The 72,089-nt window shown below is 35.8% G+C and overlaps 4 protein-coding genes across 5 annotated transcripts in view; 3 read left to right on the top strand and 1 right to left on the bottom strand.

Annotated features, from left to right (window-relative positions):
• The window catches only part of LOC130717752 (lysine-specific demethylase JMJ31), an 8,636-nt gene extending 7,621 nt beyond the window's left edge, over nucleotides 1-1,015 (bottom strand). Inside the window, exons 1-5 of the mRNA XM_057568105.1 lie at nucleotides 866-1,015; nucleotides 698-775; nucleotides 525-608; nucleotides 260-430; nucleotides 47-115 (exon numbers count right to left, since the gene is read on the bottom strand). Of these exons, the coding sequence (XP_057424088.1) occupies nucleotides 47-115; nucleotides 260-430; nucleotides 525-608; nucleotides 698-775; nucleotides 866-955 (492 nt within the window). The 5' untranslated portion in view covers nucleotides 956-1,015. The remainder of the gene's footprint in view (nucleotides 1-46; nucleotides 116-259; nucleotides 431-524; nucleotides 609-697; nucleotides 776-865) is intronic.
• An 8,036-nt stretch (nucleotides 1,016-9,051) lies between these two features.
• On the top strand, nucleotides 9,052-27,808 carry LOC130721184 (protein SPIRRIG). Its single transcript, XM_057571928.1, has 19 exons — nucleotides 9,052-9,671; nucleotides 11,129-11,198; nucleotides 11,299-11,384; nucleotides 11,997-12,132; nucleotides 12,220-12,276; nucleotides 12,593-12,772; nucleotides 13,105-13,296; nucleotides 13,433-13,498; nucleotides 14,818-14,932; nucleotides 15,428-16,590; nucleotides 16,807-17,506; nucleotides 17,584-17,686; nucleotides 17,788-18,899; nucleotides 18,997-20,647; nucleotides 20,786-23,839; nucleotides 24,143-24,451; nucleotides 24,830-25,136; nucleotides 25,236-25,382; nucleotides 25,974-27,808. The coding sequence occupies exons 1-19, from the start codon at nucleotides 9,490-9,492 to the stop codon at nucleotides 27,150-27,152; spliced, it is 10,809 nt and encodes a 3,602-aa protein (XP_057427911.1). The 5' UTR covers nucleotides 9,052-9,489; the 3' UTR covers nucleotides 27,153-27,808.
• Nucleotides 27,809-33,709: 5,901 nt separating this feature from the next.
• Nucleotides 33,710-37,724, top strand: LOC130716818 (pentatricopeptide repeat-containing protein At3g63370, chloroplastic). Of its 2 annotated transcripts, none has more exons than XM_057566822.1 (2): nucleotides 33,710-36,923; nucleotides 37,048-37,724. In XM_057566822.1, exon 1 carries the CDS (start codon nucleotides 33,717-33,719, stop codon nucleotides 36,675-36,677), a length of 2,961 nt encoding a protein of 986 aa, XP_057422805.1. In that variant the 5' UTR covers nucleotides 33,710-33,716; the 3' UTR covers nucleotides 36,678-36,923; nucleotides 37,048-37,724. The 2 variants fall into 2 exon arrangements, with proteins under 2 accessions (XP_057422805.1, XP_057422804.1); XM_057566821.1 differs by having other exon boundaries at nucleotides 33,710-36,918.
• Nucleotides 37,725-43,779: 6,055 nt separating this feature from the next.
• LOC130716820 (uncharacterized) lies at nucleotides 43,780-49,333 on the top strand. The gene is made up of 4 exons (XM_057566823.1): nucleotides 43,780-46,824; nucleotides 48,248-48,584; nucleotides 48,843-48,921; nucleotides 49,090-49,333. The coding sequence occupies exon 1, from the start codon at nucleotides 43,993-43,995 to the stop codon at nucleotides 46,681-46,683; it is 2,691 nt and encodes an 896-aa protein (XP_057422806.1). The 5' UTR covers nucleotides 43,780-43,992; the 3' UTR covers nucleotides 46,684-46,824; nucleotides 48,248-48,584; nucleotides 48,843-48,921; nucleotides 49,090-49,333.
• The last annotated feature ends 22,756 nt before the right edge of the window (nucleotides 49,334-72,089 follow it).

Below are 72,089 nucleotides of genomic sequence, written 5' to 3' on the forward strand. Positions count from 1 at the left end.
AGAACTATCACTACAAACGAAAAATAGCAGGGATAAATGCATTCACCCTCTGAATATCTTCTGATAGGGTTTTCAATTGAACCCTCTCCTGACGATCACTGTTCATAATTGGCACCTGAAGTACATGTCACAAATTCATTTCAAAACTACAGCACCATCACCTCAATTTAAAACAAGTTATTTTTGTCAACAACAATAAAATCCTTTCATGAACCAATTGGCAATGTACAGATTATCTCATACGAGTTAGATTCCGAACCTGAGCTAAATAAATTTGTTCCGGAACATCTTCCAAGGCCAAATCAGCATGCTGTTGCGTATCATGAGTTTCCGCGGCAGGACAATGATCAGTGTGTTGTTGTCCATGCTCACTTTCCATCTGCAACCGTTTCTTGCAAAATGCAAGGAAAGTAGAAAACGGTACCGGAACCTGCAGTGAAACGAAACAGCCGAAATTACAACATGAAATTCACATCATCACCTCATCCCATCCAAAGCACAAAAAAGCACAGAACAGTAATTACCCTCTCATGGCTTCCAAGGTCACCGTAAAATGCAGGCGCGGATGGAGATACCATAGCCTCCACCACGCAATTTCCCACACGCGCCTAGGTTCCAATCAAATGAACATCAGAATTTTCAAAATTTCAATCAATGATAGCATAAGACACGAATTGAAAGATGCAGTGAGTGGAACCTGCAAGTAGTCGAGGCCACCGTTCGCTGGATTCCATTGAGAAAATGCTCCCCAACTCTTGGTGCATCCAGAGAAAACCTATACCAGTTTGAAAAAACGAAAATTCACCAGTTAATCGTGAACGAATGCGCATAACTTGAAGAAGAAGAAGAAGTTGAAGCTGTTTACAGTAGGAACGTTTGAAGGTTCGATCAGAGATTCGAAGTCCTTAGCTGAAGGAAGTTCTTCGAATCTTCGGATTTGAATGCAATCCTCCATGTTCAGAAACTGTTTCTTTCTCGGTTCGTTTGTTTCTGAAGGTGGAACTGGAACTCTTCAGTAATGGTGATTGTTTCATTTGTTTGGGCCTATGGGATGTTCAAAGGCTTTCTGTTCCAATGGGCTTAGCAATGTGAAAGCCCAAAGTAGTTCAATGTGTGATGGATTGAGATTGTCATCACATGATTAGTTTGGCATAGTTGAGAAACTGAAACAAGGTTTTGAGTAATTGTGGGACATGAAGTACATTAGACAAATGAAGTGGTTTAGAGGGGGTGAGAACATGAATTGAACAAGTGTGTTTGGAAATGAATTACCATTCCAATATAGAGGTGATATTGAGTGAAATTCTTTCTTTTAAAATACATTTTACTTTAAGTTGTGAGTGACATGGTGAGAAGCTTACAACTCAATAATCACGTGGGCGCATCATCTTCGAATGTATATGCAACATTGGCTTGAGAAGTTGAGATGAGGATGATGATTAAGGAGACAATTGAGCTTGAAGCCCATTTTAAAAGTATGACAATGACAGTGTTACTCACAAAATTAGCACACGGGAACTAAGGTATTTGAGTTATATAAGACAAATCTACAAACTGGTTTACAAAGTAATTGGAGTAGTATATTGCTTATCTCTTTTTTCTTCTTATTTCTTTCTAAGTATATGTGAAAAACAAGTATCAACCAAACATTTTTCAATAAATACCAAGCATATCATCAGTAAACTAGAAAATGTATAAATAATGATCGCTGTTCTCCATTGAGATTTGAGATATAAAATCACCCTTCGTAATTCAGAAAAATCAATGTTGACCTTGTCATACTCAGGGCTCTTTCGTGTTATAAGGAATCAACACAAATCAATATTTTACCATCTCAATGAGCCAGTACTCAAGCAACAAATTGTGTTGTGACTTGTTCTTACTAGTTACTTTAATTCAAAGAGAAATCAAATGGTTGTCTAAATTGACAAAATCCTCTAGTTAGTTAATTTACTATTTTACGCTAGTAATATTTTCCACCATTTGTGCCTTGTTTGTGACCGATTCCTTGGCTGTTGGCTTCTTTCTGTAGTTGCCTTATTACATTAGGTCTAAGGTCAATCTCTTACCAACCTTGGTTCTATCTACACACACGTGATATTTAAAAATTGAATTGAAAAGATCCAAACTAAACTTAAAATAATCATATAGTTAGTTCGTGATCCATTTAAACTAAATGTGTGGTAGTAAGGAATGATGAAGTTGAAAAATGCTTATTCATTTAATGTGATCGCAAAACCTCAGAAGATCAGTCGCATTACTGTCGATTGTGGGAATATTTTAAAAAATCAAAAAAAAAGTTAAAGATGTAATTCTTATTAGTAACTTCTTCTCAATGAACATTGCCAAAGACCATAATATTTCAACAATGTTATTTTGGTTGAGAAGATAACATGTGAAGAGAGAAAGTGAGAAAAGAAAAACAAAAAGGAGTATATTTTTTGGTCTTCAAAAAAGAGAAATAAAAAGTTGTGGATAATATTTCTTCTCATTTGATTGAAGGTAAAACAAAAAGTATTTCTTTTTGTAAAAATAATATTTTCATTCATAATATTTTTTTTTTTGAAATTATTTTCATTCATAATATACAACATTAGAAATTTATTATCATAAATATATTGTATATAAACATATTATATTAATTTATGATATATGAATATACTTATACTAAATATACTTTTTAACCTAAAAATATGGTGCAGATCTCTCGGTTGAGATGGTGGATCCTGACGGGACTGTGGTGGTGATCCTAGAAGTCATCATGGAACTTCAAGTTCCATGGCGTGGAGGTGTGCCTACAGAAGACACTTTAACACTCAAGTAAGTATTTGAGTGAGAGAGGTTCTCAGAAACTTAGATAGAACTCTAAGTGAAATGCTTATAACGAATAGCATGTTATGTATATGAACGATAGAACATGTATTAATAGGGTTCGAGTCCTTGACGACTGTCTCTGCAAGCGTGGGGGAAGCCCCTCAAACAGGGCGTCTGAGCGAACAAGTGGCCTTGGGCCGCCTTGCCTTGCCTTGTTAATCTCGGTTTTCTAACAGTCAAGCAGACACTGCCAGGCGGCACATTTCCTCTTTTCAGATCCGCCTTGTGGCAGATGCTCAAGTACATGCCTTTTGGTCGGTTGAGATGTCCTTATCCTTAAGCTAGGTGGCTGAGAAGTCGGTCGGAACAACATTTTTGTATGAATATATATGGGTTAAATTAATTAGTTGGTCTTATAGTTTTATTCAATTTGTGAGGTCTCACATGCAAACAAGCTCAAGTGAACGAAGGGTCCCACCCAAGACCTTATGAGAGACAAAAGAATGGGAGAAAGAGGGGTAGACCTAAAAAATCTATTACAAATGAGAAACATCCATCCACCAACAATTAGCGGTGACTAGGGGCTGATGTTACATTCAACGACCAACGCAGCGTCGATTATGTCTAACGTTAATGCCACGTGGGTACGACCTGTTTTTTGGGCGCGAAAATTCTAATGAACATTGATTTCTCTGTCCTCGTTATAAGTCTCTCTCTTACACGTTCTCCCCAGGCGTCTCTCTCATTAATGGGCGAAGGAACTTTTAGAGTTTCTTCCATTTCATAGGTGCTTGCTTAAGTAATACATGGACTTAATAGTAAAGGTGTATGAAAACATAAACTTGTGGGTCATCTCAGATCAACCCACCAGAATCTGCATGTTGGGTGAGCTAGGCTTGGCTGACCCCGAGTCTACACGAATTGGCTTTTTATCAACCTAACTCATCGATGAGACGAGTTGGAGGGAGTTGGCTCACGGATTGAGGGCCACTTTGCAGCTTTAGTCATGACCACCACTTATCTCTCTCATTCTTCATCTTCAAATCCTCCTGACTTCGAACAATTTTTACCACAAATCTTCTTTATTGTGAGCCAACAAGCCACTGTACAATATTTTCGCAAGCACCCACCATTATCGTCTCCTCATTGTCATCCTGCGCAAGTTGTCTTCCACCTCCTTCCGCTTGATGATCCATCCTAGTAATGATTGCAATCTGAAAGAAGACTCACAAAGAAGAATAATATAGGCACAAGAAGCTTACATTGTAAATTCATGGTTGGAATGGTGGAGGGATAAGACGGATAAGTAGATTGTACATGAGAGGATCATCAGAGCCAACACAACGAGTGATTTCAGTCCTAAATTTTAAATTTGTAAAAATTAATTCTAACTACTAATAGAGTCGTCTTATATGGTGCTCATTTATATGGATGGCAATGGGTCCAAGACCCATTGGGTACCTGCAAAAAATACCCACAATTGGTAGGGTAAAAACCCGCTAGATGTGTATGAGGTTTGGTATGGGTAAATACCTGTAAAAATTAATGGGACGGGTGTGGGTATGAGTACTATAGTACTCAACCCGCCCCATACCCACACACACATATTATACATACACATACACATAATTGGTAGTATATTTTAATAGACTTAAAGTATAACTTCCTAACTTTTTTAAAGAAATACATAAGTGAAGTCTTAATATTATATATATCGTTCATAATTATTCTCACTTATTTTTAAAAAAAATTATTAACCGACAACTTTAGGAGTTTATTAATAATCTAAATTTATAAATTTAAAGTTTCAATTCTCGCATATCCTTTTAAAAATTTAAACTTATTCAAATAATTTTACTTCTTAAATATTCGGATGATCATTTATATTTTTAATGGTTTTTATTTTATAGTAACAGTTATATTTTAATTTTCTATTGAAAAAAGTTAAATTTTCACTAACTTAATTGCGGGTAACGGGCACGGGTACGGGCATACAGGTACCCAGAGGGTACGGAGACGGACATTCAGGTTGCTACCCACGCGGGTATGGGACGGGTACGAGTACTTTCTGGAAACGCGGATATGAGGATGGGTACTATATTACCCTACCCAGACCCTACCCATTGTCATCCCTACTCATTTATTACCCTACCCAAAACGTAATTTGTTTAAATTTAATCATAATCAATTCATTAATTTGTCTCAATCTCCATCTCCAATGAATAATTCTATCTAATATAATCTCTCTTTTGTTTTTTCTACATAAATTAGAGTAAGTGCACTTTATCGCTCAAATAATATATGATTGTGAAATCTCATTTATTGAATCCAAGAGATCAGGAAAACAAACTAACTCTAGGGGTGAGTTCATACTTCGTGTGATTAATAGTGAAAAAGTAGTGGCGTTGTGAACATGCAAGCATGCAAGTATGATGAACGAGATAAAGAATTAAAATGAGAGAACCTCGAGATAGAAAAGTAGTTTGATCATCTTCCCTAGTTTTATATGTTATCCTAAGAGTTAATGCGTCAACTATACTTCTTATGTGTTAGATAAACTGAGATGTTATACCTAACCTACTTATCTAATGAGTAAGGACACTACCTACCACAACTATCGTGCAAACATGATTGCTTAAATAAGGATTAAAATGAAGAAGATACCTAAAAGATGTTTCACTACCCAATCACAAGCTAGTCGAAAAACATACAAGAATGAATCATAATACCTCCGCCAGGAGTACACCAAAACTAATTCCCTATAACAAATCCAATTTACTTTTCCATAGGCCAATTTCCCATACCCATTACAATCAGTTTTGAACACTATCAACAAAAACAGTTGGAATGCGGTAATTCATTTATTGGAATTTGTTCTTACACATCAAATCTTACGTGAGTTCATTTGTTGGAATTAATGACGTCGTGAGTGAGAGACATGGGTGATTTTCTTACTAATTAATAATACATGTGTTAAATTATAGGCCAAAAATAATAACAATACACATCGAACTATGAGTTTTGTTCGTTATAAAGTTCATATTTTATAGCTATTAAGTGAAAATTTCATCCCTATTTTTATGATAGTGATAATAACAACAAAGTTAATTTTGATGGCTCAGAAGGTGGCTTGGAGATGTCCTTCTAAGAGATGATGAGTCAAAGTTGATCTTGATGCTTATGTTCAGAGCTCTTACCCTTATATACTGTTTGGTTCAAATGAGGGGAGGGGAGGGGAGGGATTTTAATGGAGGGGAGGGGAGGGGAGGGGAAGGGAGGGGAGATATTTTAATACTTATTACGTTTGGTTCATAGAAGAGAGGGAAGGGAAAATAACTTTTTTTTTATTTGGTTCATGAGGGGAGGGAAGATATTTTATAATTAAAATTACTTTTATACCTATCATCAACAAAACTGCAAGATTTATTACCAGTAATAATGTCAACTATTTCATCAATTTAAACAAAACATATGAAAAAAAAAGAAAGAAAGGAACAGGGGACATGGAAACAGCAAGAAAAACGCAAAAGAACACATACTGCTGTCCCACGAATCCAATCACAAAATGAGAACCAATCACCATCGTGGAAGAAACACCCTGTGGGACTAGGCCAAAAGTTATCCAGTGCCAAAGAAGAAGGAGAAACTCAGTGCATAATTACACAACAAACCAGTGGAGCAATGAAGGAAAAAACAACCCACAGCAAACCAGGTGAAATATCAGACCCACAATCAAGTTCACACAGTAACAAAAACAAAACTAGTAATCAAACAAAAAGGGCTATATAGATAAAAACATGACCGATTGATCAATCAACTGCATGCAGTGCCGACGGTGGAGAAAGAGATCGGAGAGGGGGCAGCAGTGTTTGGTTTGAAGAAGGAAGAAAATAACGTGAAATGAAGAAGGAAACCCTAGGATAAAAGATTGGAATTTTTAAATTTGAGTAGGGTTATTTTTGTCTGAAATTTATTTCCCCTCCTAATTCCCCCACTTTTGGAGGGATCAAAAAATTGAGATTGGAGGGATTTTGCTCCCCTCCATTCCCCTCCCCTCCCCTCCTAAAGTTTGAACCAAACAAAATCAGATTTTAAAAATCTCTCCCCTCCCCTCCATTCTCCTCCAACCAAACAATCTCTTAGGTTTTCGAGGCATTGGATTTTCACCAACGTTTGTGTTGCTCAAGCCGACATTCTCGCTTCCGCTTCGTCCACCACTGGTTGTGCGGGTACTTCCCTCTAAGATGGCTTTTCCCGGATGAGATGGTTGTTGCTATCTGCTTCAATAACGAATCATTAGTTTAACTGAACCCTCGATAATTCTTTTGAACTATACCGGTCTTCAAGACTGGGGCTATTAACCACTCAACCATCTCAATTGAACACTACTTGAAAACGACTATTCTGCTCAGAAATGAAATGGTCCAAATGTTCTTGGCAATTCTTGTTACCGCAGGTCTATTTGTTAGTTTGTTTTGTGGCTTACTATTTTTTGGAATGTGGGCAATGGTTATGATGAGAATAAAATATCAACAACATCAGGGTTTATTACGGGACAACTAATGATGTCATATCGATCTATTATGTGCCTTTGCATATAGCATTAGATAGACTACAACTTCTATCTCCTCTAGGTCCCGTCTAACTAATCCTTAGTTCTTCTGCCCCGCAACTAGGCCTTAATTAAGTATTTCCTTATGAGTTGTGATGCTCACCAATCGATTGCTTCTCTCGCAATGTGAAGAAGTTTCCTTGCATTTGTTAAGTTGCAAATTTTTCTTTATCGATGAGATTTTATTATGAGTTATTAAATGAAAAAAATGAATAAAATTTACAATTTGCGGGACTTCCAATTTGAGTATAAAATTCTATTTATATATTCCTTACAATTTGCGGGACTTCCAATTTGAGTATAAAATTCTATTTATATATTCCTCTTTTCATATATAGGCATGGCCAGTTCTTGTCTAAACGAATGTGGCTCGTTCCTCTGTTTATGGTTGAGCTGCCACTGATTGACTAACTAACCTCAGCCAAGATCTTTGATCCCTACGACATGATCTTAGGCGATCCCTCTCAATCTAGTATAAAAGCTCGAGCTTCTCCACGGCTCGATTTCACAATTAATTGAGTGGTTGAGCTAGAGCTATGATGGAGAAGTCTTGACTCCAGCAACATCTTCTCATTTAGATTAAGTCTTCGGGGCTTACAGAGGTCCTTGGCCTCAAATGGGCGATGCTGCTAGTGGTTGACCATGATTTCAAGTTCGTGTGCTTTGAGGCGAACTTTGTACAACTCTTCCAGTGGTATAGACGTCGTTATAAAGTCTCCTTTTATTTAAATTTAATTATTCATGATTGGCTTACTATTTAGCTTCGTTTGATCGGATTTATCTTTTTTTTTACGTAAAACTGGTCACTATGCTGCAAACTTTTTCACCACAAATGCTTCCTACCTCTGTCAATTCGGTGTGGGTGGAAGAGGGTCCCCAAATTTGCTTCTTTTTGTTCATTTCGAAGTTTTCGCCTCTACATGTGTCTTGAATTTTTTAATGCAATTACTTACCTTAAAAAATAATAGTAACAATAATATAACACGAATTGTTTTATATGGCTAGTTTATTTTTTATACGGCTCGTTTAGCTAAAGGGTTAAGAAAACAAAAAATGCAATTTGTCAACAACCTTAAATGTAAATTGGCATTACCCCAACGCAAAGGAACCTAGGGTACGTAATAATTGACTTTGTCATTAAGGAATGTCATGCAATAAACTCAAAAAAATGAAATGCCTATCTAATCCCTCATCAAATCCACTACATACCATACATGACAAACAAACTAATAAAAGAAAATATAACAATTAAAGCAGCCTAATAATCAAACCAAAACAAATAGAAAATCATTACCTATTAACAACATGTCACATGTCACATGTCACAACCAAATGTCAAAGGAGGAATGTATCTACCTAAAGTACTCCACTCCAATTCAATTCAACCAAACCGCACGTAGAAGAAGAACAAGACTCAGAACTCAAAAGAGAAAGAGAGTGGGAGAGACGAGGCTTTCACGTATTTTCATTTTCCCTTCCTTCAATCACGGGATCCCACGTGGAAGCTTCCCATTCGTGGACCCCACGATGACGTGGCCGAGGACCAAAATAGAAAATAGATAAAATATAAAGTATATAATATAATAATATATTACTGTCACAAGAGCGCGACGAGAGAGTTTAAGAGGGTTGCATTGTAGAGCGTGGCCGTCCGAAAGAGGCAAAGAGAAAACGCGATTTCTTCAGATTTTTCGTTAATCAATTTTTGAAAGAAATCTAAGCTGGCATTTTTCATTTTCAACATTTTCAATTATCAAACCAGCTTTTTGTTCTTATTTTCGTTAGCTTCTTCTTCTTCCTTCTTCCTTCTTCTTCGCTTTCTAGGGCTGCGAAACATTTTCCGAAAAATTAGATTGATGATCATCAAAATCAAACCAATTTTTTTGAATTAAAAAAATAAAATCAAAACCAGAGATAGAAGCAGCAGAGAAAAACAACGAAACGGATCGTGCAGATCTTGAATGGTGATTGATTCTTTTTCCCTTTTCGGAGGGGGGAAGAAGAAGAAGGGGAATCATCGAGGAGGATCGTCGTGTTAGGGTGGTTGGATCGGAGGGAGAACGATGAAATGGGTTACATTGCTTAAGGACTTCAAAGAGAAGGTTGGCCTTACTCAATCGCCACCCTCTGCTTCTTCTTCTGCTTCTGCTGCTGCTGCTTCTTCTTCTTCGTCTTCGCCTCGCCGCGATAGCAATGCCGCCGCCTTCTCAGCTGCGCAAGCATCTTCTTCGTCGTCTCCTACCAGGTCTGATAATTTTACTATTTTCTAATATGTTTCTTTTTTTGGTTGAGTTTGTTGAGCAATGAACATTGTGTTTGAGCATTGCATTGGCTTCGATTTGCTTGTAATTAGGGATTAATAGAGAAGTGGTGGTTGTGCTTTTTGAAATTTGGACTAAGAAATGGTGAAATGGATTTTTGATTCAATCATTGAAGCAAACATGGACTTATGTTGAGTTGCAAGATCCTTTATTAGTTTAGTTTCTTTTTTTTTTTTTGGTGTAAGACAGGTGTCCTTCGGAGGTAATCCAGTTCGAGCCGGGAACATCCACATCATGGTGGGGTTAACTCTCCCCGCGGGGGTTTATTAGTTTAGTTTCTATTTGCTGGCTAGTGTTTTTTAATCTTGTTTGTGGCACTATTTATCTGAGTTGTTGATTATTAATGCTTAAGTTGTGAGGAGATTTCCCAACTCAGTTTAGTTAATTGCAGGGTTATGGTGTGTTTGGAAAACCGTGGGGTTAAAAAAAAATCAGTAAGTAAAAGGATTTTCATTCTCAATCCAACATTATTTTTTCTTAATCGTTTAACGGCCTGAAATTAGTGAAACGGGTTCTTAAATTGCGATGCGTACTCGGGAGTGTGTGTTAATGTTATTTGTTAATTTATTTACTTATTCAGTTTTTAATCTTATCATGAGATTGCCAATATTTTTTTCACTATTAAGTTTTAACTTATTCCCGTGGTTTAGTAATTAAATTTTTATCTTGTACAACTAAACTTCATTTCCTTGACTGTTTTTTTTACTAAATACTTCTTTACTATAGTAGTGTTTCAGTTTTGTGCTACTGTGTGGTGCACACAAGATTACTAGTTGTCGGTTATTGAAGCTTAACTGCAATATAGGTTATTCTGCATAGATAGCTCAATTGGCGAGTTGGGTTTCAAATTTTGGGCAAGTTGGCTTATATGCTTTCTAGTTATTTAATGGCCACCAAATGGTCATATTTATTGATTAGAATTAGCAAATGGTTTAAATGAATGAACCAAATCTAGTGTTGTTAATCGCGAATTGCGTAAAATAGTGGAAAGCCAAAAGTCCGTATGTCAAGCCCTCAAAGCGGAAAATAGCGGATAATGGTGAGTGCTCAGAGAGCTACGCTATAACGCCGCGATATCCGCTATTTGACAACACGGAACAAATCACATGCATTCATGGGTGGACATGTAAACTGATTTATAAATTTGGTGGCACATGGCAGCATTGACAGATTTTAGAACATGACTCATCTTGGTTTATTTTTTCAGTCTACTTTTGATTATATTGTATATTAGAATCCATTTATATTATTATGTATCCAATTTCAAGTTCTTCTTTGTTTCATAATTGGTTAGGACTGATTCTCATGAATTGTTTTTAATTATGACATGCTTTGGTTATGATGTTAGATGTGGTTGTGACCTTTTCTAGCTTTATATCAGGGATAAACATGAATTGGAATTGGACTTCAAGAGATTCTGGGAAGAGTTTCGGTCATCCAGCTCTGAGAAGGTTCTCGTTATTACTCTCCTTCTTTGGTGGTCTCATGCATATTTGACCTGCATTAGATGAGGAACTTAAGAGTTGCTAATGCTTTCTCATGCCCTTGCAGGAAAAAGAAGCGGCGTTGAATTTCAGTATAGATGCCTTTTGTAGATTAGTGAACCAGCAAGTGAATGTAGCTCAATTAGTTACCATGTAAAGAAACAATTTCTCCTTAGCTTTGTTGCATTGCTATCTTAATCTACATGCAAAGTGGTAGGAAATGTTTTTGCCTGAGTCATGGAATTGTTGGGTTTCGACTTTCTAGAAGGATAACCTGATCTATGTTAGACTGTCAGTTGGTTGCAACATGCTTTTTTTGTTGTATGTATTGGCTTTACTGGTGTATGGTGCAATAATGTCACTTGCGTGCTTAGCTTTTATGTTATGATGCTAGGATATAAATTAGCATTGACGAAGGTGAAAATGGTGAAATGTATGATGTTATAACTTAAATGGTTATATGCAAAATTGTGGACTTAATGTGGAAACACTCTTGGTGATCAAAGGAACTTCAAACCTGTGGTTGAAGCCCTTTGTGGTGCAAAATGTGAAAAAGGATTTTATTAAAATCTGGATGGTGTTTTTAGTTAAAAGTGAAAAATTACCTTATTCTACCATGCATAGATCTTTAGAATATTGAAAAATATAGACTGCATTTATTTCCTGCTTGAAGGTATATGCCATTCTTAAAGATACTAAAATATGTTATTCATCTCGATAATTGGGGTTTGTTAACTGACTTTCCATAATGTTTACGGTGAACAGGTTAGTTGAAACACATATATTCTCTTTTGTTGTGGGAAGAGCATTTGTCACAGATATAGATAAGTTAAAAATTAGCAGCAAAACAAGATCTTTGGATGTTGCTCAAGTTTTAAAGTTTTTCTCTGAAGTCACAAAGGTTTGTGTTAGGCATTTCTTTTTTGGTATGACTGATTTTTACTGCTCATATTTTTCCCCAATTTATTGATAATACCCTTGTGCGCAGGATGACATCAGTCCAGGAGCAAATTTATTAACTTCAGTGGAAATCCTTGTTTCTGGGGTATGCTTTTTAAAAGTTTTTGTGCCATCAGCATCAATACTAGGAGCTGTAGTTCACTATACTTTATTGACAGAAAACTTGCAAGTTGTGTTCCATCTGACATCTGCTGCTTGTTTTGATGGAAATCTCCCTTTAATTAACATTGCAGATCTTGGTCTATCATACTTTTTTTCATTTGTGTTTAAAGGGGTTTATTGTTTAGTCCTGTAACTTCTTGGGGTGGCTTTAAAACTTCTTATAAATGCATAATTGTATATTCCATAAATTTTTTTTTTCATGAGAACTAAGCAGTGGTTTATATTTGCATTTTTTTCAGCCTATTGACAAACAATCTCTGCTTGACTCTGGGATATTTTGCTGTCTCATTCATGTTCTCAATGCCCTTCTCGACCCTGATGTAACCATTCAACGGCCAAATAGTGCTAGTGATCATGAAGAACAGTTGGTATTGCAAAAAGAGTACAATGGTGATGTTGGGCAAGGCCGCCGGCTAGAGGTTCTGTTCTCTTCCATGATATGTGTAACTTGAGCACTTCTATCTGTGATTTAACGCATGATGGAAAGGACAATTTTACTCTAAAGAGTTTTTTCTCGTTTATGGCAACTTTAAGCATGGAAGGTCCCTGATAAATTGAATATATTAACATCTAATAGGAGACTTTAATTCTAGTTGTTAGTCACATAAGATCTATATTGAGTTAGTCCTAACCCTTTCCATAGAGCTAGGGTATAAAAACATGAAATGGTTATGAGTAAATAATTGGGATAGTCCAAGGTCATTTTTGTGCACTTTCTTACGTTGCATTTCAATCTATTTTCCTCATGTAGGTAGAGGGAAGCGTCGTGCATATCATGAAAGCACTCGCAAGCCATCCATCAGCAGCACAGAGTTTGATAGAGGATGATTCTCTTCAGTTACTTTTTCAAACGGTTGCGAAGGGATCCTTGATTGTCTTCTCTCGTTATAAGGAAGGACTTATTCCATTGCACAGCATACAACTTCATAGACATGCTATGCAGGTAAGGAGGAGTGCATTTCTTTGCAGTCAAAATTCTGACGACTATGCTATAAATGTTGCTTATGATGAGTAGTTTGAGCTAATTTCATGCTTTTGATGGTTGAATATTCATGTTGCTGCTGCTTATATAATTCTAGATACTGGGTCTTCTTTTGGTCAATGACAACGGGAGCACAGCCAAATACATCCGGAAGCATCATCTGGTATGTCAGTTTCCTTTCAAATTTTAATACGTATCGTAGATGAAAGAACTTGTCCCACTCTATATTATTATCATTCTTTTTTGTTTTTATACATAATTATCATGTAGTTTATGTTCAGCTTTACCACTTTGCTAGTATGTGCCAATGTTTCAACATTATCAGTGGACTATTCTGAAATGATACATTATTAAGTCTACCAGAATAGAAACTTATTGGCTTGCTTTCAGGCTTTGGCTCAAATGATGGGTTGGTGTAGTTATAGGATTTGAATATTGTGATGAGAAGATCTCCTTTTGGCCACTTCTTGTCGTTGTATGCAAAATGAAGAGAGAACCGGTGTGCAATGCTATAAGATGTTGCACTCTTAACATGAAGTTACATCACATTGTGGTCCTTGTACTGTGAATTACAATATGTAAAATATATTGTATATTTCATAAAAAAATGTGCGTTTTTGCTATAGCAATGCAGATCTGTTATTCAATGGCAAAAGCATCCATATGGCCACGGCCACCTGATGCATATTTAAAAAAGTAATAATAACTAAATGTATATATAAATATATATATATATATATTCAAAATAGCCTTTACTGTTGGTAATTTGATTTTACTGATTGGTTGATTCAATTTAACTATTGATTAAAGGAATTAAGAAAATCAGGAAAGCATTTTGATCACACAACTATATCTATATGCGAAGCTGATAACTATTTAAAAGGTAATTAGTACTGTTAGGATTTCTATTTGATGTGAGATCTCATGAAATGCCACAATATGTAGAAGAACGTGACTTATTGAGAAAGAAATGTTGGGCTTTATGAGATTCAAGAATGAGGACTAAATTAATATATAGGGGTGGATGTTGAACTGACTGGTTTAGAACTAGTACAATCTTGTCTTGCGGAACCAAGACTGTTATTTCAACAAAAGTCTAGTAATCACACTCATAAGGATAACATCTGTACTAATTTTTTTTTTTTTTTTGAACTTTCAAGCAAAAACAGTTCTGAAAGCTGTCATTTAGTCTGTGAAACTGTTGTAAACCAACCTATAACTCTACAGGTGCAATGAAATCATTTGACTTCTTAACAAGATAGATAATTTTATTGAAAATACTGTTTTATTTGTTTGAACGTATCTTTTGTCAACTGATCCTGTTCAATGATGCTTTGAGGTCCTTCTCATAAATCATGAAATTAGTATATGCAGCTCTTATCATTGTTGTAGGATATTGCAGTGGTAATGATTCAGATTGTTAATGGTATTATTTCGTAAATTTGAAATCAACCTCATGTGATGTATTTTTCTTCAATGCAGATAAAAGTTCTTTTATCGGCTGTGAAAGATTTTGATCCTGATTGTGGAGATTCTGCGTACGCTGTAGGAATTGTTGACTTGTTACTCAAGTGTGTAGAATTGTCATATAGAGCTGGTAATTTTCTATTATCTGGAAAGGAATTAATGGAGTTTCCATAATTATAACAGACGAGGCTGTCATACTCGCGAGTCTACGCAGACTCTTTTTGGGTCTGTAGACTCGACTCAGACTCGTAAGAGTTTACCAAAAATGAATAAATACTTAAGAAAACTTGTCATGTTGTACAATGATACTATACCGTATCATTTAGGCTAGGGTTAGAGATTTGCATCTGACTCGCCAACTAGGTGTAGCCTCGTGATTCTGACTGAGTTTGACCGAGTTTGAGCAAGTCTACCCGTGTCAGTGCAAAATGAGTTTGTGACCAAGTCAATTCGTTTTCCCTATGTAGAATCACGAGTTTGACAACCACGGTAACAGTATCATTGTCTAAACACTGGTTGAATGCATTTCTATTTTCCATGGTTGCTGAAAACTATATTTTAAAAGCTGTCTATCCCCACCCCCCAAGGTTAGGTAGTTATGATTTCTTATATATTTTTTTTGCAGAGGCTGGTGGTGTCAGACTGCGAGAGGATATACATAATGCTCATGGATATCAATTTCTTGTTCGATTTGCACTAACTCTGTCCAACATGACAAAAAATCAGGGCTTTCAATCTATTCATACATTTGATGACCAAGATGTTGCTTCAGATGGGTCACAAAGCAGCAGAGAACAAAATTCCAGTGGACAAGAAAAGTCCTCCATTCAATATCTTTCACCCACATTATCTAGGTTGCTAGATGTTCTTGTTAGTCTAGCTCAAACTGGGCCAAATGAGTCTCCACGTAACTATGGCGGCAAAGGTTCTAAATCTTCTCAGAACAAGGGTGGTGGTCATAGCAAAACTCGTACCTTATCTAGTGATTGGCTTGGTGATGAATTATGGGATAAGGACAATGATAAAATTAAGGACCTTGAAGCAGTCCAGATGTTACAAGATATTCTCCTCAAAGCCAGTAATCGGGAGTTGCAGGCCGAAGTATTAAATAGACTGTTTAAAATTTTTTCAGGTCATCTAGATAACTATAAGTTGTGTCAACAGTTAAGAACTGTTCCTCTTTTAATCCTAAATATGGCTGGTTTTCCTTCTTCTTTGCAAGAGATAATCTTGAAAATTCTTGAGTATGCTGTGACTGTTGTAAATTGTGTTCCTGAGCAAGAATTACTTTCACTTTGCTGCTTATTGCAGCAACCAATTACATCTGAGTTGAAGCAGACAATACTTTCGTTCTTCGTAAAACTCTTGTCCTTTGACCAACAGTACAAGAAAGTTTTGCGAGAAGTTGGTATTTTGGAAGTTATGTTAGATGATTTGAAGCAACACAGGATTTTGAGTCCAGATCAACAGAATGTCAACTCCAACCAGTTGGATAAGAAAAACGGCTCAAGCAGCTTCAAGAAGCATCTGGGCAATAAGGATGTTATTATTACTTCACCCAAGCTTATGGAATCAGGTTCTGGGAAATTCCCTATTTTTGACGTTGAAGGTACTATTGCCATTGCATGGGACTGCATGGTATCTTTATTGAAGAAAGCTGAGGGTAATCAAGCTGCATTTCGCTCAGCTAGTGGTGTGACTGCCATGCTACCTTTTCTGGTGTCTGATGTGCATCGTCCTGGGGTCCTCAGGATATTATCATGTCTTATAATTGAAGATACCTCACAGGTTTGTTGACTTTAAAATTTTCTGAATTTTAAATTTTGGTTGTTTGTAGATTAAATATAATAAGCTTGTTATTAAATATTAATCAGAAAAAAGATTATTCTTGAATGCACTAATGTCTCGGAGTGCATCCTTCATTCCTTCCTGTAAGATTACTCATGTTGTGTTATTTCTCACTTGAAATCATCAAGTTAATTATCTGATTATAACTTCTACCAGGTTCATTCCGAAGAGTTAGGTGTGTTGGTTGAAATTTTGAAAAGTGGAATGGTGACCAGTGCTTTGGGATCCCAATACCGGCTTTCCCATGATGCAATATGTGACACAATGGGAGCATTGTGGCGGATCCTTGGAGTTAATAACTCTGCTCAGAAGATTTTTGGTGAAGCCACCGGTTTTTCTCTTTTGCTTACTACACTCCATGGGTTCCAAAGTGATGGTGGGGACTTTGACCAATCTTCATTGAATGTTTACATAAAGGTTCTAACATATTTGTTGCGTGTTGTGACTGCTGGAGTGTCAGACAATGCTGTTAATAGAATGAAGCTTCATGCAATTATATCATCACAAACTTTCTTTGATCTTCTATGTGAGTCTGGCTTACTTTGTGTTGAGCATGAAAAACAAGTCATCCAGTTGATGTTGGAGCTTGCCCTTGAAATAGTGATTCCACCTTTCTTAGCATCAGAGGGTTTGACAAAATCAAATACAATCGAGAATGAGTCTTCTCATTATCTTTTACTGACTCCATCAGGTCCAATTAATCCTGATAAAGAGCGAGTGTACAATGCTGGGGCTATTAAGATTCTGATTCGCTCATTGTTGCTGTTTACTCCTATGGTGCAGCTAAAACTTTTAGAGTTAATTGAAAAGTTGGCTCGTGCTGGCCCTTTTAATCAGGAAAGCCTCACCTCCGTAGGTATGTATTACATTGTGTGGTTTAATTTGCTTTTCTTAAATGCTCAGTGCTCAATTGATTTTTTCGGGTATCTATAGGTTGTGTGGAACTTTTGCTGGAGACAGTCCACCCTTTTCTACTTGGTTCATCTTCATTACTTTCTTATGCATTGAGGATTGTGGAAGTCCTTGGTTCCTACAGGTAGGATGCTTATCTTTATTTACTGTTGTCTAAAAGCTAATGCATCCATTTAATCTGCTCCTCTTTTTATATTTGAATAACAATATGTTTCTGTTGATTAGGCTATCTGCATCTGAATTTGGCATGCTCATCAGATACGTTCTGCAAATGAGGATGAAAATTTCTGGTAATATGATTGTGGAAATGATGGAAAAATTAATTCTGATGGAAGATATGGCCTCAGAAAATATCTCCCTAGCACCGTTTATGGAGATGGATATGAGCAAGATTGGGCATGCTGCTATTCAGGTTTCATTGGGTGAAAGATCATGGCCTCCAGCTGCTGGTTATTCATTTGTTTGTTGGTTCCAGTTCCAAAATTTTTTAAAATCACAATCAAAAGACACTGACCCTTCAAAATGTGTCCCTTCCAAGAAGCGCTCTGGCTCAAATGCACTGCATGAGCGACATATCTTAAGGATATTTTCTGTTGGTGCTACTAACAACGATGATGCAACCTATGCTGAACTTTATCTACAGGAGGATGGTGTTCTAACACTTGCAACCAGCAACTCTTCATTCTTATCATTTTCTGGTTTAGAACTTGAGGAAGGACGGTGGCATCATCTTGCAGTAATTCACAGCAAACCAAATGCTCTTGCTGGGCTGTTTCAAGCTAGTGTTGCATATGTTTATCTAAATGGAAAACTTAGACACACTGGAAAATTAGGATATTCACCCTCCCCACCTGGTAAACCACTGCAAGTCACAATCGGTACATCAGTTGGAAAGGCTAGAGTCAGCGACTTTAAATGGAAACTACGCTCTTGCTATCTTTTTGAGGAAGTGCTTACACCAGGCTGTATATGTTTTATGTATATACTTGGTAGAGGATATAGAGGACTCTTCCAGGACACAGATCTTCTGCAATTCGTACCTAACCAGGCTTGTGGTGGTGGTAGTATGGCCATATTAGATTCTTTAGATGCTGATTTGACTTTGGTTGCTAATGGTCAGAGAGTGGATGCTACCAGCAGGCAGGGAGATCTAAAGGCAGATGGGAGTGGAATTGTCTGGGATTTGGAGAGACTTGGAAACCTTTCTTTACAGCTTGCAGGAAAGAAGCTAATTTTTGCATTTGATGGAACTTCGACTGAATTTATTCGGTCGTCAGGTAGTTTTTCAGTGCTCAATCTGGTTGATCCTATGTCAGCTGCTGCTTCTCCTATTGGAGGTGTGTAACTTAATTTAAGAAGTTACATCTTTATTTTCTTTCTCCTACTGGATTTGCTTCTTCAATCTCAGTTTTATTGTCATTTTGGTCATTGCAGGTATTCCACGTTTTGGACGTCTGTGTGGAGATATTTATATCTGCAAGCATGGTGTGATTGGAGAGACTATCCGTTCTATTGGTGGAATGGAACTTGTCCTTGCTCTTGTTGAAGCTGCAGAAACTAGGGATATGCTGCATATGGCCTTGACTCTACTTGCTTGTGCGCTTCATCAAAATCCTCAGAATCTTAAGGACATGCAAACATATAGGGGCTACCATCTGCTTGCTCTTTTTCTCCGCCGTAGAATGTCATTATTTGACATGCAGTCTCTTGAGATCTTCTTTCAGATTGCTGCTTGTGAAGCATCATTTTCTGAGCCCAAAAAGTTGGAAACTACTCAAACTACTTTGTCCCCTGCAGCATCTCTGCAGGAAGGCAGTCTTGAGGATAATTTTTTGTCAAAGTTTAATGATGAGAGTTCTTCTATTGGCTCTCATGGAGACATGGATGATTTTTCTGTACAAAAGGATTCATTTAGTCATATTTCAGAGCTGGAAAATACTGATATTGCTGCTGAAACTTCGAATTGCGTTGTCTTGTCAAATGCTGACATGGTTGAACATGTCTTACTGGATTGGACATTGTGGGTAACAGCCTCGGTTTCAATCCAAATTTCATTACTTGGATTTCTTGAAAATTTAGTGTCCATGCATTGGTACAGAAATCATAATCTTACAGTTTTGCGGCGAATTAACCTTGTTCAACATTTACTAGTGACGTTGCAAAGGGGTGATGTTGAAGTTTCTGTCCTCGAAAAATTGGTTGTGTTGCTTGGGGTCATTCTGGAAGATGGTTTTCTATCTTCCGAGCTTGAAAATGTGGTCAGATTTGTGATTATGACATTTGATCCACCAGGGTTGGTGCCACAACGCCCAATTATGAGAGAGTCAATGGGGAAACATGTAATTGTCAGAAATATGTTACTAGAGATGCTCATTGATCTACAAGTCACTATTAAATCAGAAGAGTTGCTTGAGCAATGGCATAAAGTTGTTTCTTCGAAGTTAATTACATATTTTCTTGATGAAGCAGTTCATCCCACAAGTATGAGATGGATCATGACTCTACTTGGTGTGTGTCTTACGTCCTCTCCAACATTTGCACTTAAATTTCGCACTGGTGGAGGTTATCAAGGTTTAGTTCGGGTGCTCCCCAGTTTCTATGATTCCCCAGACATCTATTATATTTTGTTCTGTTTGATATTTGGCAAGCCAGTTTATCCTAGGTTACCAGAGGTCCGCATGTTGGACTTTCACGCCCTTATGCCAAGTGATGGAAGTTATATAGAACTTAAGTTTGTCGAATTGTTGGATTCTGTGGTTGCTATGGCAAAAACTACTTTTGATAGAGTAAGCATGCAATCAATGCTTGCCCACCAAACTGGTAACCTTTCCCAGGTTGGTGCAAGCCTTGTAGCTGAGCTTGTAGAGGGAAATTCAGACATGGCTGGTGAGCTTCAGGGGGAGGCTCTGATGCACAAGACATATGCCGCTCGCCTTATGGGTGGTGAGGCATCAGCCCCTGCTGCTGCAACTTCAGTTCTAAGATTTATGGTCGATCTCGCGAAAATGTGTCCCCCTTTTACTACTGTTTGTAGACGTGCAGAATTTCTTGAGAGCTGCATTGACCTGTATTTTTCTTGTGTGAGGTTTGTTTTGATATGACCTCTTTGCATCTATTTCCATTCTCTTTGATATCCTTGCTATAATCACAGGTTGACTGACTGCTGACGTTGCATTACATGAAATGGGTGCTTTTTATTGAACTAAATATTTTGTGATTACAGGGCTGCCCATGCTGTTAAAATGGCTAAAGAACTCTCCTCAGTCACAGAAGAAAAAACCTTGATTGATGGTGATGATACTTGCAGTTCCCAAAATACATTTTCTAGCTTGCCACTTGATCAGGATCAGTCTGTTAAAACATCTATCAGTCTTGGAAGCTTTCCTCAAGGGCAGGTAAGTACAAGTTCTGATGATATGGCTGCACCAGGAAATTCTATGGCTGGGGAGAGATCAGAGAATAATGTTACTGCATCTGAGCTGGAGTCAAATAGATCTGTCCGTGACGCTATACGAACTGCTCAGAGCTTGGATGGTGATAATGCTGATCAAGGATCTGTTGCTTCCAGTGCACATGAATTCAGCTTTCGCAGTATCAAAGGCAATTTGGAAATTACACTGCCAACAGATTCTCAGAGTGCTGCATCTTATACTGTGCTGGACAGTCCTGCCTTTTCAGAAAAGTCCAGTTCTAGAATTCCCCTTACACCTTCTTCATCACCAGTTGTTGCATTGGCATCTTGGCTTGGAAGTGCAAATCATAATGAAGCAAAATCTCCCTTAACTGCTACTCCTTCTTTTGATTCTTCCATGTCAGCCTGGGAGTTTGATCCATCTTCAAACCTGAAGTCTAGTTCTCAAGGGCCATCTGCCGCTAATAATTTCATTGCTGTAACATCAAAGATGCTTTTGGATATAGATGATTCAGGATATGGGGGTGGTCCTTGTTCTGCAGGAGCTACTGCGGTTTTGGATTTCATTGCAGAAGTCCTTGCTGATTTTATGACGGAGCAGGTGAAAGCATCACAGCTCATAGAGAACATCTTGGAAAGTGTTCCTCTTTATGCTGATAGTGAATCTGTGTTGGTTTTCCAAGGCCTATGCCTTAGTAGATTTATAAACTTCCTTGAAAGACGACTATTGCGTGATGATGAAGAAGAAGAGAAAAAATTGGATAAGATTCGCTGGTCTTCAAATTTAGATGCTTTGTGCTGGATGATAGTGGATCGTGTATACATGGGTGCATTTCCTCAGCCTTCAGGGGTACTAAAAACTCTGGAGTTCTTGTTGTCAATGTTACAATTGTCCAACAAAGATGGTAGAATTGAAGAAGCTGCTCCTGCTGGAAAGAGGCTCTTATCAATTTCAAGAGGAAGTAAGCAACTTGAGGCTTATATTCATTCGATTCTTAAAAACACTAATCGAATGATATTATATTGCTTCCTTCCATCATTTTTAGTCAGCATAGGGGAAGATGATCTTCTTTCACAGTTGGGTTTGCTCACTGAATCTAAAAAGAGATTATCCGCAACTTCCCCTCAAGATGATTCAGGAATTGACATATGCACAGTCTTGCAATTATTGGTTGCTCATAGAAGAATTATATTCTGTCCCAGCAATACCGATACAGATCTTAATTGCTGTTTATCTATGAATCTAATAGCTCTTCTCGGTGATAGAAGACAAAATGTACAGAATAATGCCATTGATGTGTTTAAGTATCTTCTGGTACATAGGAGAGCTGCATTAGAAGACTTACTTATTTCTAAGCCAAATCAAGGGCAGCAACTTGATGTGCTTCATGGTGGTTTTGATAAATTATTGACTAGAAGTCTATCTGAGTTTTTTGAGTGGCATCAGAATTCTGAACAAACTGTGAATAAGGTATTGGAGCAGTGTGCTGGAATTATGTGGGTGCAGTATATTGCAGGATCAGCAAAGTTTCCAGGAGTAAGAATCAAAGGGATGGAGGGTCGTCGTAAGAGGGAAGTGGGAAGGAAATCTCGAGATGCTGCAAAATTGGACTTACGACACTGGGAGCAGGTAAATGAGCGAAGATATGCACTGGATTTAGTTCGTGATGCAATGTCCACTGAGTTGAGAGTTGTTAGGCAGGATAAGTATGGGTGGATTCTACATGCTGAGAGTGAGTGGCAATGCCATCTGCAGCAGCTTGTGCATGAACGTGGAATATTCCCTCTCAGTAAACCCTCTTTGACAGAAGAGCCAGAATGGCAACTTTGTCCTATTGAAGGTCCGTATCGAATGCGGAAAAAACTTGAGTGCTGCAAACCTAAAATTGACACCATACAAAATATTCTTGATGGACAGTTTGAATTAGAGAAACCAGAGTTGTCTAGAGGAAAAATTGAAAATGGTTCTGATGAATCAGATTCTAAACCTTATTTTCAACTCTTGGCTGATGGGGGCAAACAAAATGTTTCTGGTGGTGAGCTGTTTGAACCGTACTTCAATAAGTTGGGTGGTGTCCAAGATACAGTTTCTGAGAAGAATGAGTGGAATGATGACAAGGCTAGTAGCATCAATGAAGCAAGCCTCCATTCTGCACTTGAGCTAGGTGCCAAATCTAGTACAGTATCAGTTCCCATAGAAGAAAGCACACAAGGAAGATCTGATATGGGATCTCCAAGGCAATCTTCCTCTGTGAAAGTTGATGATGTTATAGTTGCTGATGATAAGTCTGATAAAGAACTGAATGATAATGGTGAATACTTAATCAGACCATTTCTCGAGCCATTTGAGAAAATCCGATTTAAATATAACTGTGAACGGGTTGTAGGTCTGGACAAACATGATGGTATATTCCTGATAGGTGAATTCTGTTTGTATGTGATAGAAAACTTCTATATTGATGACTCTGGTTGTTTTTGTGAGAAGGATTGTGAAGATGAACTGTCAGTTATTGATCAGGCTTTGGGTGTCAAGAAAGACGTTACTGGCAGTGTAGATTTTCAATCCAAATCAACTTTGTCATGGAGCACAACAGCTAAGTCATTGGTTGGGGGTAGGGCATGGGCCTATAGTGGTGGCGCTTGGGGCAAGGAGAAAGTACATAGCACTGGAAACTTACCTCATCCTTGGCGCATGTGGAAACTTGATAGTGTTCATGAGATTTTGAAGCGTGATTACCAGCTTCGTCCTGTTGCTATTGAAATATTTAGCATGGATGGATTTAATGATCTTTTGGTCTTCCACAAAAAAGAGAGAGAAGAAGTTTTTAAAAATCTAGTTGCCATAAATCTTCCACGGAATAGCATGTAAGTTTTATTTCCATTGGATTTAATTGTTGACTGCATTTCGCTGTCAGTTCGCTCAATGTTTTTAATATTTTTAGCTATTGCTAGTAGCTTAATGCTTTTGATGTTATTGTTAGTTTGTGATATTAGCACTTGCGGAAATATTATGAGTTGTAGCTTAAAATATCTAAGGACTTGAAATATGTGCAATGACTCAAGTGCTGCTTTTCTTCTTTAGGTGCTTCAGTTTTGGGCCTCACAGCTGTGTGTGCTCCCATTTTTTTAACTTCTGTTTTTGAACCTAATCAATCTGCACTGTATCAGGTTGGACAAAACTATTTCAGGATCATCAAAACAAGAAAGCAATGAGGGTAGCCGTCTTTTCAAGACAATGGCAAAATCCTTTTCAAAGAGGTGGCAAAATGGAGAAATAAGCAATTTCCAGTACCTCATGCATCTTAACACATTGGCTGGACGTGGTTATAGTGATCTTACCCAATATCCAGTATTCCCATGGGTCCTTGCGGATTATGAGAGTAAGAATCTTGATTTTTCCAACCCAAAAACATTTCGCAGGCTTGATAAACCAATGGGATGTCAGACACCTGAAGGTGAAGATGAATTTATAAAAAGGTGGGTCTTTGAATGTGGTCATTATTTTGTCTCTTGTTGCGGTTTTTCTTTGGTCATACATGATGTGTTGTTTTTCCTGGGGTTTAATTTTTAAATATTTAGCTTGAGTTCCAAGAAGCATTCAGACAAAATGTTTATCCATTTGAGCATAATTAAAAAGATGGTGCTTAAACTTATGTTGTAATATTCAAGAACGAAATATCAGAACAATATTTGAATTCGTAAGGAAATTATTCATAGGTTTATACACTTTACCTGAGTTAAGATGTTATAATAATTATAAGAAAACAGAGAATTATAGCCATGCACCTGATCTTAGAAGTTAGTTCCCTCTTCTTCTGATCTATCATCTCATTAACTTTGATCATATTTTATTAGATACGAGAGCTGGGATGATCCAGAGGTCCCAAAGTTTCATTATGGATCCCATTATTCAAGTGCTGGAATTGTTCTATTCTATCTTCTTCGTCTGCCGCCTTTTAGTGCAGAGAATCAAAAACTACAGGGTGGCCAGTTTGACCATGCTGATCGCCTTTTCAATAGTGTAAGGGATACATGGTTCAGTGCTGCTGGGAAGGGAAATACTTCTGATGTGAAGGAACTGATTCCAGAATTTTTCTACGTGCCTGAGTTCTTGGAGAATCGATTCAACCTTGACTTGGGAGAGAAACAGTCCGGCGAGAAGGTTATCCTAGTGCTAACATATATTTGCTAATTTTAAGTCTCCATGAACCAAAATGCAGGTTAATTTACTAATAAATTTGATTACTCTGGTGTTTCTCAGGTTGGGGATGTTATCCTTCCTCCATGGGCAAAAGGTAGTCCTCGGGAGTTCATTAATAGGCATAGGGAAGCCCTTGAATCTGATTATGTCTCAGAAAATTTGCACCACTGGATAGACCTCATTTTTGGCTTTAAGCAAAGAGGGAAGGTGGGTGTCAGCTTTCGCTGTATAGATACGGCTGTCCTTGTTTATCTGTTCTTGTATTTTCTGAACCTTATTATTGTATTGCTAAACTTGTCATGCTTGTTTACTGTTAAATGTTTAGATCTACAATCTTGTGGCTCCTACTTTAATCATTTAGTAGAAGGCTCTTATCTTGTTAGTCGTGGTAGATGACCGTGAGAGACTCCCATGATGAAAGATGTCTTTATGCCTTATTTTATTTTCAATGCAGGGGAAGATAATGATTTTATCTCTAGCACTGTACAGCTTTCTGTATAATTCTGTCATTTGTCTTAATGTGCTACATTAGCTCTGATTTTCATCCATGTTTTGGCCTGTTAAATCATGCAATCCTGCCCATGGGGCATGGCACTTGATTTTGACCACCTTGGTATTGAAGTGGGCACTAATCTTTTATTACTCATTGATTAAATCCTTAGCTAAAAGTTGTGGTTATTTCATCACTTGCATTTCCACATTGCAACTAAAATTTATTGATGACTAGGTTAATAAATATGCCTTCAGGAATACTTCCTCTCCTGTTCCTAATATCTATTCTTTCTGTACCATGGACAGGCTGCTGAAGAAGCAGTTAATGTGTTCTATCACTACACCTATGAAGGGAGTGTGGACATAGACTCAGTCACAGACCCTGCAATGAAAGCATCCATTTTAGCACAAATTAATCATTTTGGGCAGACGCCAAAGCAATTGTTCCTCAAGCCCCATGTGAAAAGGCGGATTGACAGAAAACTTCCTCCCCATCCCCTTAAACATTCCAGTCATCTTGCTTCACATGAGATTCGCAAAAGTTCTTCACCTATCACTCAAATTGTTAGTCTCAACGATAAAATTCTCATTGCAGGAACAAACAATTTGCTTAAACCGAGAACATATACCAAATATGTTGCTTGGGGCTTTCCTGATCGTAGTTTGAGATTTTTGAGCTATGACCAAGATAGACTTATTTCAACACATGAAAATTTACATGGAGGTAATCAAATTCAGTGTGCTAGTGTTAGCCATGATGGTCAGATTCTTGTTACTGGGGCTGATGATGGTCTAGTTAATGTTTGGAGAGTTACTAAGTTTGGGCCCCGTGCCATAAGGCGCTTGAAACTGGAGAAGCCACTTTGTGGGCATACAGCCAGAATCACATGCCTTCAAGTTAGCCAGCCTTACATGCTTATTGTGAGTGGATCGGATGATTGCACAGTTATTATATGGGATCTCAGTTCCATGGCATTTGTACGGCAGCTCCCAGAATTCCCAGCACCTGTTTCAGCAGTTTTTGTTAATGACTTGTCGGGAGAAATTGTTACAGCAGCTGGTATTCTTCTTGCAGTTTGGAGTATCAATGGGGATTGTCTGGCAATGATCTACACATCACAACTTCCATCTGATTCTATTCTCTCAGTAACTGGAAGTACAATTTCTGATTGGCAGGACACGATGTGGTATGCAACAGGTCATCAGAGTGGAGCTGTAAAAGTGTGGCAAATGGTTCACTGCTCTGACCCAGATAGCTCCCTCAGCAAATCAGGTTCTGGTGGGTTGGCAGGGTTAAATTTTGGTACAAAAGAACCAGAATACAAATTGATCCTGCGCAAAGTACTTAAGTTCCATAAACATCCTGTTACTGCCCTGCACCTCTCGGCCGATCTGAAACAGTTTTTGAGTGGGGATTCGGGTGGGCATTTGCTTTCATGGACACTACCGGATGAGAGTCTGCGAGGTTCATTGAATCAGGGGTGAAACTGATCAAGGATGGTTAATTGTGCTGACTTTTTAGCTCTTGGCCAGTCTTCAATTATATTGTTGAATCCTAACCATGGGCTTCTGAGTGGATCTCAATTGTTAAAAGGCGGATTCATGTTCCTAATTTACAAAAATTGCTAAAGAATGCTGGCCAGATTGAAACTGGGCAAACAAGGTTGAGAAAGAAAAGATGAGACTACACGGCACATAGAGAGCTAACAAGCTATATGCGTGAAGAGCATGTGTTCATTTGGTTGGTTAAGCATCTGTGAAGAATGCTGGGTGCTAGGTGGGTGGAAAAGGAGAAAGCAAATGTTGCCCGCGGTCGTGTGACTAGCGGAGAATATTTTGATTTTGCCAGTGCCAGAGAAGTTAACTGTTTTTCTTTGATGTACATATGTGAAAGCAGCTTGTAGTGTGTAATTAAGTTGTATAGTAAAAAGGCCAGTCATGAAATGTAATGTGATGTGATTGAAATGATAGGCCCAATCTGAGGTATATGATTGTGGGATACTGGAGGGATGATTGTCGGAAATTCTTTCTATGGTGGCATTGGGGCATTTCTTTTAATGAGCCCCACAAAGAGAAAAGGGACTAAAAGGTCATTTCCTATGATTTTTACAATTTTCCTGAATATTCCTCCCATTTGGTTATTTGCTTGTTGCCTCGCGTTTGCAGCATGAATATTTCTGTGTAGTTTGAATTTAAGGATGAAGGGCGAACCTTGTGCCCTCAATGTGCGATTGAATTTAGGAAAGCAATACTTCCATACCATTTTTCCACGTCACACAGAGTGAGATAAGAGTAGAAGTGAGAGATGTCATTACTTATCTATCTATCTATCTATAAACTATATAAAGGGAGAGTTTGAGCAGCTTTGGGGGCAAACCAGTCATTCAACAATTAATTTTAAAAACTATGAAAGTTGGGCATGGGTATTTTAGTAAAAAAGTAATTTATTTCACTTGGATTGAATCTCAGCCGTTGATTCACAAGCATTTGATTTACCAAAATGCCTAATAATGATTTGCAAAAAAAAAGTGCCTAATAGTGAATTATGAGAAGTTAAAAAGATTAAGGCAATTTAGGAGTTACATACATTTAAGAAATTAATTTATAAGAAGTTTAAAAATATAAACCTTTAGCATCCCACTTTAAATTACCTAATGATGTTACAACAACCATTCATATTCTACAATCATATTCTCATATGCTTTCTATTATTGCATAGAAAATAAAAAATGTCTTAAATGTGCATATATGCTACATATTTTTATATGCACAAAAAATTTTACAAAAATATTAATGCAATTTAGAAGTTACATATAAATTAAGAGAATAATTTAGAAGAAGTTTAAAAATTTGTAACCTTCAAAATTGGTTTAAAATCCTACATCAAAGTATCTAATAATGATACAAAAATAAATAATTAAATCTAAGAGAAAAAACCATTCCACTTCTATAACTCCATTCCCATTTGCTTACTATATAAATAACAAAAAAGTCTTCATCTCAACACACAATTTCTCACTCAAAAATATTTATCTCTAAAACGATTTCTCACCCTTTCGCGTTGTTGCATATGCCTCAGTCTCAAAAACAGATAACTTGGTTTGCAAAAGAACCATTGTTTATCGCCCTCTAAATGAGGCTGAAAGATGAAGATCACAAGCATAATTCATCAAATTATGGATCTTCGACCAACGACACAAGTAAGTTTCGTACATATCAATTTTTTAATTCTTTCTTTTTTCTTATCCAATTTTTCTATAAGTTTAACATTCATGAATCCACCATTATCATATAATGCCTAATTCTAACATAAAATCAAATCAATCGAGCCAAGGAACTTCTGTGAGGTTTCAACAATCTAACATTTCTAATCGTAACATAACTTTTATTTGATTTATGTTGTGTTGGTGGTTTGTTTATTAAATTATTTTTATATATTCTCTAAAAAATATTTTCAATGTAAATATTTGTATACCACAACAAAACACAACATTGTGAATCTCCCATGTAAAGGGTTTGGCAGGAAGCAGAAATTCACCGGTTCAGAGAAACCATGTCAACGATAAAGGAACTTCTGTAAGTATTCAACAACCTAACATTTCAAATGGTATGTTTCCAAAACAAAATAAAAAATAAAAAATTCAGTTATTTTGTGTCGTTGCTTGATTATCTAAATTGCTTTTATATATTCCCTAAAAAATCTTTTAAATGGAAATATTTGAACAAAACAATGCAGCAAATCAAAGCATGACAATATGTATCTCCCATGTAAAGGCCTCGACACGAAACCGAAATTCACAGGTTTGGAGAAGTCGTGTCAATGATATAAGAAGTAAGTATCTGCCATTTAATTTAATCTAGGTTTTTTATTATTGCTTTATTTTTACAAAAAAATGGAATATTATTAATAAGAAATGTTTCATGAGAACAATCCTCTCATAGATAAGTCATTTCAAAATACCAACCGAAGCAAGGAAATTACATTGAGCGTTGTGTCTCATTAAAACCTTCCTAGGAAGAACCCAAATGGGATAAAAACCTATGGTAGGAAAAAGAGTACACATAATTCAATAGGTGGTCTAACTCAAAATGATATCAGCGAAGATGAAACTCAATTGCATTGTTAAAAAAGGGGCGGGGGACATTCCATGCATCTTTTAGATCTCGGTTAGGATATTGATTCTTCAAGTGTCTTGACTTTCCACTGACATGAAAATTTAAATTATAGCATATTTTTAATAAACTCCCCTTATAAATTGCTAAGCAGCTTCACACAATTTCGACCACGATCATGTTTTATCTGATGAAGACGAAGATGTAGACCATGATAGCTCATCAGGTGATGCACTTATGTTAATTTATTTTAATGCATTTTTCATATAATTTATATCGATATTTATTTTACCAAAAAAAAGTTACTTTTACAAACTGACATATTGGTTCAAGTATATTTAATTTAATTAAAAAATGGAATAATAATAATAATAATAATAATAATAATAATAATAATAATAATAATAATAATAAACATAACTCATTATGTTGCTATAAAAGTTTATCTCATTTAGAATTCCATGATATATTATTTTTTAAAGTTTATAAACCAAGCAAATATGTGCCAAAAAGGATGATGATGATGAAATATGCACTTTTAATATCACCTCATCAGTTTTTGTTTTTGTCTGTTAGCTCATAGGTTCCAGTTATGAATATCATGTTTTGAATGTGTATATTCTAACTATTTTGGACTGATACAATCATTCTATATCGGAATGATTTTTTTTTTTTAAGTTAGTTATTTTGACCAATCCAATCTTCCAAGTTCTATTTCAAAACCTAAGGAAGATTGTGTTAATGAAAGCAGGCACTTCTCTTTGCTCAATTGAAAAATTATAAGGTTGATCTTTTTAATGACAACAACTTCCTTATTTTTCTTTGGATATTTTGCTATAGCCCTTGAATGGATGTTGTTTGTTTTGGTACATGTGTTCTTCTTTTCATTTATCATTTCCTTTATTTATGCACCCACAGAAAACCATAATGAGTTCTTTTGGTTTTGTTTGTTCATCCTGTTAAAAAAACATAGAATTTCACGAAAGGTTGTCCCCTCAGCCCTCAATGACCCATATTGTATACCTCAGACACGGTGGTGCATCTACCTGTAAGTTGTATGAGTCATGCTGAGAAGGTTGTACCCATGTCAAGTCTCTATAATGGCCAAATGGTATATGACGCTGCAACCGAGGATCTCATATCATAACATTCAATGTAGTAAATAAGAAGTGTTGGACTTCTTTCCTCTGCACCCCACTGGAACTTTGGAAGGAAAAACAACAATAGACAAGGGTTCAATTTCTAAGAATAGTTCCAAGCATTCTTTATTCTTATTTTTTTTAATTCTTCTACCTTTATGATAAATTTAAATTTGATGATTTTTGGAGAACATGTAGTGTTCATTTGATTTTTCTGTTCTAAAACTCATGAAGGTTGTTAAGTTTTGTTAGGACATCACAAAACAAAAAAAAAATGTTAAATATTTATATAAAAACTAAATTAAATCATTCAATATTTAGAAAACAACCACAAAGAAATATAAACATTACGCTTCTTAAAAAAGTCAAACGCATTTATCGCAAAACTAAAAAAAATTCAAATTTATATTTTCTTATACTTAAGTAAAATTAATTTTATTATGTTAATTTAGAAACTCTATTTTAATAATCATAACAAAAATAATATAAATTTTAAAAAATTTCATGCTAATACACAAAAAGACACGGGTCAAAAACTTATCTACAAAATAGTTTTGATACATTAACAAATTAAGTAATTTTTTACCCGTTAACTAATATTAATTAGATCTAAATTGAATTTTTAATGAATTTTGGTCATTCTTTAGATATAGTAAAGAAGAAGTTTTCGCAACCTTGAGGGTAAAATAATAATTTAAAAATTTATTATACTACGTTGAAAATTTGACTATAATTATTTTGGTAAAAATGCAAATTATTCTTCTATATGCAATCATGACCGTTCGTTTCATAACAATCTCATTGTCCTTTTGCATTCCAAATCTATCCACTAAACTTAAATATAAAAATCAATGCATTCACATAGGGGTCCTAAGAACCTTTGAAGAGACCTTCAATATTCTTCAGTTTTTTCAAACCTTCAATATTCTTCTGTAAAGCTTAAATTATAGGTATAAATACCTATTTGTCCATACTTTTTTGCCGGTTTTCGTATATGATTTCATAGATTTGTTGGTTCATTGATTTGTATGTGTTTTCACTATGAATTTTCTTTTTTTGCAATTATTATATGCTTTTGTTCTTTTTTGATTCTGAACCTTTTATACACTTTTCGGTGTTCTAAAACCATCACAAATGTAGGTGTCCAATAGTGGATTATATTGTTTTTATGTACACCAATCTTTTTTATTCGGATTCTTTCCTTTCTTTTTAGTACATCGGAAAGATAAATTACACCCTCTCGGGATTGATCTCTAGACTTTCCTCTCCCATACCCATATGCCCCCCAGCTCTTACCACTTGAGCTATCATTAGAGACTCAGTTTCTTTCCTTAAATGTTAATCACTTCGCATATTATAAAAAAACTTCACATTTTCTTTTTGATACTCTTCACATTTTCAAACGTTAAGTGGATTAATTATATGAAAGACATAAAAACATGAAAAATAAGATGGTTTTATGTTGTAAATCACCTCAATTTAATTAGTGTGATCAAAACAGTATCATAATTATGGAGTCATAAATATCTAATAACAGGGTTATCTTTGTAACTTATATCCTACTCTATTTGCCTCATATCTTATAAATGTCCCATTTTTTTTTTAAATCTGCTTCGTGCCAAACCCTTTACATAGGAGATTCACATTGTTGTGTTTTGTTGTGGTATACAAATATTGATGAGGTTCATTTTGACAATAATCAAATATTCATATCGTAAATGAGATATTACTCAACTTAATATTCATATGTTTTTTCGTTGATTTCAAATACTCTCATTGGACACAATACTGTTTGAGCTGACAACATTAATATCATGGTGGAGTTAGGGCAAAAAATATGTTTAAAACTATGAGGGATCATCACATCATCACATTGGGTAAACACAAGTGTGTTGAACACCTCATTTTTCACCTAAAATCTTAAAACATTAGGTGTATGAATCATCTTACTTATAAACAGCTCAAAATTGTCATTTTATTTGTATGTTAGACTTACTCACACTTGATAGTGCCTTTTATAATTATTTGAATAAACAAAATAAAATTAACACAAGTTTTTTAAAAATTACAGACGACAAACAAAAATGAATATCGCACGGGTAAAAAATACTAGTGTGATATAAAAGTAGAGATATGGGAAAAAAGTGAGTGAAAATGAGATGGAAAAGAAAATTGATGTGATAAATATCAAAATTGTTAACTAAAACCATGACTCATTTTATAGGGACTGAAAATGCAAGGATCTCTTGATTTTTTTCATTCTTCTTCCTCCCCATCTTGTTAACTAGAAACCGCAATCCTCTTCTCCTCTTCCACCTTCAAACTCTATAACCACCTTCAACATCTCCCTCTCCCATTGTTGGGTGAAGAAAATGGGGTTTGAAGGTGATGTTGGTTGTGATGGTTCTTATGGGAGAGGGTAGTGTTGAAGGTGGCTATGAAGTTTTGAAGGTGGAAGAGTGGGAGAGGGGTGGTGTTTATGTGATGGTCACAATGAAGGAGGAGAAGGTGGGGAAGATGAAGGGGCTGGCTCAGAGTGAGGAAGAAGTGCAAGGAGAGATAGAGTTTAGGTGGGGATTCTAGTTAGTTATTAGGGTAGAAGATTGAGGAGGAAAAATAATAATGAAAAATGGAAGGACCATTGTGATTTCCGTCCATATAAAATATGAGTCCTACATGTGCGATCACATAAGTAAGATTGATGATGTCACGTCACATTTTTTATACTGAAAGTTAACTATAAAGGCAATCACGAAAACTATTTATTCATTACAAATAAGAACTAAAATAAAAAAAAATGACAAAACCAATTCGCCCCTATTTTATATGGGTACTTCAAACATATTTAATCCTTTATTTATATAAGTATGATACATCATTTTATTTCTTAACCAATTTCTTATGGTTGTTTTGCTTTTGCATGATCCATTGCATGAGTTCTTCGTTTAGGTGCGGTGCATCGCAGCTTCGCCCACGCACCTCCCACCCAACAATGGCAACTTCAGTCCTACACAGTCACCACCTCATCTCCCAAACACTTCGCCCAAACCATGTCTCTTCCTTTCCCCTCAAAGACGCTTTCCAATCCTTCTCTGACCCTTCCGCCACAACCCGCGTCCCTCTCCAACACGCTCTTGACCTCTGCGCCGCCGAGAAAGCTCTTCCACAAGGGCAACAGTTGCATGCCCATTTCGTCAAAACCCATGGCTTGCATGGTTCTATGTTCCTGGACACTAAGCTTGTGCATATGTATGGAAAATGTGGCTCGTTTCTTGATGCAGAGAAGGTGTTTGATAAAATGACTGAGAGAACTATTTTTTCATGGAATGCCATGATGGGTGCGTTTGTGTCAAGCGGTAGATATCTTGGCGCGCTTGAGTTGTACAAGGAAATGCGGGTTCTGGATGTGGGGCTAGATGCTTTTACTTTTCCCTGTGTGCTTAAAGCTTGTGGTGCTCTTGGTGAGAACCGTTTGGGGGCTGAAATTCATGGTGTGGCGGTTAAGTGTGGATATGGTGCGTTTGTTTTTGTTTGTAACGCACTCATTGCTATGTATGCAAAATGTGGTGATCTTGGTGAGGCTAGGATTTTGTTTGACAAGGTTATGATGGGGAAAGAGGACAGTGTATCGTGGAATTCTATTATTTCAGCACATGTAGCGGAAGGCCAGTGCTTAGAGGCACTGTCGCTGTTTAGAAAAATGCAGGAGGTTGGCGTTGAGAGTAATACTTACACTTTCGTTGCAGCTCTTCAAGCTTGTGAAGATCCAACCTTTATTAAACTGGGTATGGAGATTCATGCCGCCGTCTTGAAATCGAACCATTTTGCTGATATATATGTTGCCAATGCTTTGATTGGTATGTATGCAAAATGTGGTCAAATGGAGGATGCTGAACGAGTTTTTAAAAGTATGCCTTTCAAAGATTTTATATCGTGGAATACGTTGCTGTCAGGTCTAGTCCAAAATGATCTATATGACGATGCGCTAAACCACTTCCGGGATATGCAGAATTCTGGTCAAAAGCCTGACCAGGTGTCGGTACTAAACATAATTGCAGCATCAGGCAGATCAGGAAATTTATTGATTGGCATGGAAGCCCATGCCTATGCAATAAGAAATGGAATAGATTATAATATGCAGATTGGTAACACCCTGATCGATATGTACACTAAGTGTTGTAGAGTAAAATATATGGGTCATGTTTTTGACAATATGCCTGAAAAGGACATGATTTCTTGGACAACGGTTATTGCTGGCTATGCACAGAATGGATATCATCTGGAAGCTTTGAGTTTGTTGCGGAAGGTTCAATTAGAAGGGATGGATGTTGATCCTATGATGATTGGAAGCATTTTCCTCGCTTGTAGTGGGTTGAAATCTGAAAAAATTATCAAAGAAATTCATGGTTATGTTTTGAAAAGAGATTTAGCTGATACTTTGCTACAAAATGCCATTGTCAATGTATATGGAGAGGTTGGGCACACTGAGTATGCAAGGCGTGTGTTTGAATCTATTAAATCCAAAGATATAGTGTCTTGGACAAGTATGATTACTTGTTGTGTTCATAACTCACTTGCAATTGAGGCTCTTGAACTTTTCTGCTCTCTTATAAAAACTAATATTCAACCTGATTCTATAGCTCTTGTCAGTGCACTCTCCGTGGCTGCTAGTTTATCTTCATTGAAGAAAGGGAAGGAGATTCACGGATTTCTGATTAGGAAGGGTTTCTTCTTAGAGGGACCAATTGCTAACTCCCTGGTGGACATGTATGCTCGCTGTGGAACTGTGGAGAACACAAGAAAGATATTTAATTCTGTAAAACAGAAAGATCTAATTTTATGGACTGCTATGATTAATGCAAATGGAATGCATGGATGTGGAAATGAGGCCATTGTTTTATTCAAGAAAATGACTGACGAAAATGTTATTCCTGATCATATAACCTTCTTGGCTTTATTATATGCATGCAGCCATTCAGGATTGATAGTTGAAGGTAAGAGGTTTTTTCAAATCATGAAACATGAATATCAGTTGGAGCCCTGGCCTGAGCATTATGCCTGCCTGGTAGATCTCCTTGGTCGATCCAATTCCCTGGAAGAGGCTTACCATTTTGTGAGAAACATGCCTATTGAACCTTCTGCTGAAGTCTGGTGTGCTCTTCTTGGGGCTTGCCGTATTCATTCTAATAAAGAATTAGGAGAGCTTGCTGCAAAGGAGCTCTTACAATCAAATACAGAGAAACCAGGAAACTATGTACTAATATCAAACACCTTTGCAGCAGATGGAAGATGGAATGATGTTGAAGAAGTTAGGTTGAGAATGAAGGGAAATGGGTTGAAGAAGAAACCAGGATGCAGTTGGATTGAGGTTGAGAATAAGATTCACACCTTCGTGGCAAGGGACAAGTCTCATCCAAAGTCTGATGACATTTATCTAAAATTGGCCCAGCTTACAAAACTTATGGAGGAAAAAGGAGGCTATAGGGCCCAAACTAAATTTGTATTCCACAATGTTGATGAGGAGGAGAAAATACAGATGCTATATGGACATAGTGAAAGGTTGGCACTTGGGTATGGTCTGCTTGTTACCCCAAAGGGTAGTTCTATTCGGATCATAAAAAACCTTCGAATTTGTGATGATTGTCATGCATTCTTTAAGATAGCATCTGAAGTATCTCAACGAGCCCTTGTTGTAAGGGATGCCAACAGATTCCATCATTTTGAACGAGGACTCTGTTCATGTGGAGATTTATGGTGAACACCTTGATAATTATGCAAAAATAGATTGTAGCACACTTATCCAGTTCCTTCCAGATTCTGGCGGTTGTTAAAATTGCTCTTCATATTTTTATTGTCTCTTTATGATATCTTAATCAACAGAGCATGTGAAACTGGTACTGAATGGTTAAACATAGCTTCGAATACTTGGAAGTTAGTAATCTACTTTTAAGGATTACAAGTGTCCAGTTTGACGATGCTGATCACTATTCATCAACATGGTGAGGTTTGTTTTGGATGAGCTCTTTGCATCTATTTCCATTCTCTTTGATTTCCTTCCTATAATCTCAGGTTGAATGCATTACATGAAATGGGTCCTTTTTATTGAACTAAATCGGTTGTGCTTACAGGGCTGCACATGTTATTAAAATGGCTAAAGAATTCTTCCCAGTGACAGGAGAAAACCTTGAATGGTGGTGATGATACTTGCAGTTCCCAGAATACATTTTCCAGCTTGCCTCCTGATCAGAATCAGTCTGTTATACCATCTATTATTAGTGTTGGATGCTTTCTTCAAGGGCAGGTAAGCACAAGTTCTGATGATATGACTGCGCCAGCAAACTCGGTGGCTGGGAAGAGATCAGAGAATAATATTACTGCATCTGAGCTGGAGTCAAATAAATCTGTCGGGGAAGATATGCGAACTTCTCAGAGCTTGGATGGTGATAATGCTGATCAAGGCACGGTTGCTTCCAGTGCACATTAGTTCAGCTTTCGCAGTATCAAAGGCAATTTGGAAATTACCATGCCAATAGATTTCCAGAGTGCTGCTTCTTATGCTGTTCTGGATTCTCCTGTTTTTTCAGAAAAGACCAGTTCTATAATTCCCCTTACATCTTCATCCCCAGTTGTTGCATTGGCATCTTGACTGGAAAGTGCAAACCATTATGAAGCAAAATCTCCCTTAACTGCCACTCCTTCTTGTTACATATCTTGTAAATATGTAGGATATCTTGTAAATAGGGTAATAATGATATTGTATATTTATTGCAACTATTATATATATTAATACGCCCTGCAATGTGGTTGAGACACACGGATTCAATCTATTGTCTAACGGTTCCTGCTCATTCAACATGGTATCTAGAGTCTCACGAGAGTCAATTCTAATTCGTGATTCTCAACGAACACATTTTCCACCAGTGCGATTTTTTTAGACATCGTGTTCCACTGCAGATTCTGCTCACTTTCGACAACCGTCGTCATTTTCCGGCAACCACTGCCGCAACCAACCATTGTTTGCCACCACAGACCCCACTGCTGCCTTCGCCGCCCTCAGATTGACAAAACCCTATTGTTTTGACAATCATCTGTTGTTGCACACAAGTCCTCCACCAGCGCACTAGATTCACACGGCCTTCTTTCATCATGTTCAGCAGAAGTTCCAATCAATATTATCATAAGCCATAGCAAAGTCAAGTTTCAGTAGAAGGCCTCCTCCTTGTCTTTTGTTCTTGGAATCCACAGTTTCATTCGCAATGAAAATACAATCCGCTATTTGCCAGCCCTTTTGTGAAGGAAAACTAGTTCCTTCTAAGTACTGAGGGCATAATTTTTTGGAGCCTACTCGCTAGCACCTTTGGTATTAACTTGTATACGCTATCAATAAGACTAATTGGGTGGAAATCCGAAAGCGAAGAAGGATAACCTACCTTCAGTATAAGGCAATGAAAGTCATTGAAGACAATAATGCCCTATTTTATCAGCTACCAAAACTCTTTAAAAAAGGCCAAGTTGAAGTCATTCGACCCAGGGGCTCCATTACCATCACAATCCGCAACAACTTCCCATATTTCACCTTTTGTGAAGGGTTTTTCCAACATAACACAATTTGTCTGCTCCACCTTCTTGAGATTTCGACATATTAGCTTCACGTTTAGCCTCTTCTTAGCCTTAAAGAAGTTCTAAAAATGGGTGAAAACTACCTGCTTAATATCTTATGGGTTATACAGTCACTCGTCATTGAAAACTAGGTGTTCTAGATTTTTCATCGCAGCCCGCACCTTGCACACCTGTGAAAAAACCCGATGTTTCGATCCCCTTCTCGAATACAACAGATTCTAGCATTTTGTAGCCAACAACAAGTTATTATTATCTTGTTCTTTTAATAAATTTTCTATTGTAGTAATACTTTGTGTACTTTATTTATTTCAATATTTTTATCTTTTTCACCTTTAACCTATACTTACAATTTTAAAAACTTGTTTTATATTGTAATTTCACTTAAAATTTCTTCTTTATTAATATAATTTTTCAATTAGTAGCATTAAAATAATTTTATCGTTTTTTCTAATGTTCGACTTTATTATGAGGTACTCCCTCCGTTCCTGATCTTTTGTTGTTTTAACTTTTGTTCTATATTCCAAAATCAATATCAATCAATATCAATATCAATCAATATATATTAGAAAAGAAGAACTCCCATCAGGCTGATTTAGTGACGTGTCATTCTCACGTTAATTCTTAGTGACGTGTCATTCTCACGTTAATTCTCATAAAAAAAAATTCACGTGTCATTCTAAGGTTAATTCTAATAAAAAAATACATTTTTAAATTTTAGATTTGATTAGGATTTAGGTTGTTTATTTCTTGATTTTATCTTAATTTATTTTTGATTTATTTTTAGAGTATTAATTAATTTTAATGGTATTTTTATTGAATTTTCGGATTTTTAATTAATTCAGGATTTTATGAGTTTTTATTGTGATTTTCTAGATTTTGATAGTTTTTATCTATATTTATTTAGTACCTTTTAAAATTTTAGATTTGATTAGGACTTATGTTGTTTATTTCATGATTTTATCTTCATTTATCTTATTATTTATTTTTAGAGTAAATAAATAAATTAGATAGCAAATTTCACGTGTCAATTTGTTATATAGCTATATAATATTTTTTACAATTATTTAATTTTGATTGGTTTTAAAAGGTGTATGATGGGCAAATAAATATTGATTTTTTTAGTTAACAACATCATTATTAGTTTTATTTTAAATTTTAAATTTTTTTATTTTCTAAACCAAATAGATATGATTTTTTAAAAAAATTTATAGCATCAATATTTTTTTATTCAAAAAAAATATCATCAAATTTAATTAATACTCTACAAATAAACTTTTTCTTCACCTAAAATTTATTTCCATAACAAATCTTGAAACCGATTTTTTAAATGTAATTTTGAAGAAAATTTTCAAGCCAAATATGGAAGCTGATCACATTTTATCCTGGTTGAAGGCATTCAAGGTTATGCATGTTTCTCTTAGTAGCTTATAGCTTTACCCAGCTTTAATTTTGTAGTTGATAGGGTGTATATACCATAAAATTTAATTAATACTCTAAAAAAAAACTTTTTCTTCACCTAAAATTTATTTCCATAACAAATCTTGAAACCAATTTTTTAAAGGTAATTTTAAATCTGAGAAACTTTTTCATAAAATATTAAAATTTTAAAAGATTTGCCCTAATTATCTAAGATTTACCTAGATTAAATAAAAAAATAAAATTCAATAAAAATACCAAAACAATTAATTAATAAAAAGTATCAAATCACAATAAAAACTCATAAAATCCTTAATTAAATAAAAATTCGAAAATTCAATAAAAATAACTAAAAATTTAATTAATAATCTAAAAATAAACTTTTTCTTCACCTAAAATTTATTTCCATAACAAATCTTGAAACCGATTTTTTTAAGGTAATTTTAAATCTGAGAAACTTTTTCATAAAATATTAAAATTTTAAAAGATTTGTCTTAATTATCTAAGATTTACCTAGATTACTCCTTACTAATATTGCATCAGTCATCTCCTCCCCTATGTGTCTCTGCTGTGAAGCGGTTCGCATGGAGGGAAAATGACGAAGATCGCTCGAGTATGCAACTTGCTTCATGTGGTGCTGATAATTGTGTAAGTTGATAATTGTGTAAGTGTTTGACATAAATGTGGTTGAGTAATTAGATTATTTTCATCATCCTCTTTTGATATATTTGTTAGAATGATTTTCTATTCTTATAGCTATGGCTAAGGAAAATATATCGTACTTCCGTTGGTCTTCAAAAAAAAATATATACCCATCAAACACTCATCCTAAATCATCTTTTCTCCACCTGAAACTCTCATCACCGCTACTCACAGCCACACTGAGTCGCCGCCATGGTTCTTCAGTGCCGTTGTCAGTCACGTGTTATGTTACCCGCCTCCCGTCCCACCAATTAGGTAATTTATCCTTAAATTTATCTTCAAATTATGTAATTTATTTATCCCTTAAATTTCTCTTTAAATTAGGTATTTTATTTGTATTCTATACTTCATATTTGTTGTGCGAATTGTATTGATATCAGGTAAGATATCTGTGATCTGCAATTCAATTCAAAATTTGAATACAAGATTGAATAATTACTGAGCATAAAATCAAAACCGAATTTGTCAGAGCTTCAAAATATGATCAGCCAAACTATTAATCAATGGAGTTATAATGGATTTACTTTAATGGTGAACCAGAGGCGTTCTCAAACTTCATTGACTAGCTGTCTCTATCAACTTATTTCTTTGTTGTTGTTGTTGTTGTTATTGGTTATTTGTAGTGTGACTTTACATGTCAACAAGAAAAGCAGGAGGTATGAAAGAAAAGAACTGAAGAAAGGAAAGGAATGACAAATTATGGACATTAAGCACTCCAATGGAAAATTTTATAAAGGTCGGTATTCTTTTTATTCAAAATTAATTATTGATTGCCCTCTATTTTAAGCATTAGACTTTCTTTCGAATCCTTTCTACTGCAAATTTTAGCACAATTTTCTCTTGACTTTTTCTACTTCCAGTTCTCTCATGAAAGTTGATGCATGCTTTGACTATACAATGAAGGCAACTATATGCTTTTCTAGAAATTCAGTTCACACCAAACAATTTGCTAAATCTCACTAATTCTATTTATGAAGAAAATACTCTTTTATATCATTTCTGGATCTCTCGAGCCAAAATCGCCACTAAATGGAGTTTATTTTTGGAATTTTGCAGGAGGCATTGGTATTAAGCGAAGTGCAGAATGATTGGTGGAAGTTATGTAGAGTTTACCATTCCTATTTCAAAGACCAATAAAGGTACTACAAAGTACAAATAAGTTGTTATACATAGAGTGGTTGGAATGAACAATATTTAGCAGCTTTCAGGATAAATCACTCACATTTGTTGTTAAAAATAGTTAGTCTTACAGTTAATACAATTTCTTTTGAGTGTTTTCAGATGTAGAATCCATACGGTATTCGAGCTACCATTTCAGATAACGAGAGGGAGAAGGATATGAAGTTTGAATATTTGTGAGTCTTTATCACGCCCAAGGAAATAATTGAGCTGGATTTTTTGCAGGTATTGGTAATTTTGAATTTATAGGTAAATCAAATGTAAAACAAGCAATGAAAATTTTGTTTTTGATAATCTTGGTCTCCCTTAATGAGTTTATAAACACGATTAGTAAGTACTCATGGGTAAGTTTAAATCTGATATCCTGCATTGCCTAAGGATGAAGTATTTAACTTTGCAGTTTTTATCGTAACTAGAATTTGTTTTATGAAACTGCAGACTCAGAGGCTTGAGACTCCATTAAAATGATGCCAAACTGTTGAAGAATAAGCTAGGGCAGCAATTGAGCCCAAGTGTTTGCTAACCAAAATCGTTGTGATGACTAAATTTTCTTTTGCGTATAGTGTATTGTAGTGCTTAAGATAGAAGAGAACTCTTAGAATCCCTCTTATGTGAGTGTAAGAAAGAGGAAGTTGCACCTATATATTTAAACAATTTTAGTCCTTTTACTTATTAATTGGTGTGTACAAATTTTCAGATGGCTTTTTGTCTATAAATAATTGTTCAGGAATTTTTAATTATATGGATCATAATACTTTCAGCTCTAGCATTTTTTGGTGATGCTAGAAGATTCATATATAATCTATTTTTATTTTATTTTGTTCAAATTACAGGGTAAAAAGCTCCTACGGGAAAGAACATTTTAGCATGAAAATGCTTTAATGTCAAACATAATAAGAAAATAACATTTCATATATGATTTAAGTACATTGTTCATAGTTTTTCTAATGATTTTAGGAGTAAATATACATAAACATTATGTGAGATTTCACGAGGTATGTGGTATTTCATTTGTGTTATGGAGTTGTTTTATTGAATGATTATCTTTGTTAGTGTCTTAATTCCATCAGGTAAGAATCTCAACAAATAGTGTTTTTAGCATGTCAAATTTGTATACACCAAGGTATTGATTCATGCCTCAAACACAAGAGAAAATTTCACTGTAAAAACACTAGAAAGATTTGTTCTGGGGATGCACACAATTTTCTACTGCTTATCCTTTTAAAGGGACAGTTCCTACCATTTGAGCTATCATACGCGGATACGAATTTCAATCTATGCAACAAAATTTTCAATTTAAGACTTTTTGTCCACTTTACTCATCATTTCTGACTCTTCTATTTCATTTGTTGTTTATTATATTTTTAATAATCAATGAATTGATTGATGTATTATATACAATAAACATATTCCTCGTGCAACGCGCGGGTAAAAAACACTAGTTTTTGTTGTTTTACAAACTCAATGCATTTTTTCTCAATTTATTCCATGTATACCCTCATTTAATACTATATCTCTCACTTATCACCTCTTATTTTCACAAATCAAAATCATAACAAGTTTTTTAACCAATAACTATCATTCTCTTTCTTCACTTTAACTCAACATTAAATAAGGGTGTTTATGTCAATAAATATATCAATAATTGCACTCTTAAACAATGTGCATAACCTTAAACAACAAATTATGAGGAACGGAGGAGTTTAAATGAAAGTATAAATGTTTTTTTTTTTTTTTTTTAGCTCGACAGCTTTCCTGCGTTGAATTAGGACACCATGCTCTCACCCGAGAAAACTTTTTGACAATTTTTTTTTCTTTCTAATGGTTGATATGTATATTTTTAAAATTTCTGTTAATACCATTGTTTTTTTAAGTTTAATAGATTTACATTCAAAAAATAAGATTTCTAATAATTTGTCTAATTGTTTATTTTTTCAATACATGCACTTTAGGTTACGAGTTAAAAATTTGTGTAAGTTTTTGTCAGTGAGTGCATTCAGGACACTAGCGAAATCCACAATTCATCTACCGGAGCCGCCGCCTCCTCCTGAACGGTTCGCCAATCCACCTCTCACCACCGCGACTCCCGTCGCAACCGCCGGTATCACCCTCCATCTCCCCATGCCATGAGTTCCAGTTGAACTTGCAGAACAACAATGGAGTTCTCCGAAGAATGGAAGACCCTGTTTCCAATAGGCGCATCCACTGTATCCCCTCTTCTCCTCTCCGATTCCAACGCCACTGGTCCTCTCTTCTTCAACCCCATCCCTCACTCCCTCACCTTTCTCCTCTCCTCCACCTCTCCTCTCCCCCCTCTCCATCTCCCTCCTCACCTCTTACCCTCTCGCTTCCTCGCCTCCTCTGACCCTTCCTCCATTCTCCCCTCCTCTGCTTCCTCCATTGCTTCCCTCTTTGCCTCCGACAATGAAAACTGTAACGCTTCGTTTTTCCTCCGCAACCGTGTACACCTCCTCAGATACCCTGATCGCCCAAACGCTGTCGTTTTGTTCCCAACTGGTGCCAATGATGAGAATATTGGTTTTTTCATGGTCTACGCTGAGGATTCGGAGGTGCAGTTTCAGGTTGATAGTGAAGGGCATGTTTTTCAGACTGATACTGGACCTAAGCACCGTATCTTGAGAATTTCAGTGACCCCAGTTGATGATTTTGGTCTTGGAGAGTCTGGGAGTACAGGTAAATCTTCCCCTGTTATTGGGTATGTGATGACTTCTACACTGTATTCTGTTAACTGGTTTGTTGTGAAGCATAATTTGGTTCTGGAGAGGCCTAGTGTGTTTTATTTGGGTGGTAGAGTATTCAAGAATTGTCCTGTCCATGCTTGTTGGAGTCCTCATATATTGGAGGAGAGTTTAGTTTTGCTAGAAAGTGGTGAGTTGTTCTTGTTTGATTTGGAGTCTCGTGGTTTCGGTACAGATTTCAAGGGGACGAGGTTGAGAGTACCATGGGGTGATTCCGTTGTTTCTGAAAAGATGGTATGGTTGAGTTGTGAATTTAGTTGGCATCCGAGGATTTTGATTGTTGCTCGCTCTGATGCTGTGTTTTTAGTTGATTTGAGATTGAAAGAATGTAGTGTGACTTGTCTAGTGAAGATTGAGATGCTGCGTATGTATGCTCCAGCTGAAAAAGAGCAGTTTCTTGCTTTGTCAAGGGCTGGTCCTGATAACTTTTACTTCGCTGTGGCTTCTAGCAGTCTTTTGCTTCTCTGTGATGTAAGGAAGCCTTTGATGCCAGTGTTACAATGGTTGCATGGTATTGATGGACCATGCTACATAAATGTATTAAGCTTGTCTATGTTGAGGTCTCACTCCAAGGAAGATACTTTTAAGCTGGCTTCTGACTCGGGATTTTGCATTATCTTGGGATCATTTTGGAACTGTGAGTTCAATATGTTCTGCTATGGATCTTCATTGCCATTTCAAAAAGGATCTATTGCTTCGAAGCTTTCTAAGATTAGCACTACCTTTCGTGCTTGGGAGCTTCCATTTGAGATCAATGTCTCTTGTCGTGAGTGTCATTGTGGAAGTTGTCTCTTGAGGGATGAGTTGTCAAAGGATGCACTTCCTGAGTGGATTGATTGGCAGCTAAAGAAAGAGATAGTTTTGGGATTCGGCATTTTAAGCAATGACCTTGCTTCCTTACTCTGTGAACCAGATGAGCATGGTGGTTTTACACTAATAAGGCTAATGTCATCAGGGAAGTTTGAATTGCAGAGATATCAGGCCTCTTGGGCTGTGGCTAGAAACATAGAACATTGCCATGAACAAGGATCATGCTTGGACCGACAGTTATTGTATCCCATGAATGATGAGAAATACAAATTTCCAAAAATATTTCATTACCTAAAATTGGACTACCTTTATGCTTATGCAAATGGTAGTCTTACTCAAAACCTTTATACCAAACTAAAAAAGACTGATATGAATGCTCGAGACAAAGAGCCTTTTTGTGCAGAAGTACATGAGTTATTGTGTGAGAAATTAAATGCTTGTGGGTTTGGCCAATCAAGATTGTGTCCTGCAATTACTAATGTTTTCAAAGATGTCAAGCTACCAACAAGTTTCCATGAGGTTGCTTTAAGAAGATTGTGGGCTGACTTGCCTTTGGAGCTATTACAGTTGGCGTTTTTGAGTTATTCTGAATGTCGTAAAGTTACTGGAAACAGCCAAAATAGTTTAGCTTTGGAATTTCTAGCTGTTCCAGCCCTTCCTCAATTGCCCCCATTTTCACTAAGGAAATCTTCATCCCACAGCAATGATGACATTGTGGGTCCTGTCATTCCTTTTCCTGTTCTACTTGTGCTTCATGAATTTCACAATGGCTACTCAGATTCAGAAAGAGGTCAATTTTCACTAGAAGCAGAGATTGATCTCAAATACAATGAAGTTATGCAGGTGGCTCGTGAGATTTCTGTTTCAGCTTCCTCTACGCACATGGATGATCATGCAGTCTCCCTTGCTGATGATGGGGAGGATACCAGGGTCGGTTCTTCAAAATCTAAATGTGTATACTGTCCAGTTGCATTCAATTTCTCTGCCGCGAACATTGTACCGGGAAACTCTGTTTATAGGGATTCAAATTATGATACATTTATTTTTCATGTCTCTGAGAGTAAGCCTTGTGAGCAGACTGAATCTGTTGGGCAAGAGATATTTGATGATCTTTGCCCCGTTGAGTTGAGGTTTGATGCTCCTGTAAAGAAGTTTGAATCTCAGGATTTAAAGGCATACAATCTATTGAAGAGACAAATGTCTAAGTGGCAAGAAAATTTTGATTTGTATAAGGAATTTTGCATTCAATCTAACTTCGAAAAAGTAGTGAACATATAACCCCTCTCTTATCTATCCTCACTGCCTTAGACCACGAGTTATTGAAGAAGCTGAATTTTGTTCCCCACAATATGCTGTGTTTGGTAGATCCTTGGAGACAAAACAAGAAGTTGTAATCTTCCGTAAGAAAGCAAGTTTAAGGTAAACTTTCTACGATTTTACTGGTGCTGTTGTCATTTTTCTGTTCTAATTAGAAACGGATAAGTAATCTGATAACAATCAATACTGTTAGCTTCATTCTTTTGTGAGTTTCATTCTTTTCTTGCATTCTCCAATCTCCAGGTTTGTGAGCTTCATTCTTTTTCTTGCATTTTTTAACAAAATATTTCGGTGATTCTTGCTTGTTTGTTAGTTTAATTGTGATGTTCTGCTTAATTTGGTCATGGATAATTGTTGCTTGCTTGTTTATTTTCCGAGAAAACAAGTTGTGAATTTTTCTAGAATATTAGCAAATGGGTATTCCTCTTTTTTTAGTCTGGGACTGATTAGAACAGATTGAATTACTGAACAATTATACAAGTAGTGGTGTTCGAGACTCGAGAGCCAATTCTCTCCCTGGAATTGATAGCCAGTCCTCTCCTACTAATTTCACAGATTTTCTGAATAATCCAAACTATCTTACATAACTCCTATTTAAAACAACTCCAATACAGTTTTATTAAATATAAGCACCCCTAATCAGTTTTATCTAAACATTACATTAAATTATAACTGAACATAACTACTAATAATTAATTAGCAACTACTCCTAACTTCCCTCAATTGTCAACCACCCCTTGCTGTCCAGGATCTGATGGAAGCTGGAAGATTCACCTTGTCATCAAGGTGATAACCCGGGAAAGCTTCTTGAATTCTGGCCACAGATTCCCAACTGTTCTCACATTAAGGAAGACTGTATGAAGTTTGTATTTTTAAGAGGGGATGGCACCAAAACCAATCCCCTAAACATTATTCATGGTTAAATAAAAAATGTAGAAAATGGGTATACTGTGTAATGCTAGGTAGAAACTTTTTCATTCAAATACACACCAAAATTTAAGTGCAGGCACTTATAATAGATGGTTTTTTTTTTAAGGTAGTATGATCTGATTGGTAGTTTGAGGTAAATATTTATTAAAAAGGCCATTCTTATCATAGTACATAATCATCTGACAAATGTTCTCCTGTCAACAGAGTGTCTGATATAGAAATGCACAGATTAGATTATTCCTTTGACATTGTGAACTTTTTATGGCGAATGCACTTGATATCTACACTACACATGAAGAAAATTTCAGTATTTAAGAATTGATCTTCACCTCCGTTATTATACTATACAAGTGAGCTGTTATTGCATTAACAAACATCAGTAATCTTAATAGTTAATACAAAAGAACTTTAAGTGCTAACCAATTTGTCAGTCCAAAGTACCCAGTTTATCCACTGTTAATTTTATATTTCTTTTTATTTCAAAAAAAAAATTCTTTTATTTCATGTTGAATGTTCTGTTAAGTCTTAATGTTCTCAGATCATGCACAAAATCACCATCTTTGAAACAAACTCTTAACTTCTTCTGTTTCTGCAGTCTATTTACTGGAAGGCCTAGAAGTCCAGAAGTTGTGGTTGATGAGACATGGTTTTCAGCTCCAGATTTCTGTAGGGAATCAAGTTTGTGCTATTTTTCATAAATTTTATGCAGAAATGAAAAACTTGAAGCTCGTGCAGCTAGAATATGTGATTTTGATATAGTTTGTTCAAGTCTGGATTCTAGGCAATTGAATTGAGCTGGAATATCTTGCTCAGCAAGCTATATCACTTCTTTTTCTTTATCAACATTCCTAGTCAGGCGTTGTTGATTTGCAAGATCACTGGGCTGCAACCTTTGGTGTTTCAAGTGTTAGGATTTTGGCTAATATAATTTGGTAAGGACAAGGATTGATTGGGGTCTTCTGTTTTCTTTTTATATCAATATTATTATTGTTTTCATTGTGGTGTTCTTTTGTTGTGCTGTACTTTTGTTGTTCCTGATTGTGGTGTTCTGTTATTTTAAGCTCTCTCTCTCTCTCTCTATGACAAAAAATGCTTGTAAATAGGTCTTGTTAAATAATATCAGGAACTGTCGTAATCTGATTAGACTTATACCCTATTTATGACAATGATTTTGATGTTTTTTAATACAGGAGCAGATGGTTTCTGATAGAGTTGCTGCCTAGATAATTGGTTAGCATTTAGCAATAAGCTTCCATAGAATTCGCCCAGGTATGATCATATTCTATTAAACTAAGGCAAGGAATATTGCTTAAGTTGTGCTCACTCTTGATTGATTCCTTTAAAAATAATAAAACTTTGTTGGCATTTATTGCCGAACGTGAAAGGAGTTGTTCACCAGTAAAACTTCAGCTTATGATCACTGTTCTTTTTTCTCAGAGATGTTCTCTTGTGAACCTGTTTCTGATCTAAAGAAGTCAAGTTCAAATCCAACACATGTAATACAGTGATAGTACACTTCCACATCATTTGCAGTGTACATGGTGCAGGTGCATCAACTAGTTATAGTCTCTTAGAGCAAGTCACAACTGTTTAATTTGTATACAATAATGTACATGCCTCAAGTGACTGCATGTTTTGTGTATGTGTGTGTATTTCTTTAATGACACTTTTTGTTTTAGAATTTTGGTATCATTTTTAATAAGTCGTCTTATTTATTTATTACACAGAAGTTATGAGTGTGGGAAGGAAAAGATAAATTGGTTTTAAAAACTGGTTTTAAAATCGGATTTGATTATAAGGTCCAGTTTTAGGGAACAGATATGTTTCAAATTCGGTTTTAAAATCAGTTTAAAACTGGTTTTGAATATGATTAAAATTGGGATTGAACCATATTCCGTTTAGAACCGGTTTTCAACCATATCCAGTTTTTAGATTGGTTTTAAACCAAAGCCGGTTTTCAACTTGGTGCATGATCGGTTTTGATCTGATTCTTTTAAACTTAACCGGTCTGGGAGGAAAAAAAGTGGTTCAGTTATTAAAACTAAACCATAAAATTAGTTTTTTGAAATGGATGTGGTTTGATTTTTAAAAAATCCAATTATGAACAACCCTATACGTATATCACAGTTATTAAAATGGGATGGAATGAAGGATAGATAGACATGGGGCAAAGGATTAATATGCAGCATGATGGGAGGGCAGAGAACAAAGGAAGGGGTTCATGATTTAAGTGAAACATTCCACATTTCTACAAGAAGGATCTAACAGTGGTAGATCTAGTTTATAAGACATAAATTTGTCTCAGACTTGTTTTTAAGTTTTAATTGGAGATATGGGTTAGTGAAAAACTGACACAATGTTACTTTGACGCATAATTTCAAACTAAACTAGGAGAGATATTAGATAAAGAGAGAGAAATAAAAGATACATGTGATATGATAGAAAAATAAGGGAGACAGAAAGATAAATAAGTGGAAATGAGATAGAAGAGAAAATGAAATGTGAATGAATAAGAGCTCTTAATTTTGAATGAAATAACATTTGAGTGAGAATAAAATATATAAATGAGTGTGATCCTGATAGTGGAGTAAAATAGGAAAGTGAATATAATTTTACACCCTCTCACTCATTTCTCTACACATAGCATCTCCATCCATGGGTTCTTATATAGGTTGCTTAACACTATTTATGTGGGCCTAGAGTATCACATCGGATTTAAACAACTCATAAGCAACTCATGCAAATTTCACTCTCACCACAATCTCTTATTTTACTTTTTGTTGGACATCACAATACCCTATATATTTATATTTTTTACTTCCACCTCATTTTGATTTAAATATTATTTCAATACAATTTAATTAATATTTATATCAATATGATACAATTAAAATTGAACATGGTAAGTTGAAAAACATAAAAAGAAATACATTACATTATATTATACAACTAATGATGAAAGGAAATACATATCAAATTTTTTTTGATAGGCAAGAAATACATATCAATGAAAAGTATATAACAATACATTTTAAATCAAAGACATAATATGGCATAAAGATTAATTTTAATCATTTCTTATACGCTCCCAAATAGGCTTTACCATATATGCTTGAAATTGGCGATGGATTTGTCTTTGATGTACATGTGCTCTTCTTTCAGGGAATGTTGTAAAAGTCAGAAGATGGCCATTAGATACTTGAGTGGTTGAGATGCAATTATCCACCTGGTTGTAATAAAAATTACCATTTTACCCTTCATGTTTGTCTTCAAGTTCAACAATCATGTTATGCAATATGATGCATCCATGCATTATTTGCTTCTTGGTATTCACATGTCAAGAGTGTGAACGACCACGAGCAATCGCAAATGAAGATTGAAGCACTCCAAATGCATGTTCAATGACATTTCTTGCTCCTTATCATTTGCTAAATAATTTTCTATTTTCTTCTTGTGAGACCCAAGCTTTTAAGTTTGGAATGAACAGAATAAAACTTCTTTTCACGATTAATTTGATGTAACGTGAAGGAAAAACCTGAACAAGGGGTAAATGGATGGAATGAATTTGTGAAGGAGAAAGTTCAAGAAAGGCTAAAGATGGTATCAAAGTCGATAAGAGTTATAGCACGACTAATATTCGCATTTTAAACCTAGGACAAGAACCTTAGGAAACAAAACTATGTTCCACCCTTGGAACACTATAGGAATATAATTTTCAACTAATTTCCACCCTTGGAACACTATAGGAAATTTTCCAAAAATCTTCTAGAGGAATATAAGACTTTCTCTTATTCCTTTCCATAACCAGCATTTCGATACGAAACCCTAGAATGTAAGAACGTCAAATTCCGATACTCGGAGGTTTGCCGAAACCGAATCCCTGATAGCTCAGAAACCCTAAAACCAACGGACGATGAAGACTTTTTCTATTCCGAGCTTCAAACGAAGATTCCACCCGCGTTCACCTATTTCTCTCGATATTTCTAATCTTTCTTCAGAACAAAGTTTTCTCATCCGACATCAACTGCAAAAAGTAGTTTTCGGGTAAAACCGATTTACACCGACTTTTGATCATTTGATTAATTTCCAAGAAACCTGTTTTGAGTTTTGGAATTCTGTCGCCAGAACCTATCTTAGAATTCTCCGAGGATTACGCAGGAGAAATCGGAATCGCGAAATTTTCATTTTTCCAAATTTCCCGAAACCTATAAATAGCGGGAAAATGAAAAATTTTCAAAAAACCTCCCCATCTTCTTCCCCAAACCCGCGAGCCCCAAGAGAGAGAGAGAGGATTCTGATTTTCTTCATTTCTTGCCCGTTTGCTGCACAGATCGTTGCAAATCGAAGACCTTGAGGTAGGATTACCATATCTCTCTTCTGATCGTCGTTTCTATCGCTTTTCTCTATGTCTTTCTGTGCTCAAAGTTTTGAGTCTTTTGTAAAACTGTCCAAATAAGCTGATTTCAGTGTCTAAACATATTCTCTGCATGCTCCTGAGCGTGTTCTGCGGATTATATTTTGTCGAATGTCGCCGAAATGCCGCCGGGATCAATTTTTGTTGGAAAAACCCATTTCTGGGCAAAGTTCCGTTCTTTACGTTAAAAATTCACGACTTAGCTTCGTGCTAGTTGGATTAGTCGTCATAAACGTCGTTGTTGACGTCCCCATCCAATTTGTTTTTCGAAAATCCAGTTTTGAGATTCTGAGCTGAAAATAATGACCAAAATACCCATGCGACAGTTTTTCATCCGAAAATTTTTCCGAGCTTAGAACCGTCTTAGTTACGGCTAATGATAACCTAGGAACCAAGTTTGATCGAAGAAAAATCGATCCTCCTAATTAGGGAAAGTGGCCGAGAGCTCCATTAAGGGGGAGGGAATTTTGGTTTTTCGAAAACTTGTCTTAACGCGTTAGATTGTAGTACGTAGGAGTTGGTAATGTGTCGTGTGACCCTAGTGCGTTTTGTTTGTTGAGTTTCTGACTCATTGTGCTTGATTTCTGTGATTTGTCTTAAGGCTCATTTGAAGAACTTTGTGAAGTTCAAGAGGAGGATTGTGAAGGAAACCTTGAGAAACACCCTGGAGAACCTACAGGTGAGGGCTTCTCACTGAATACTAGATAATGAATTAGGTGTCGACGAATTCGACTTGATTTATTGTTTATGCACTTGATTGTGTTTGACTGGGAAAAACGTTTTCTGAGGCTTCGGCTGACAATTGATAATCTTTTATTGCTTGATTGCCATTGAGGTTAATCTATATGCTAAATGCTACCTGGTTAACTTAGGATGTGTGATATCTGCCCTATACGCTAAATGCTACTCCCTCCGGTCCTATTTATAAGCAACAAAAAAAAAATTCACATAGTTTAAGAAATGTAGTTAAACTAGATAAAATGCATTAAATTTGTCTTAAATTAAAATGAACTTCCAAAATTACCCTTTGTTATTAGTGTTGGAAAGTGGAAAAGAAAGAGAATAATTAATGAGACACATTTTACAAGTTAGAATTAATAAGGGCATCATTGGAAAAAATTAATTAATATAGCTCAAACTTTCATTTGGTTCTTATAAAAAGGACCAAGATTTTTCTTCTCTTTCATGCTTATAAATAGGACCGGAGGGAGTACCTGGTTAACTTAGGATGTGTGATATCTGCCCTATACGCTAAATGCTACCTGGTTAACCTAGGATGTGTGATATTGCCCTATATGCTATGTGCTACATGGTTATTCTCCAATGTGTTGATATATGTGTCATGACTGTTGGATTGTACTGTTTTGATTATGCAAGTACACATATATCTGTTATTCGACAGAGTGAGGATAACGGGCGATTATGCCGAATTTATCGTGAGTTTTTGAGGAAGTTTGACGGGACGGACCGAGGTTCGGACCCTTGATATTGTTTGATGGATCGAGACCTTCTCTGGGAATAATTTGGGATTATGGGATCTTTTGAAATTTATAGGACTTGAGCTAAAACTAAATGGGAGTTATTTCACAAAGGAAAATTCATAAGACACTAAACAACCTCTAAACCTTTAATTAATGATTACAAATTCAATTAAGAGCTTAAGACATGAATACTAGCCTTTGGAAAATGAGAAGTGTCGCCGAGTCCAAGTTTGGGGAAACTGGATGAGTTTCCGAGTATGTTGATACTCTTTGCTCGAGAAGCAGTTTTGTTGTTCGACTATCTAAAGGATAAGTCAGGAATTGATAATTTTGGAGTACGTTGATGCTCTTTCGCTCGATGAGCAGATTTGTTGTTGGGCTATCTTGAGGATAAGCCGGGAAACGGGTAGTTTCCAAGTACATTGGTACTTTTTGCTCGCTGAGCAGTTTTTGACCATCGGATGGAGATGAGTCGGATGATTCGAGAAATCATCATGAGTTACTTTTGTAATTAACTGTCTTTTGTCGCAGAATCGACGTTTACCTTAGGGTATTCTTTTTAGAGACAATTAGTTAGCTAGAACACGTGACGACGTGACGAGTGAGGTCGGAGACGTTGTTTGGCTAACCACTTGCATTCACGCACTCATTGAGGTTAATACACGGTGGGATTGCCGGACCTCGTTGGATTCCATAAATGGTCATAAGACCCGGATTTCCATGTAAGAACACTGCGGTGATTCTTGGTAGCAGACGGAAATGGCAGGCCTGAGGGTTTACTGCTGATCTGACTACACTTTGTTTGGTATAAGAGACACGCGAGCGGAAATGGTCCCACCGTGGCTGGTGTTAGGGCTGACTCGTTGGTGCCCATCCCTCCGGAATGCATCTTGTTCCTTAGCATCAGCACTTCATGCACCATTCATGCTGATTTAGTTGCTGGATGTGTTTGCTATTTGTTATAGTTGTTTGGGACATGTTAAATGCTTGCAACTGTTATTTATTTATTTGACAGGATATACAATTCATAAGGTTGTTATACATAACTAAGCCTATGTGGCTATTATTTAAGTTTTGCCTATTGGATGTATTATTATGTAATTCTTTGAGTTGACCCTTGCGCGTGCTACCTGTGTATGGGGGGCTATGTATGCCCTTTTTGTCAGATGTCCATGGCCGAATGGTTCGAGATGGTCGTCCCTTCGGGGGGGACCAGGTTTGAGTTACTGGATACCGACACCCCGGGTGCGTGGGTGGTCGACCCCGCCACTCACCGAGCCATCTACACGGGGCGAATAATGGAGGACCACGTGGACCGATTGGGGTACCTGACGCAAGGAGTCTTGAGACGCCACACGGTTAGCTTTAACCTACCACCAGGCATGCACTATGGCCCTGGAGTTGAGGTACCGCCACCATCAGCTGAGGACGAGGAGGACCCTTCAGAGGAGTTGCCTGTAGGAGGGGCTTCATCTGAGTCTAGCTCACCCACAGTCGCGGCTGCTGCTGCCCTGGGATCGGGTACAGTGCCCGTAGTTCCCACTGTGAGGACCGATGCAGTCATCGACCTGATCGTTGTGGATCCGGTTTCAGACTTCAACCACGGTGGTGCGTAGTTGGGGGTGGTGTATAGTACTCCTGTTGTAGGGATTAGAGTAGGAGTAGCGTCTTGGCTCTGGTATACAGTTTCTCGTTTTGGGCAGGGTAGGTTTCCGACCTTTAGCTTTTCTTGTGGTTCTCTTTACGGGGATCACAGAGAGTTGGTCGGATTAGGAGGTATTTTGGCTGACCTATCTTTTATGGAGGACTGTATTTTGCACACTTGACACTTTGTTCCGGTTTGTACCTATTTGCCTACGGGCACTACTTTCTGTCGGTTACCGTCACTGGAGGTTACTCGTGACGTGGTTTGCTACTAGCAGTGGGGTTTGTAAATATATCTGTACATTAGACATGTTTATATTCTGTCGATGTTTCATTAGTTCGGCAAGCTTTTGCTTATTTAAAACAATTATCGATCGAAAAAAAAATATTCACGTTTTTCCGCTTTTAACTTTCTTTTTGGTTACTAAAGTGATGCTTCTGAAATCGGGGTGTTACACTTCTTGCGACAATGAGATTGTCTTGTCATATGTAGTTCACTCGGGATGAATACCATCTACTAGATAGCATCACAAATAATACGATTTTCTATTCACATTATATTGTACCATTAGAGCTTCTACATTCAAAACATCGCTAAATACATCAGATTGGCTTAGCACCTTAATGTCAGCTTTTAAAACTTCGGGTCTAGATTACATACATCATCATCCTTCGGCGGGAGGCCTTAGACGTCGTCGTTATCGCAGCATTCAAAGTGGTCCCTTTTTTAATGGATTTGATAAATAAAAAAAAGGTTTTTTTTCCATCTCCCCTATCACTTGTTTATCTCTTCTACCAGTTTTTTTTTTCTTGTAACAATCTCTTCTAGAATTCATGTTAAAAAATTTTAAATTTTGGACTTAAGTGAGTTTGTTAATTTTTCATTATATGTTCTGCTTAAATTTTCTAGGTTTGATGGATGCAAGAATGTGTTATTTTCCCTCCACATTTGGTTTATGAATGAATGATAGAGAAGAAATTGTTTTTTTATTTTTATTTTAAGCACCGGTAAGAATCGGTTGCTCCCAAAAGCAACAATGGTCTAAAATAAACAACTTGCAATTCAAACTCTGCCTTCTCCAATAAACAGAAATTATAAGCAACCGATCTTAGACTAAGAACCTATATAAGAAATCTGCGATGAAGATCATTTTAAGTGAAAGTCGAAAAAGGTATAAGGTCGGCCACTTATCTCTCATGCATATCAAACAAGGGTGATTACTCATCTCTTTCCTAACTCTCTATTCTCTCTCTCTTTCTCTCTCTTCAAGTAACCCTCTACCAAACATAGTGCTCGGGTCTGATTTAGGCTAAGACTAAATTTTGTTTTTTTTTGGGTACAAATAATACTAAATTATGTTATTTTCATAAAAGTTGGGACAAAATTTATAAAAAAAATTATTGTGAGATAAAAACCGAAACTCACTAAAGAGGGACAAATACTTATTTATTTTTTTAATTTTATTTACACATCTCAATCTCATTTATTATTGTAAAGTCTTAAAGTTTTGGGTCAATTAATTAAAAATGGTGAAAAAGTGGATGAAAAGCAAAGTTCTTAATTATTTTTGGTAAGTAAAAGTACGAGGCCGAGGCCCAAGGTAACAAACTAACTACGTAGAGACTAGGACGTAGTAGAGAACCATTAAAATTAGGGATCAGATTTTGATCCTTCATAAAAGACATAAAGTTGCTAGGTAGCTAGTGTGCACAGTTCTCATCTTTGTCGTTATGCACATTACCAACCATTTATCTCTCTGCACCATATCCTTAATGACCCTATAATTCTTGAAACACCATGAAAATCAGCAGCATCAACAATTCAACACCCTTGAATTGATCATATCAAACAATATGATGGGTGTGTATTTAGGGAAATACTAGTACCAAGTTACATAAGAAATTTTCTAACACAAACAAAATATATAAGGTTTTTTTAATAATAAGGTTTTTTTTTCTAACTGTAGTTCTCTACAAGATTGAGGTGAAATCATTCGTCAGTAACATTTAGTCATTTACTAACATACTTGAACAAATATAATTGTTTTTTGGTACTTAGAAAATATTATTATAATTGAGGTATTTCTAGTGTGACTTTCTGCAACATAATTTACGTTTGTCATTCTGACTAGCTGAAGCTTTCATAATTTTGCATATGGAGTGTGATTTGTGAACATCTCAATTGAAATGCAGTGGTGGCAAACTTCACCCCGCTCCGCCCATATTTGAGGAGTGAATTGAATAATGCACTCAAAGTTGTTTTTCAACGGTCTAATAGGCTAAATCATCAAAAAGATAATATAATAATATATGAATCATAGGTATTTTTTTTAACGTATATATGAATCATAGGTAATTTCAACTCAAAATAGTGCGAGTTGGTAGGTTAATCGGCCATTAAGGGACTGACCCACCTAAAATAATTTTATAATAATGTAAATATTAGGCTAAACAAAAGTAAACAAAATCAATGAGTCAACTCGCTTATTGGTGGGTTAGATGGAACGCGTCAAAATAGTCACCAACTTGCCATGTTTGTTCGGATTGACCTAATGAGTTCAATCCATTTTACCATTTCTTGATGAGTTTAATTTTTGAGTTATGATATGTTCATACCGCACATTGTTTCATAATTCATTTTCACTCAATTTTTCTTTATGTGTTTTTCTGTATTATTTTTATCACATTATTATCACATCATATATTTTTCTCTGTGTGAAGTGAATAACTGGAAACAAAACTTAATTCAATTTTTTTACAAAACGAATCCCTGAATTGATTTTGTGTTAGAATCAATTGTAAAGAGTTTCAAAAGACGTTTTATAACAAGACACAAGTGCACAAACCCAGATAAATTAATGGATATAAATTCGGATATCCAGCACAGCCAACTGGATTATTAATTGGATTGTCCATATGTTACAGGTCTATGAGCCTATACCCAGAGCTTGAATCAGAAATCACAGAACTTAGCTGTCACAAAATCACCAAGTTTTACAACACATACAAAAGCTCAGTGGGAATCACCAAAAGAAATAAGCCTCATCAATTCTCCCTATCTGCATTCTAACCTTATTCCTCATACCATTGCTCTTCCAATTGAAAAGCACAATAAATGATAATTAAATAGCAGGTTTAGCATATAATCACTGCAAGAACATATATATGATTCATGTTACAAAGCTATTAGCATGTTTGATTGTTAGATATTTTTTCAAATCTAAGTTTTAGTGTGTGTTTAGATACAACCGAATTAATGTGAAACCATATTCGCCTAACTCCATATAAAAAAGTTCTATTTACTTTTAATCTTGAAGTAAATATGACACCTGTTAGCACCAACGTTAACCAACATCACAACATAATCAAAGGAAGTGAGTAATAGTGGTTGTTATATTTACAGAAAAGACAAGAATACACAGATTGCAGATGCAATATCGTTGACTACAAGAAATTGAAGTTGATTCAAATTGATCTAACGGTGAAGTCAGGAGTTTGCAAAGTGATAATTGTACTAGGAGGAAAGGGATGTGTATTTTTGTTATCTCGATTGGTGGGAAGAGGGAACTGAAAAACAACATTGAATTGAAGTAACCTGGAACATGAATTGACAAGTGAGGAAGATCACATTCAGACCACAGTACTTGTGGAATATAAGCAGAGAGAAAGGAAGAAACAAGGAAGGAGGACACAGTTATTAGGCACACATTCAAAAAAAATGCATAGAAATTATAAATGAGCCTCTTCTTTTGTTCCGGAACCCAATAATTGTAGGGGCTATGGCTTTTTGTCCCTATTGTTTTGAGAGCGACACTATTGATATGTTCTGAACTCTTTGGCTAATTGGCCTTGCATATAAACAACTTGCCCTGCTAAGGTGCTTAATGCATGTGAATGTGACCCTGATATGGGACATTGATGGAGAGTTTCAATGGTTCTGGTGGTGGGATTGATTATAGTAAAGTTAATTCGATCGTTGGTTCTGGGTAGAAAATCTCATAATCACTTTTAAAAGTATAATTTTGGTTTGAATTGTTTGTTATTCTTAATTCTAACACTATATTATTAAAAATGAAGAGATTTATATCCACCTAAATAGGGCATGCGTGCTAAGCTAGGAAGCGAGTTAGACCATCCACCAACACACAGACTTAGCGAATTGGCGACCAAGTAGGGCGGGTCAACCCGGTCAACCCACCAAGCTGGTTTTTATTTTTTACTTTTCTTATTTTCCAATTTTCTTTTCCTTTTTCAGGTTTTGGCCGGTCAACTTGCCAACTCGCCCTTAAATTGTCAAATGAGTTGAGTTTCCCAGCCAATTATTGGTGCATTGCCACCCTGTTTTGCTGAAGACAATTGAAAGTTAATCCAGACGGGTTGATTCACTTTGTCATACTTAATCGCATAAGTTATTCTATAACTTCATCTCTATATATGAAGTTAGAATCAATCCTTTGGAACATCATAAACCCAATAATTATATGATTTCCAGTTCTATATTTGTAAGGGTTGAAATTTATTCTCCACAGTTAGAATCAATTTTTGGTCTTTTGATATTTATTTTCATAATATATTTTAGCTTCAAAATTAATTATAAAATGATAAATTCTTGCTTCGGCAGTAAATATAATCAAAGTAAATATAATCAATTGTTAATTTTCACAACTGAATTTTACAACATTAACTTTAAAGAATTAATTTTTGTTTTAAATATATATTTAGATACAAATTACTTCACTTTTCAACTTATTTTACCATAATAATTAGTAAAATCAATTTCATCCACAATAAATTATGACAATGTTAATCTAAACACTTAAAGATAAATTCTTACTTTTATATTTTCTTAGCAATGTTTTTAAAACTTAATCCTCTAATGTGGTATTTGTTTTTCTTAATCTGTCCATATAGGTGGAAATAAGTTGGACTCTGCTTAAATAAGATTAACCTGATTAGAAAAGGTTCAACGTACGAGTCAGCTATGATCTGTCATAGAACTTTTTTTAAGACATAGTCTAGCCTTTTTGAAAGTTTGATTTGACCAATCAGCCGGCCTATTGAAAGGCACGTTCCATAATAAGAAAACTAAGTAGACCAATAAATGTATGGGTAAATAAGAAAGTGAGTTTATAGATTAGTGAACTAAAGTACATTAAAATAAAATTATTTATAAATTGGTCTGCGCGTATGACTATATAGATGCTAATGAATAACATAGGAGTGAGTGAGGTTGTGTTGGACTTCTTAAGATTTAGATTATTTAAAAGGCTTAAATGGTTAATTGGCCCATGTAATTGTAAAGGGAATCAGTTCTGATCCCTGTAAATTTTTTGCATCAAATTGGGTCCCTAAAAATGTTTTTTTAATCCAATTAAGTCATTTTGCTCAATTTTGACCGGTCAACGGTCCAGTGGCAAGCCTAGTCAGCTGAGGATGCCCACGTTGAATTTTTAACATCAATTTTAGTCCCTTAAAAAATACTTTAATCAATTTCACTTCCAATTTTATTGATTTTATGAATAATAAAATTAATGCTTTCTTAGTTATAGCCCAAATTTATCTTAAAATACATTATAACATAAAGATATTTTGTTAATTATGTTAGGACCCCAAATCATATTATCCTCAACCTCTCATCCTTCAACGTCTTCTTCTCCTCAACCCAGTAGATAAATACGCAGGAGAAACAAGAAACAAAAACCAAAGGGAAGAAAAGAAAGGAAAGCCTAAGAAGAATAACAAGCCTACATCAGATACCCAATCTGTAAGACCCAAATTTCAGACTTGGATTTAAATAATTATTTTAATTATTTTCCAACCCAAGAGTAGAACCGGTTTAACCGCAAAATGACCTTGTAAAGGATAATGTTGTTTTGGACGACTTGATGAAGAATAACATTCAGGAAATTGCTTGAGGATAGTACTGTGTTCAGTATAAGAATTAGAACGAGCCATTTCGACACCCGACTAAGGTCGAGAGTGTCCGAAAAAGGCTATTTCCGCTCTTAAAGCACTGTTTAATCGAAATTCAAAATCCTTGGAAATATAAGAAGTTCTCTTTATTTTTCCCTCGACCAGTGTTTCATTTCGGAACTTTGGACTGTACACACGATAGGTTTCACTTCTCGGAAGTTCGACGATTCTAAATTCTATTCTCGCAAAACTCTAAATTCAAGCGCTGAATGAAGACTTTTTCTATTTGGAGAGTTTAACAAAGTTTCTATCCGCATTGCCAGATTTGTTTCGACGTTTCCAATCTTTCTTCAGAACGAAGTTTTGTCGTCTGACCTTCACAGCAAAAAGTAGTTTTTCGGGACAGATTAACTTACACCGCTATTGGATCGTTTTTCCCTAATTCTAGAGAATTGTTTTGAGTTCTGGAATTCTGTCGCCAGAATCTCTCTTAGAATTCACCGATGAACGTGCTGCAAAAATCGGAATCGCGAAATTTTCATTTTCCCGCGATTTCACCTTCCTATAAATAGTAAAAAAATCAAAATATCTCTCATTCTTCCCATTTGTGGCCGCGAGTTGAGGAGAGAAAGGAGGAGAGGAGAATTTCGCCGAAACTCGACCGATCTTCGAGCTGTTTGTCCCTACTTCAAGGTATCGAGGTAACTAGCTTGATTCTTACCTCTGATCATTGTTTCTACTGCGTTTCTATATCTCTTTCTGTGCTCAAAGTTTCGAGCTTTTCGTAAAACTATCCGTTTTTCTTGATTTTTCGCTTGAGATATCTTCTATACTTGCCCAAGAGCCTAGAACACTCGCCGTTGTTCGCCGATTTTGATCGAGTTGTCAAGGATCTGAAAAACTGATTCAAAACCCTTTTTGTGCACATATCGAAACTTTAATGTCGAAAAGTCGCAATCCGACTTAGTGCCTTTAGGATTAGTTGCTACAAATGTCGTTAGGAACATCGCTATCAAATTTGTTTTCCGAAGTTTTAACTTTGAGTTTTTGAGCTTTTATTTTGGACCAAAACGCCCCTGAATAGCCGTATTTTGACCCGGTTGTTCTAAAATTTTTCCGACAGTTTCTTTACCCTAGTTTTATCCTAAAACTACCTAGGAATTAATTTAGATCGAAGAAAAAGCGCCGGAACCCTTTTCTCCTAAGTGGCCGTGAGCATGTTTGTGTGGGGGGGGGGGAGTTTTTCGTTTGCAAAAACTTGTCTTTTCGTACTCGATTGTTGTATTCTGAAGCTCCAATGCTTTGTCTATCGTTAATGAGTTGTATTGTGATCGAGCTAATCGATTTTGTTTGGATTTCTGCTTTGTTTTCTCCGAGGTTCAGTTGAAGGAACTTTGGGATTTACGGAGCAACTGTGTGTGGAGAACCTAGACCAAGAGACTGGAACAACTCGAGGTTAGGGCAACTTACTTGCTAGCTAATGTCACTAGGCGTCGATTTATTCGACTTGGTTATTGTGTTGATATTGAATATTGCTTTGATTTGATTATTGCTTGGAACTGAGAAAATGATTTCTGGAGGCTTCGGCCGAGTGAACTTATATGAGACGTGTGTCTCCGTTTTCTGAGAGGCTTCGGCCGTTTACTGGTTTCTGTCTTATCGCTTTCTAGTGGATATGACAAGGTTATGTTTACAGCACTGCCATATTGATTCATCGCTCGATAGAGCTTGATGTATTTGCGTTTATGATTAAATTGTGCTGACTATATTCGTGCATTTTGATGCCACTTTTGGAGTGTAGAATACACTTATCTTTGTCATGACAATGACGGGTGTGGTTTGGGAATGTTTGTTAGGTCGAACCAAGGTTCGAACCTTTATTGTTTTAGGGGATCTAGTGTTTTCTCGGGGAGTTGTTTGGGTTTGATGGGAACTTTGAACTTATAGAGTTTTGGACCGAAAATAATCATAATCTGTTTTATGTAAATAAATCCATAATATATTTATTAAGAATATAATGCTTTTAATTAATGACGATGATTCAACGGAAAAGACTTAGGAATGAAAGTGAGTTTGGAAAACGGGAATGGGTCGGTGATCCTAGCTTTGGGAACTTTATTTTGAAAGGTGTTGGAAATGAAAACTGAACTTTGGAATTAACGACATAATGGACTAACTTACGATGGAACATTTTACCTAATAAGAGAACTTTATTTAAGGGAACTCATTTTATGGAAAAGAATCTGAAGACGGGCTTTAGCCAAGGGTCTGGGCGTTAGTAAGGTACCTAGAAGAGTACTCTTGGCACAACAGGAAGTGACGGTCAGCCGCGTAGAGTTGTATCGTTCCTGTTGATGTCTGGCGTAGCAAGCAGGATGGTTAAACCCGTAGGGTCACAACCGACTTGACTATAGCCTAGGTTTCTCGTTGTAGAAGCCTCTGGTCAATGAACCAATTTTTACCTGTGAGGACGAATCGTAGTTTTGCTAATCATATTGCACACATGCATACGCGCGATGAAGTGCCAAGTGGAGTACTTCGGTATAGCAGGAAGCAACGATCAGCTGTGTAGAGTTGAATCGGTCTTGACTATACCTGGCACAACAGGATGTAACGATCATCCGTGTAGAGTTGTATCGCTCCTGTTGAGGTCCGGCATAGCAAGCAAAAATGGTCGAACCGTGTAGAGTTGGATCGTCTTGACTATAGCCAAAGGTGATAAGCGACGCCCGAGCAGAAATGGTTAAACACGAGGCCAGTGTTACGACCGTCTCGAGGTGCCCAGCCTTTAAGTGGCAATACCGTTGGTTTGTCCCGTCGCCAAGCAGAGTGACGTTATTCGGATTTGTGTCAGCATATGCTGCATTGGCACACAATGCATCTTATTATGATTGACGTCGTATGACATATCATGCACTCTAACTATAGTTGTTGAAATCTGATGATTTGATGTTGATAAACATCGTTATGTGTTTTGATGATTGAATTGTGTAAGAGATTCGATAACATGCTATGTATATACCTTAGGGTAGGCAATACATAACTTATATGTATATATACAACATATATATATATATACCCCCTTTATCGCATGTTGATTGTATATCTAATATATCCTGTAAGTTGACCCTAGCGCCTTGGCTTTGTTTGTATGTTTGTGTTTGGGCGGTCGGCCTGCTGTCAGGCGTCCGTCAGCCGGTTCGTGATGATTCGTTGTGCGGGAAAGACCCGGAGCGAAATGATTATTACTGAAGCTTTCGACGAGGACCCGAACTTCATGCCTGATCGAGGGAGGGTCGATGATAGTAGTGAGGGATATGGGTGGTTAGAGTCTTTTGAGTTGGTTGTTACTGTCATAGCTCTGATTCGTCATTTATATTTTGGGGCAGGGTAGGTCCCCGACACGTTACTTTCGTGTGGTTCTCCGTAGTTGGGAATCACATAGAGTAGTCGGTTGTAGAGGTCTAGAGGAGGCCATCTGGGGCTGACTATTCCCTTCTGTCACTTGTATAATATTTCGAACTAATTATGCTTTCTGAAAACTTGTAAACCTTGCCGTCACTTGAGGATACTCGTGACGATGCTTTTAGTTACAACAGGACTGTAATAGTATTGTATATTAGTTTATGTTTATCGCATTTTGGGGTTGAGTCTTTAGTTTAAAAAAAAAAACTACCTGCATTTTCCGCTTTATTTTATTTTCAAGTTACTAAGTGACACCCGGAAATCGGGGTGTTACACAATCTACACCACCAATTCCTTAGTCAAACTTCTCTATATCTTCTCAGTTAACCAAGCTCCAGAAACAAATGGAAAGCTTCAAACCAGCAGAAAACACCAACACCACCTTTGAGCTGCAATCCAACTTACCCTGAAGCATTAACCAGCAACCACCGTTTGTGACCCGCTCCACCATCTCTCTTTCACCGCCGTGACGACGTCATATTGCCTACATTCGCAACGAATCTGGGCAAGAACCACACCAACCCTGAGCAATCAAAAAGCGCACGGATCTGGGCCAGATCCGCACGGATATGGTGCTGGACAAGATGGGAGGACCTGGCGTGGCGGCGCGAGGATGGAGGAGGACCTGGCGTGGTGGTGCGAGGACGGAGGATGTTCAAATCGAATTCAATTCAAACAATGAATCGGTGAAATTGCGGCAAGCGCTCACCACTCAGCAACAAGCCATACATAATTTGTATGTTAAATTGGAGGAGGAGAGTGATGTTGCATCCTCTGCTGCCAATGATATTGAAGTTGCAGAGCGAGAAGACTGAACTTCAGATGGATTTTGGGAAATTGAGGCTTAATTGGGGTGAAATTAGTTAATTAGGACTTAGTTAAGGTTTTATTTTGATTTTCAATTAATCATGAGTTGGAATTAGTTTTTATTTAAAAAAAAAGATAAAAGCCATGTGAAAATGCTGACAATGTAAAAATTAAGACACATCAGACCAAAGCACACTTTGTCCTTAATTGGATTAAAAAAATATTTTTAGGGACCCAATTTGATGCGAAAATTTTACAAGGATCAGGACTGATTTCCTTTATAATTACAGGGGCCAATTGACCATTTAAGCCTATTTAAAATGATGCCTTCTAGTGAGATATTTAAGTAGATCATAAGTTAATTTTTAAGTAGATTCAGAGCATCTTCAATGCTAGTACTTAGATATGAGTTCTTAAGTTAAGAACTAAAAATCAAGTTCTTAAGCATTAGATATGATTGACGTGAAGTTTTTAGTTCTTAAAAATAAGAACAAGTTCTTATATAAGCAACTTTAGTTTATGAGGTCTTAGCATAAAAAAAACAAACTTTTTCTCTCATCCAAGTTGCTTTAATATTTTATGAGTTTTGTTTTATTGCTTTATGAAAATAAAATGTATAAATAGTGTGGTATGGTAGGATCAAATGGATAGTGTTAAGAACTTATAGTTGGAGCGAAATATGCAAATATTGTTTGAGAGTTGCTTAGATGTGGCAGTACGGGCCCACGTAAAAAATTAAAAATTAAGAATTAGGGATAGATATGGCCTTATATGCTCAAATAATTATATAGGCTAATATGTTTAAATCTAACTCAAAAGTAAATATATATATATATCAACATATTATAATAAAAATATAATTTAGAAAAAAATGAAAAATAAAATTATATAATTATATATTTTTAAATAGATCAGCCTATTAGATTTAAAAAGGCTTTTTGAATTACATGAACCTAGTTTTTTTTAATTAAATAGACTTCTGAAAATGGTTTGACCTTGTATATTAATTGATTTGGTCCGGTTAGGTCAGGTCTTGATGTAGGTTAGATCATACATTGCTAGCTTGACTCTTACTTCCAAGTTCCAACCCTAACTCCATCTGATATCTTATAATCCTTCGGATCCCGACTATTATGAATATAGGATTTTATCACAATTAAGACTCTTTATCCCCCTAATCGACATATTATGTGGGGATTAATTCAAGAGCTCTTTTACACACTCATCCTGTGTGGTATGTTTAAAAAATTCAATCGTTAAATTCATCATTTAAATATAAAATAGCATTATATTAGTGATTTAATTTTTTTTTCTTAAATTCGTTTCTCATGAGTGCAAAATATCATAAAATTTATTTTTTTTTCAGCACTTTGACGTGTGGATGAATATAATAATATTTCGAGACTTTATTATTAGAAAAAGAATGACATTATTTTCTTCACACATTAATTTTTCTTAAATCAAGGGATGCGTAAGATGATATATGATATGATAGGAAATAGACAAAAATATATGAAGAAAAAATAAATGAAAATGAGATAAATAAAAAATTAGTTTGAATGAAACAGGTAAAAATATAATAGCATTTTAATCTTTGAATAAGTATTTAACCTTATGGCAAAAAACATATAGAATAAAGTTGAAGAAGCCGTCGGAAAATTGTGGAGTGATAACAGTCGGCGCCATAGGTGGTATTGAGATTTGAGAATGAGGAAGAGGAGAAGGAAGGGAAAATGGACCGAAAATGATTCAAAAACTTTTGCAGGGATCAAAACTGATGTAAAAAGCTTTCATGAACAACCTAAATCTGACTAGGATTATACTATATGGGTTGATGAGTGTGAAAAACACAAGTAACATAAAGTCGTTTTTTTTATTATTAAAAGCTAATAATCAAATGGTTTTTATTTTCACATATATATATATATATATATATATATATATATATAACAGGGCCGGCCCAACACCAAATGAGGTCTAAAGCGAACTTTAAAGTGAGACTATTTTATTTCAAATAATATTTTTTCATTAGGATATTTTACGTAAAAATAATTTTTTGTTTGAGCTTTTTGAGATGCAAATTCATTTATAAAATTACCATAATCAATTTGATTTAACATGTCTTTTTCAATTGATAATAAAGCTAGTCCATTTAATCTTTGTTGAGACATGTTGATCTAAGATAATATTTTATTAATTTTAATTTTGGGGGTCTTTTTTACTTAGTAAAAAAATAATTGGGCCTAAAACTATTGTTTGGGTCGCTTTACCCTTAGATCGACTATATATATTAACATGTCTATTTGAAGTTAATCTTTTTTTTTTGTGCATCAGAAAGTTCTATTTGAAGTTAATCTTGATTATCTAAATAATATATTTTCACAAAGATAAACCTAAATAGCATTCTTAATGATTCTGGATTGAGGTAAAATTTTAAAGATATAAATTTATATGATAATGACTTTAATTTCAATCAAACAATAAATTTTGAAGTTCAATTACTCGACAAAAAGTTATTGAATGATGCAAGCTAATAGTGTTAAATATGAATGTAAGTTGATCCCTGTTTTTTTTTAAGGTCCATAAACAATAAAAAAACAATTCTGTGACAAATTTAGATTACTCATATATTTCAGGACTAAAAACATGTTTAACCTTGAAATATAGCATGATTAATTATTCAAATATTACTTTTATTAAATAACTAAAACAATATTTTTTTGGGAACAAAAATCAAAACAATGTTAATAGTATATAATATAATATTGTTGGGTGGAATAGATGGCACACAGCAGGAAGAAAAGGCTGAGAAAGTCAGGAGCCCTCCACTGCCATGCCGCCCTAGCTAAGCAGCTACGGTTCAGACTTCAGACCCCGCTACCACCTAATCAAGACAACTCATCATGCGTTCAATTTTCTGTTCTTCATTGCAGCTAGCACTGTGCATTGTTCTTTAATTCACTGTTCCACGAGGTGCCTTATGTCTCTATAATGACCCCTCTCACCTTTCCTTGTTACACTTTCAAATTGGTTATTGGGTTATTTTTGTACTTGCACCAGTTTTAGTTTGGTTTTTCTCCTTTATATATGGTCACAAGTTCATGTCCCTCTTCATCACCTCTTCATCTTGTTTTGTTTTTACAATACATTTTTCAGATTGAGCATGTTTGAAGTGTTTGATCTACATTCCTCAGTTTGTCTCTTTTGGATTTTTTCTGCAACTTAGGGTGAAAAAGGTCACAATGGAAATAGTGAAGCTGCCAGCATGATCTAGCTTTGGTTAGTGAGAGGAGCAACAGATCAATGCTAACCCTCACTAGGTCATGCTGTGCTAGCCTCACTCCTTCCTATTTGGAGACCAGTATACATTGTTAACATTCTTCCTCTCAAAACACAAAACCTAGAACCAGGAGGTGAGTATGTATATATATCAATGTATTAGCATAGTTTATTCCTTTCATCACGGTAGCTAGGCATGCATTTTGCCTTTTCCCTTTTACTTGCTTCTATTTCCTTTTGTTTTCCTTTTTGATTTAAAGCTTGATTCAACACAAAGGGTCTTCTTCTCTACGTAGAAATTGGTAAGTCGATTGCAGATTTTCTCCTTAACATGCTTGCTTAAAGTTCCCACCCAACCCACAAATTAGTTAATGTATTTTTTTAAGTACACCCAAAACTTGGAATTTTTTCTGAGCATGCTTATCTTCATTATGTCCTAGTTCATGGCTAGGGGATTATGTTTCACAGCATTGATGAAATGATGATTTTTTCTGTTGTTGGGACCATGATTTTTTTTCCTAATTAGGTATCTACTACTCATGTATGGAGATGCTACTCATCTTACAAAAATAGTAATAAGGACGCATAAATTCCCTCTGCATGTTTACTCCAGTGTTTTGAAGTGATGATATATGATAATCAGTCTTTTTTTTTTCTGGTCAAAATAATCAGACATTTAAACAAAGTAGACATTCAACCAGACATTCAACCGGCACTTCAGAACGTGTTTATTAGATATTTGCACTATATGGCATTCTGGACAATAATATATCAATCACTTCTCTCTGCTTTTTTCTTTCATATTATATCAATTATACTTCTCTCTTCTTTTCTAACTTTAGAACTGCACTATACATATGGCATTCCGGAATCTGAAATATTATTACTTCTCTCTTCTTTTCTACTCTAGGATGGGTATAAGACATTAATTCTAGACAATAATATATCAAACTGTATTACTGCCTGCAATATTAAATTAAAACGTTATTGTTATTCCCACTTTCTTTTTGAAAAAATTGTTATATTCCCATTTTGTTTTATTTTATTTGTACATAACTGTTTTTGTTTCAGCAAGTGAGATTTGATTACACAGTTGCAGATTTTGTGAGATCCAGGAGAGAGGATAAGGGATGTGAGGCGTTTATGACATAAATAGTTTTAGGTGCGTGGTGTATAATGTGGAGATGTCCCCTGTCGGGGGATCACTTGTATGTACTTGTTACTTTGCATCTATATTTCGTTGGAGAAAGAATCTGAGAATACTTTTTCTGTATTTGTGTGAGAATTAAATTTCATTTGTTACATGTGTGAAAGAGTATACATGAAAAATAAATAAAAAGATGAATTCTTCGGCTTTCTTATCAAGAAAACTTGATTACACCTTACCACCGAATTGGGCTAAAGACGTTTGGTAATGTGGAAGGGGCTTTGCTCTATTTAGTATAAATACTAATAGGAAGAAACTCAAGAATGTGTAGTGTCCAAAATGCAATAATTGCATTTGAGATATAAGGCCCATAAAAACGATGGCTTATTTCCACCCCTCAGCTGTTCTTATGTGTGATAGACTCCATTCTTTTTTGTATCCGACAGTTACATGCGTACAAAGGTGGGTACTGTGTTCCAACACTCAAGTGAGCAAAATTGATGGAGACATAAGTCAAATAACGATTACGGTGATAATGTAGTGTATACCTAAGAAGTGTACGTCTTCTAAATGTGTAACATACCTGAACATAATCATCGAAAGACATGATAAAGATATAACATGGTGACGAACACAATGTCATAACGCGTGTCAAGATATTTTTGTTATTAAAATCAGTACAAGATGTTAAACACTGTGATTGTATTTGTTCTCCTAGGGACTCGGTGAATTATTAATTCAGATTAGAGTAAAACAATTAAAAGCAAATAAAGATGGGGTTTTAATTTGATTGATTTCATTGAAAAATATTTGATTTAGAGGTGAGAAAACGTTGGCCAAACATTTAAGTGCAACAAACCATCCTTAGTTATAAAAGATTAATTATGCTTTTTAGCAAAATTTTGAGTTGAATCCCAACTCACAATCATGAGATGAAAGTCTTGATTTTCCATGGAACAATCATTCAGAATATGAATCCTTTTAAGTTAAGAAGTTTGGCAATCATCGCTTCAAAGTACAAGAACTATCTATGATCACATAATCTTCAAAGCTAACAACCGATCGACGTTAGAGATTTACGTTATTAGAAAATAGACTCACGATCGCTTCTTTAGCTGACTCAACTCGCTTGGATAATAACAATTTAAATGCAATTACTTTGAATTCAAAAAATTTCAAAATCAAAATAATATTTAAGACAAGCAAGAATTAAATAACAAAAATCAACTTGAATAGAAAAACAGAATTTATTAAGAACTGAACCTCAGGTTTGCAAACACAAGAATATTAAAAAGTGAAATGCTAATACACACGACCGATGCATTCCACGACCATAGACAACTAAAGTCCTATCCTTTGATGTCATGTTGTCTTTGTTTTATTTTTTCTTTAAAAATACATCAATGGTTCAGATGGACATGCTTGGGTTGTCTAAGAATTTCTCATGTCATATAGCAATGCTCTGTTAAATCCTAAGACTAACTAAGAAGTTTAGCAACTCATATTAAAACTTTGAAAATAAGGATTAAAGAGGGAGAGGTGATATGAGATATCTAACAAAAGCCTAATCTTCATGTATTTATACTAATAATCAACTTCTTCTCCAAATAAACTTTCTCTCAAAGGAAATATCTTATCTAATTCAGAAGCTAATCGAATCCAAGGCCAAAGGGAGTAAGTGGTCCAATGCTCAACCGACCCAATTAAAGTGTCGACAGGTCTGCTGACTCCGGAGCTGTACGAACCATTGTAGATGGCCGAATCTTCAAAACATATATTCATGAAAGTTGTAGATCTTTAAGTTAGCTTTCCGTAGCCTCCAATCATGTTCAATTCCGACAAAAACTCTGCAAAGCAATTATGACAAAGCGATAGGCATTTTCCGCATTTTGGCTTGCCATGAAAGCTTTAGAGCTTTTTTCTAGCCTTCTAACGATATATTATAAGCCCTGTTCGGAGCACTCTAGCTCTAGATTCAACTTGTTCTAACAAAAAAATCATAGGAGCTAAAAGTGTATAATTAAGCACTTTTCTACGAATAATCCAAATAAGCACTAATGGACATAACATGACTAAATTATAAAAATTAAGCACAAAGTAAATATAATGAAGCTTAGAAAGACACACATAAAGTGCATCAATTATGCGCTTATCACATGGTAATTCATATATTACCTTAATTAGGAATCTTTATTCTCACTGCATAAGACATTGTCGATGTTGGGCCAAAGTACTCCAGTCTATCATTTATTCTGTAACAGTTGACTCATAGTTTGAGTATTCAACA

This window comes from Lotus japonicus, chromosome 5 (genome assembly GCF_012489685.1).
Source record: "Lotus japonicus ecotype B-129 chromosome 5, LjGifu_v1.2".
NCBI lineage: Eukaryota > Viridiplantae > Streptophyta > Magnoliopsida > Fabales > Fabaceae > Lotus > Lotus japonicus.

What these genes read in the sequence shown, in the direction of transcription:
- LOC130716818 (XM_057566822.1), top strand. Translation starts at nt 33,717, where the DNA reads ATGACAAAACCAATTCGCCCCTATTTTATATGGGTACTTCAAACATAT.
- LOC130716820 (XM_057566823.1), top strand. Translation starts at nt 43,993, where the DNA reads ATGGAGTTCTCCGAAGAATGGAAGACCCTGTTTCCAATAGGCGCATCC.
- LOC130721184 (XM_057571928.1), top strand. Translation starts at nt 9,490, where the DNA reads ATGAAATGGGTTACATTGCTTAAGGACTTCAAAGAGAAGGTTGGCCTT. An exon ending in TGCTGCTTCTCCTATTGGAG is followed by an intron (nt 18,900 to 18,996) that starts GTGTGTAACTTA and finishes TGGTCATTGCAG; the next exon opens with GTATTCCACGTTTTGGACGT. An exon ending in AGAAACAGTCCGGCGAGAAG is followed by an intron (nt 25,137 to 25,235) that starts GTTATCCTAGTG and finishes GGTGTTTCTCAG; the next exon opens with GTTGGGGATGTTATCCTTCC.